Source organism: Crocodylus siamensis, chromosome 2, assembly GCF_052110815.1.
Source record: "Crocodylus siamensis isolate JL-2025a chromosome 2, ASM5211081v1, whole genome shotgun sequence".
Lineage (NCBI taxonomy): Eukaryota > Metazoa > Chordata > Crocodylia > Crocodylidae > Crocodylus > Crocodylus siamensis.
Window position 1 is genome coordinate 271,150,201 of NC_143396.1, and position 72,089 is coordinate 271,222,289.

The window sequence follows — 72,089 nt, forward strand, 5'->3', positions numbered from 1 at the left end:
GCAGAAGTATGAGCCAAGAGATCCCAATGATTTATCAAGTTAGCCTCAACCAAATGAAAAATCATTCATAATAAGGGTATGATGTATTTTTTTTAAGAGATGTGCCCACCACCCTTTTAAAATTCGGTAGGAATCACAATGCAATCTTTTGCAACTGATCAAACTGACATATCTACCATCACCCTCCATAATTCCACAGTCTTGACTTTTTGTTGGAATGAAGGACATCTGAAAATTGAAACCTGCTTTGAAAAAATTGCTGATGTAATCAAAATGGGGGTTTACTTATTTTGCCTGGTAATCCCATCTCTGAATTTTTCATTTAAATTTAAATTAAATTGACAAGTTTCGTGGAAAAAAAATCTTCCTAGAATTTACAATGACTTAGACATCAAGGGCAGAACTTTCTGCTGCTGCAGTCCCAGGAGGCCCGCAGAACACCAGGTAAGGACCCTACCCCACCCAGGGTAACTTGCCATGCATTAGCACACGTGTGGCACAGGCGTTCCCTGGGGACAACCAGTGGCACCACAAGGTGCACCACTGCTAGTTGTCTCCAGGGAACTAAACATCTATGCACATCTGGACATGGCCATTATGGCCACAAGGAGCCTCACATTGAATCTATGCTTTATTTTATCATATGACACAAAGGATATCAGAGGATTTTATTTTATTGTTGTGTAAACCACTTGCTCAGTGTCCTATTCTTAAGGAATTTGCTTATTTATTCTAGGCAAGGATAATAATTCTTTGATGATATCAGTCAACAGTGACCCAATACAAGCCTGTGGCCTCCCAGTCGTCATCTTCTTCTCATGTCCTTGTCATAAGCTAGATATTTTCAAGAATCATGCATGAGCAATAGCTCTTTGTTGCTTCAGCGAGGTCCTCTGTCATACAGGCCTCACCCAGGAGTGGGCTAGCAAGCATGTGCTCCATAGTCTGCATTTCACTGCACTCCCATATATTCATGTCATTATTGTAGACCCTTTTGATCATGTTTGTTTTTAATCTTCCAGTTTGCATGCACAGGATATGTTGGCCAAATTAGATCTGCCCCCCTTGGAAGGTCCTTCTCGGATTCCAGGTCCATTTCAGAGCACCCGACTGCACATATTCTTCCCTTCCATAATGTCGGTCGTAGTCTGCCAGCCGTTGTGTCCAACAGTGCAACAATGGTCACTGAATGGTATTTCATGTTTTAAGCTGTTTAGTTACTTCTTTGTGACCAGAGAGTGTATGTCTAAGGTCTTTTATCTGTCATGATCTTTTTTATTGGCACACTACCTTTCTTCTGATATCAGGTGTTGCAATGCCAGCCAGTAAGTACAGCTATTCTTTGGTACTGTCTTTAGACATCCTGGATGCCTATTAGGGGTATACGAAACAGGACATTTTCAATTTGGATTCTGCCTGAATCGGGAAAAGTGATTTGATTCGTTGATTCGGATCACTGTCCCAATTTGATCTGGCCAAATCCAAATCTGAAGGTTCGATGCTGATTCAGAGAATCAGTGATTCAGCCATAGACACAGCTTTAAACATTTTTTCTACATACCTCAAGGTACCAAGCACAGCTCATTTTCTGATTTGATTTGGAGAGATTAAAGGGTCTCCTGATTTGATTCGGATTCAGAGATTTGGCCACATTTCAGATTGAACCGAATCAGGGACTGAGGCTTTGCACAGCACTAGTGCCTATACATGAGCCAGGAGGCTGCTCCAATGCACTGTAATTACAGCGCATCAGAGCAGACTCGATTAATCGATTCTGCTGGGGTGTGGTGATTATTATGCTACAGCCTGCCTCCTGCATCTTGTGCACCAGTATCCCTGCACTTAAAAATAGCAGCAGGGGCACTTTATCTAAAGTTTGTCAAACAAACTTTAGATGAAGTGCCCCCACCACCATTTTGAAGCACAGGGACACTGATACATGAGACACTCCAGGAGCTTTAATTACAGTGGCTGTTGGAGCAGCTCTGATTGAAGTGCACTTCCTCCCCCACCCCTCCTGAAACACATGTAAAAATGCCCCTGTTATTTCATGGTAACTGGGTCTATTTTCTTGTCATGAAATGATCGTTCCCATGCTGTACTTGCATACTCTGCAGTGCAGTAACACAAGGCAGTATCAGTGGTTTGTAATGTAGTTGGATTCACTCCCCACTTTGAGATGAGCAGCTTTTGAAGTATGTTGCTGTGGGCACTGATTTTCCCTTTAGTCTTCTCTACATCCCAGTTAGATGCTTGTTTTAGATATATATCTATCTTACATACACAACTGAATATATGGTAATAGCTACAAGGCCATACGAGGCAACCATGTTGAGAGACTCAGTACATGTTACAATAACATATAGGTGCGAAAAAGCCAAGTATAGTGTGCCCTTTGTGTTGATTCCAATAGATGGACAGGTTGGAGAAGCCCCACAGGTAGTCACTCTTGAATCACCTAGTTCCTCAGTGAAAGTGGGCACCTCTGACCAGCAGCAGGATGAGAGAACAATGTGGATTTTAAGGATAGAAAAAAACAGTACTTAGATACCATCTGAGAGAAACTGATACCAAAGCACGTGATGACCCCCTTAGCTTTATCTGAAGTGGCAAGATGAGACAGGGCCTTGAAAATAAGGAATAGCTTTGAGTTGAGTAGGTGACAGCCTGAGTTAAGATCCATTTGCTGATTATAATGAGCCTGTGAAGTACACCTAGAAGAGCCTTGAGTGTGCTCCTTAGTTATATTGGCTCTCTGCAGTGAATATCTGTTTGTCATCTGTGTCTATTTTGGAAAATTATATTTTAGTTACTGTGAGTTAGTCAGCAGCTTGCACAATAAACAGCTAGTCACAATGAGAGTGTCAGACTCCTACTGGGGCCAGCTACAGAAATGTCTCCACCAATGACATTTACCAATGCAACACACAATAAAATAGGCTTTTAATGCTTTGTTGAACAGCATTTCAATAAAAGGAAAACTTCATTAAAGTAATGGGTAAAGACAAAGGTTGAACAGAGAATCGGATTTGGACCTGCTAAATGCAACTTCAGTTGTGAATAGTGCAAAGTGCCAGCACGAACTCAAAAGCAGAAAAGGGGTCCTTACATTGCTGCTAGCTGGGAGATGGTAACTTTTCTACAGGACTTTGAATTCAGCACCATTTCTGATAGGACAAAATGTATCTGTTTTCCTTGTATTTGTACAGTATTTGGCAGAATAGTCCTACTATTTGTCCTGACATAAAGGTGGGGCTCCAATATAATTAACAATGCAACAAATTAACTACATGTAATTAGGAAAATCAGTACATGTATGTGTTGGGCTTGCATAGAAATGACTATTCTGGAACTGATACCTCTTCTCCAGTATCCTGTGTCTGATGGCACTTATTCTGGTACAAACTAAGTGATTTGCCATGGCTTGTATCTTTCTGGGGCAGTAGAAAAGAATCCTAAAATTGTAAGATCTATAGTAATATTCATATTAGCAATTTGTTATTTAACATCCCTTAAAAGTGTAAGGTCTTTTTCTATAGATTTGATCTGTGCCACATCCTGTTAACACCACCATCTCTTTACCACAATGGTAACAGTCACTGATGTTCATTTAACAGAAATCTTTGAAAACAGTATTAGATTTTCACAGTTGACTCTGTGTGATACAGGTTAGCAGCTTCTTAACTCCACTTTATTAGCATAATTATATCATTTAAAATTAGTCACTCATATTTGACCTTCAAATAGAATTAAACATTCTATTTTGATAGTTGTTTTGCTATAAGTAAATACTGAGCAGCTGAGAACGTCTCCGATCAACTGATTATATCTTATGAGACATAACAGACAAGTAAGACGAACATTTGCAGCAGTGATACTCGCACTTTGGATTTTTATCTAGATCATAGACAAACAGAAAAGTAGGGTTAGAAGGGACTTCTGGAGGTCATCTAGTCCAACTTCCTGCTTGAGGCAGAGTTGTCCCTATCTAAGCCATCCTAGACAAGTATTTGTCTAATCCATTCTTTAAAAACTTTAGGAAGCCTCGCACATACCTACCAGGCAGAATGCCTAAAAAATCAAACCACCCTTTAATTCAGAGGTATAACAAATTATGTTTGTGTCTTTCACAGTGGCAGCAGCAGCCAACCCTTCAGCAGCCCCCTCTAAGTTGGTGCTTGGAGCTGGTACCCTGCTCACCCATCCCTAGTTATGCTACTGCTTTAATCTGTTACAGGCACGGCATGAGGACAAGGGCACTGAAAATGTCCTGCTACTGCAATGACAGGAAGTAGTTTGTTCAAATTTGCCAATCATTTGAGCTTTGAGTGGATGCTCTCTCTCACCCTCATGCCATTTTCCTTCCTTCCATCAGAAATGATACAGTTATTCACAAGAATTAATAATATCATCTACCATTTACTATGGTGGGATTTTTTTGTCTCCAGTTGCCTCTGTTCAACACTATTGCAATCATGGTTTGCACACACAGAATATAGCGAACTGGAGCCCTATGTCTATATGGCTTTTTATCTTGAAATTTCCCACAAGCAGGGATCACTTTGACCACTAATGAAGTGCATCCACATCTGGGATGGAAGTCAGCAGCTGTTTAAATTCTGTACTTAGTTACACTGGTGCACCCCCATGGAAATCAAAAGGGTTGTTCTGGTGTAACTGAAAGCAGAATTTTGCCTGTAGCTTTTAGCTGCTCTGACTACTCCAATTCTCAGTGTGCATATCCAGCACACAGTGGTTTGAGAAAAACAGGAAGAAGAAAGATAAGTCAGGGCCCTAATGTACACAAGACATACTGTAATAAGTCCCTAACTGATACTGCCTCTTATCAGATGAAGTACCTTACTATTAATTCTTTTAATTAAATTCATGTTTTACTCTCTGCGGGGGTAGGGGTATGGTAGATATTTATGGGCAGTCTTTGCTGGAGCTCTGTGCATTTAAATCCACAGAAAAAAGCGTTCATAGCATCAACTGAGCATCTAAAGATTTTATACATATGAAGAGATGTATGTATAGCTATCTATCTGCATACATATGTGTCAGCATCAGTTGAAATGCAATGACAAAGACTGAACAGACTTAAGAGACAACTACATGTACTGTGCCAGGGTATCCTCCATCCTCTGATTATGTTAAAATGTGATTTGGCTCCTCTCTTCTACAGGGGGCCAAATTCTGTTAAAAAAAACTGTCTGGTAGACTGTAAGTTCCTCATGATTGCAATTGTCTTTATCTGTTTTTGGTTATGTCCGGCAGCAGACTCATTTTCAGACCCTAATGAATAACAAATGTTAAAAAGAGATTGCTGGGTTAACGAGTTATGTTACAGCACTGAGAGGGTTATAATTATATCTAGAACCCATCACATTCTTTTGAACAAACCTTTTCTTCCACAAAAAAATTGACATTTTGTGAAATACATTCTGGGAAACATGGTCCACATCTACTTGGCTATTATGAGCAAACAGTGATTTTTTTTTTCAACTTTTTTAAGACTTCCTTGGAAAAAAAATTTGAAAAATAATCAAGATGGTTTGTCAATCTTTTCGTTTGCTGATAAATATTGACCAAAAATACTGGGAAAATATTTAGACATTATTGTTAATCATTTTGAAAATAGGATGAACTACTTGAAAACAAAATAAGATCAAGCTAATTTCAAAACAAGGGAATCTGGGATTGTTGTTGTTGTAGCAAAGCTAGCTTTTTAATGTGCTTTCTTCCATGCCATGTTGAAAAATGCCATGCGATTGCATGTTGCCTCACTGTGATGCATTCTGAGTAAATGGGCCCAAACTTTAAACCTGACAAAGATCCCTGGATAAATATTAGTTCTCATGTATCCATGTTACTGCTCTCTGCAGATTGTCTTCTCTTGTAGCACAATGAAGTTGTTTAATTTTATTTAAAAGCTACGTCCAGAAAAAGAAAGAAACCCCACTGGAGAGTAGCTTGATAAGCAAAGGAATTCTAGCCTTAGTGGTCCTGACAATGAGTCAGTGTTGTGAAGAAAGGTTAATCATGGTTAAGGTCTATTATTCTGTGGCCAGCAGACCATACTGATCCCCATCATTTGTGGCTGTTTTTAAAAAGGACTCTATGGTAGGCCTGACTTAAGCCTTATCATTGTGGTTTGTGGTCAAATGGGCCAGCTGAGGCTCCAACCAGAACTTATTTACACATTCAAGACAATTTCTAATAAGCTTTCTTTAAAAACGACAGCAAAAAAAGCTGTTGAAAAGTGAATGGCTTCTAAACCCGGGTTTAAAAAAAAAAAAACCTACTTGTAAAGCTCTTCTTGCTGGGAGATCAAAACAGGCTGGATGAAAATAATACCTCCCTCCCTTTGATTCATACTTTTAAACACGCTATTCATCTTCTCTCTGAAGAAAAGAAATAATCATAATAGAAATTTGCAATTACAGGTCACCTTTCTTGGGTGAAATCATAGCCCCTTGACGTAGGTGGCCAAATTTCTACTAACTTCAATAAGGGCAGGATGGAATGACATACTGTATTTTCTCATCTGCAGCATGCCCTGGAATAAGATATACACCATTTTTTTCTTCATTCTGTTATTCAAAAACATGGGTTTTTTTATAGTAAATAACTGGGTAGCAGAACATGAAGAGCCAAGTCTGGTCATTTCTTCTGCTCCTGGTGGATCTGTGCAGACTTTACTTCTGCTTTTGCCCCACTGAAACGGAAACTGCTGTTACCATATTTCCTCACATATTATGTGCACTCCAATCTCCAGCAGCTGTTTTTTGGGGAGAAAGGTGCATGTTATATGTGATCAAATACAGTATATGGTCTTCTTGATTACTGCCCTATATATACCCAAATGTCTGTGACAGCTCTCTAAAAATGAGTAGCTAGGACATTAGAATACCTTTTGGCAGACTTGCTGTTGGTTACATTAAACTACAGTGCATTTAGAAACATGTTGCTTGATGCAAGGATGGGGAAAACTTTTGACTGTACCCAATCTAAGTAGCCCTTTTCTGCTGGTGGATCACTTAGCTAGAAATGGGTACTTTAATCATGCCTCAGTGGGCTCCAAACTGCCAAGGCTCCTAGCATGTTGGAAGCCACTCTGGATCTGAGCTCCCTGCTGCTGCTATTTACTTCTCTGCATTGCTGCCCCCCTCTTCCCCATTTCAAAATTATCCTCCGCCCTGGTGCAGCAGAACTGCACCAGCTCTACAGCTGAAAAATGGTGAAGCAGCATTTGTTTCCACAGCAGAGAATGCTGCATCTCAGCCATGTAGATATATTTCTTGTAGTCATATTTACATTGGACTTGAACACAAAGATACTGCATGGTATTTACAGACCCATTTGCTCTGATCTATACCACCACATAACACAGCACTCAAACTAATCCTTGCTCAGATTTAGCCAAGAATTGCCTCTCTACCCTTTTGGTTCAGCCATGGGATAAGTCCACAAACCACACAGGGGCCAGGGAAACAACACACATCTGCATCTGTCCAGAGGCAATGCATTAACTCTGGATTCTTGTATCTTTGCTTGTTGGCAGCATGCAGTAAATTTTCTTTTCTACTTAATGGATGTGCTTTTCTCTTAGTAATAGATTACTTAATATTTTTTCCTTTTGTGTGATTAGGTCTGTATAAATTCAAAAAACTCTTGGCCTGAACTGCAGATTTGGTTTTGGATTTTAAAATGAAGCTTAAAACTATTCATATAATGGACCTGACTGCAAACATTAAATCCAAATACTTCACATTCGAGGAAAACCTCTGTCAAAGATCTACTCCAAATTTAAGTGGGATGAAATGCCAGATTTCCATCATTGCTTAGAATCCTGTGTCACCAGTGTGCCAGCTATATAATATTATATAAAGTTTTTGAAAAACAATTCAAATATATATTTCTCATGGCTGTATGCATGAAAGTATGGCATTTCATACGCTTACAGGACTAAACTTATTCCTGAGGTGAAACGGATGACTTCATCAGACTTACCAAGCATGAAGTTGTTCCAGGGATATCACTGTACAATCTGCTGAAAACAAAGGAGGCCCCCTAATTTAAAAAGGGGATCCATTTTCTGTTTCTTAAAAAGATGAAATGCAGTGAAATGTTCAGCCCTGAAACAGTCAGCTTGCTAATTTGCTCATTGCCTGAACTGAAGTCAAAGACCATGGAACCAGCCAGAACATTTTTGATAATTTTTTTCCCTGGTGGAAAATGCTACTTCATCACAACCAAAACTTTGCATGCCAATGCATCCACTCTATGCAACTTTTATCAGAAAGGTTTCTCAGGTCCAGGACTAGCTTCTTTCTGGACAAAATGAGATAGTATTAGATCTACATAATGTAATCCACCAAAATCCACCAATTAGGATGCTTGTTTTGGATATAAAAAAGTCTCAGCTTTATAAGTCCTAAATCAGGCACTGAAGCAATTTCAGTCAGATTTTCTCACCACCTACCTAGGTGTCTGCAGATGAAATGGGTTGTTTAAATACACATACACACATATATCATGCAACTCCAACATATGCATACACACATACACATATTTTAATACATACACACACACGCATGCATGTATGTGTGTGTGTGTGTGTATATTAAAAATCACCAGGTTCTTGTCATTGGCTCCTCTGGCACTGGTAAATGGAATGGTGGCTGGTGGCTGAGGGGGGTCTCTCTGTATTTTTCTTTGTTTTAAAGAAAAAAGAAAAGTCTAGCTTTTACTCTTATGCAAGAGAAAGACAATGTCAAAATCAAACATTTTTCATGAAAGGGAATTCTTGTTTTCTGGCCAGCATATAACTCCAAGTTTAAGAGTATCATTATTGTTGTCCAACTAGTCATTTGGAGGAACATATCCACAGCTTTTGAGAGGTCTGGCTTTCTCACTGTGAAAGCAATCAAGCCTGCATGTTAGTGCCTGCAATTCAGCTTTCTCCAGGAATCCTAAAAAGTTCTTGTCATGTTTGATATCACTCATCAAGCTGGATGTTTTAATTCAGATTGATCTCTTACATTTGGGCACCTCTTATTTAGGGAAATATTTGGTGTGAATTTTGCTGACCTGACTTAGTTTAGGTTTTTTTTTAAGTCAGCAGTGCAACCAAGTTCCAGAGACTTAATGCCAATTTCACCCGTAAGTAATTAGTGCATCAGTTGTGTGAACAGATCGACGCTCATTAAAGTGGATTTTTGAAGCAAATCAATGGTCTCTCTAAGTCCATCAAAATAAAACAACAGCAGCAGCAAAAAACAACCCAGAATAAACCCTGAAGTGGTCCTGCCTGAACACCTTTGCTCCACACAGTGGGTAGTCAAAGTGGTTTCAGGCAGCAGCATATTCCCAAGAGCTGGAATAGTTAAAAGAAACCATGCCTTGCTGCAAGCATGCCCCAGTTGGCTGATTAGTAACCACATAACCTCCTTCTGTAGTTCTCTCATTTAATCTTGCAATATGCTTTTTTCTGAGTGTGCTGGTCACTGCTGCTGTACACTGCTAGAATTTGAAGGCATTTATTGAGCAGTACATTAAGTGGCTATGAATCCTACCTAACTAGTAGGCCCAAGTAATTTCCTATAGCCCATCTAACAAATTATTTAGGGGACACTAGACCAAATTTAAAAATTCAAGGGGTAACATGGGTTTCTACATATTTCTATTTCACATGATCAGGCACAATTTAGGATAATAATGCAGGACTGAGGATTTACAAACTTGAATTCTCCAGTAGGTTGAATGATTACAGGACACTGCATAGATGTGTGTTGTACATTACAGACATATAAGAACATGGAGCCTATGCCCTATGAAATAGCACTCCGCAAGCTAGACAAGGCCTTTAGTCTTTTCCTTGTGTGATGGGTGGGCTGCAGTAGCAACACACTAGAGAGAAGCCCTGAAGGAAATACAATGCAGAGCGAATTCACAGCTCCTGTCTTATCCCCTATTGGAGTAATATACTGCAGCCCTTTACTGGGTGCAGTTAACTTGCCTCTTCCATCCTCCTCTTACTTCCTTGTCTGCCGGGGGACAGAGGACTCCAAGTATAGGGTGCACAATCCTCGTTTTTCCCATATTCTCTCTCACATGTTACCTCTATGGAGGGATAATGTGACTCTGTTACTCAACTCTATCTGGCTGTTTCACAAGTTTAAAGTTCAACTGTGAAGGTCAATAACAAACCATGATAGAGGAGTGAGATGAGAAAACAGAAGGAAAGTGAGCTGATCAAGAAAAAGGGTGACATTTTTGTGAGTAACACATCTCTTCCTTTGGGAGAAAAAAAATCAAAATCTGAAATGTGTCTATTAGCTACAGAGGTAATGCCATTGGGATTGATTGCTTCTTATGAGATAGGCAGTGCTATACCCATTTTACAGGAGCATCAATTCCCACACAGCCTGCTGGAGTTTCATGCAATGTCACACCTAATTTGTGCTTCACTGGCCATTTAGACTTACACATATATTTGCAGTAAATTAGACATGAGATTGTACATACATTTGCTTAGAGGGCAAAAGGCTTTCTAAGTTTTGAAAATCTGCCCAAGGACATGCAAGCCAAATCAATAGCAAAGGCAACATCAGATCCAAGAATCCTGAATTCCAGACCCCTGACATTAACCACTAACTAATACTCCCTCTTGTGTTCATTAGTGTTTTGCTCATTGCTGTATATTAAGAATATTACTTTTGAATATATTTTAAAATTCAGCATTCTAATAGCATCACAAGAGGTCACTCAGTTGCTGCATGAGTAGCACCACCAAACCCTTTGGTTAACTTTAGAATCATGGGAAAGTCAGTACAAGGGCTAGCTCCATGCTCTTGTGCTCAGTAAAGTAGACAAATTGTACATAATAATGACTCTAGGGTGAAGATTTCAAGGTCCAAAAATTGGATCTACAGGAATGACAGCACAGGAAGAGGATGCAGTTTGCAGGGCTAACTTTTATTCTCTAAATTAGCACAGTAAAGGCTATAGAAAGGAAAGAGAATCCAGCATTTTAGGAAATTATTTATGAAATGTAGATGGGCCTTCAGTTGGGAATAGGGCTGGGCAAAATGTTAGTGGTTCTTTGTTCTTGCAGCTGGCCTGTCGAATTACACAGAGCCAGCACAGTAAATAATACTACTATTGTCTGCCTGTGTCAGAGACAGACAGAAGGTACATTTGGAATTGGTCCAAACACCACAAGGGCCACTCATAGCCACAGTGTCCAATTACTGCTTGCTTGACTATAAAATGCACTTTTTTGCTGAGCTAATTTAAGAATGGCAGCTTTTAATGGGGATTGTATTAAAGGGGGCTGTGGCTGCTGCAGCTTTTGACTGCAAAGAAGTTATTACTGTACGGGAATCATCAAACACATATATGATGAAAATAATCAGGGTATGATAACATTAGCACAGCAATAACAACAGCCACAGCAAAGTCAGGGCTTCCAAAGGAAAACCAAGCACTGTGCACACAGAACTTAGCATTTTCCTACTAGGAAAAATCAAGTGCTTCTTGAAATAGCATAGTGCAAAACAAATAAAAACGCAACTGGAGTCCTACTGTAGTGACACACTCCCCTTCTTTGCATATACCCACATCTCTGTGTGTTCCAGCTCTTTTCCTGATTTTTCAAAGGAACTATAATTAATCAGACATTTCGCAATCTTCATGGAAATGTTATGCTCTTTTTTTTTTTTTAACTTCCATTCTTTTTATGTTTTCATTCCTTACAGCAAAGCTTCTAAACCCCATTAACAAAATATTTTGCACAGTAGTAAGCGGTTACAGTCCATGGAGTGGTTGCTAAATGACCGAACTTTGCTTGTATTGGAGCAATATTTACCATGTGCACAGTCAGAAACAAAATGTTTGTCCAAGGGGTTAGAACTCCAGGAGGAGTTCTTCATTGTATAGAAACACTTCCTAGGGATTTAATCTGCTTTGGTTATCTATTAGCTTAAGATGAATCTGGGTCCTCAGTCTACAGCAATCTGTCTGCAGTGCACAACAGCTCAGCTGTAGCCAACGATCTATGAAGTTGTACAGTTTCTCTCCTCCACCATGATGACAAGGACTAGGGACAGAAGTTACACATACACTGGTATAAGTGATCGGAAGTTGGTTCAAATCTGTAACACAACAGAAGTTCGGTGCACATAAACCACTTTCAAAATGGCCAAACCAGTTTAAGATAAACCTGGATGGACATAGTATCAGACTTAACTGATTTAGGTTAAATTGATTTATGGAACTTCTGTCCTAGATCTCCTCCTGATTCAAGTTAACTCACAGTCCCCCAGCACCCCAAAATGCTTTGCATGTCCCCCCACATTCCCTGCCTTGCAGAATGGGCAGACTAGCTTTGGCTCAAGCTGTCTATTCTGCCCAACCAGGGAGCCATGCTTTAGTACCTCCTCCCCCACCTGCTTCTGGCCTGGGTCACTGCAGGCACATGGCTGCATTTCTGGAATCAAGAATGAATGTCTGCTCACTTGCTTATTGGTTCAATCCACACAGGTTAAACTAACCTGCAAAGATTGAATTGATTCAGTCTTGGACTTTGGGACTGTCTGCACTTAGCCAAGGTTTTTAAAAAAACACAACGTGACAAATTTGAGAGATGTGAGGCAAGGACCAAATTACTAGCTCTACCAATGTTCCAAAGGGGAGTCTTGCAAACTTTGCATAAAAAATAAGCCAATAGCAGGACATTTCTTTTCTCTAACTTTTTAAAAAGAAAGTGTACCCTATCTATCCCTAAGATATATTCACTCAAGCCTGCAAAAGGGTTTTAATATATATGCCGCAAGTACAGGAGCATTATCAATCAAAATGTTAAAGCCTTGGTAAGCTCTGTGTAGGTGAGTTCATTCTCCATCTCTTTCATCTTTGGATGTCTTGCAGAGTGCTTCATTTGGAGAAAGACCTAAAAGCCACATTGGGTAACAAGAAGGGATAAAAGGGTAGACCTGTCTGTTCATATTTGCCAGTCCTCAACATGGAGAACACAGCAAGCATTCTGTCAAGGAAAATGAGGATATTCTTTTTTGCTTCTTTGAATCCTCAAAAGATGCATCTTCTTTGTAATAGAAAAGAAGTATCTCAATACTTAAGTCAAAATAGCAAACTTTTCAAAGGCAGGAAACTTGGAGCTGGTCATGCAATGTGTGAATTGCGTACTGCAGGATTGTTTGATATGGCATAAAACAGAGAGAACCTGAAAAATTTCATCTTCAAAATGATGGATATGGACAGTCCTTTCTCCACAAAGCAACCTTCAATTATTAACAGCAGGACTTGTGCTCAGCAGAGTAAAAAAAAAAATTCTTCCTCACTAGCTAGAGTGAAGCTCCTTCCAACAGTCATTGTCGATTCTCTTTCTTATCTTATACAGACATTAATTCTTCTCTGGCACTCATAAAGCTATTCCCATACAGGAAAATATTCATATATAGGGAACTTTTCATGCACATGCAGAGACAGATCACCATTAAAGTCAGATTTAGGATGCAACTTGGAGACAAAAAAAGAGGATTCAGAGTTAAAGTAGCTGGTCCTTCCTTAATCGACACAGTTTCCAGAAAACTTAGAAGTTGGTAGGTTACACAAGGTAACACACTGAAGCCTTTGTGATACTGTGTATAACTTCAGTTAAACTCTATGGGTCAGATTCCCAGCTGGTGTGGTCAGTGGAGCTATCCTGATATAACCCACTGAGGATCCAGCCCTCAGGTTAACATGGCATTGTGCCAGCCTTAAATGGCATGTTTTTGTGTGCTTAAGATAAGAACTATTACATTTGTTTGTTAATTCACTTAAAACCACCCTTCCCTCCTTTTGGTTTTTTAAATAATGTGCCCAATAACTCCAGTGTGTGGCTTGGTTTGGGAATGAAACTGCCACTTATGCACACCAAGTCCATAGTCTATAGTGTCAAGGACTGTGGTACTGCAGGGGCTCCTTACTAGTATGCAAATTATTGACACAATAGACCATAGCAACTCTTTTGGAATCATTATGTTTTATTGTGTCAAGGTCTAGTTGAGGACTCTTTAATCGGAGGATTCTTGAGAAGATAAAATGTAATAGCTTCTTTGGAGCCATAAAAGTCTGTTATAGCATAGGCTTTTTGGGCACTCCTTCTTACAGTACAAGAATTATCAATACACAGACTGTAGTGACTTTTTACTTTTACGGTCCATTGTGCCCATCTAGATTTTTATAATTTGACCAGCACAGTAGTACCTAAGTATCTTCCCCCAAAATTAAGCACAAAACTCTCTCTCTTTGCCAGCCAATCTGTCACTAAGTTTAAAGTGGGACAGGTATATAGCAAGTATAAGGATGCTGATGTGTTCAAGAACATTTACAAGAAGTTTACAAAAACTAAAGTTTACAAAGGTTTACAAAAACAAAATTTGAAAGATTAGTTATGAACTGAGTTCTAAATGCAGAAAATGTAGGGTGTGAACAAGCATTCAGACAACCCAGCTCAAGTTAGGCAGTTTACTGTGGGGCCCCCGCACCTGAGTTGGATTCTGCCACATGCAGGCATTTGCTCAGCCAGCTAGAGGTCACCTGGAGGGGAGTGGTGGGTCCGAGGGGGGCTGGCAGATCTGGGGAGTTAAAACAGCACAACCCAAAGGCTGTGGTGAGCAGCTAGATTTTCGCAGCCCCAGGGCTGTGCTGTGACTGCATGCAGGCATTTGTTAGGCTGGGTTAGTCCATTTTAGATTCAGGTTAACCCAGGCCAAACTAAACTTAGTTCACCTGTAAGGTGAACTAGCATTAGATCAGCCATTTTCTGGGTAATTTAAGCCCTGTGAACACCTGCATGCCCAGGCAATTAGGGGACCTAATTTTGGTTACCTCAGTTTAACTATCACACTTGCACATATCCATAGTGATCAAACATTATTTCCCCTGTCACTGTCGCTGGAAGATGGAGAAGTCCTAGGTATGCATTGCTTCATCCAGGTATCATAACCTTCCTCAGTAACTCTTTTTTATAAAAAGGAGTTAAGTCCCAGCATGGGGTCCAGGTCTGTGCATGTCTGCGTGAGTATTATATTAGATTGATAAATGGCGCAGTTGGCAGTTTAGGCTGATGATCTGCCACGAAACAATGTTCCAACCCACAGGTTCTCAGAGCTGCGGCTGCCCCTGGGGACTTGGAACTTCATACACTTGTGGAATCACTCGCTGGGTTGCCAAAAAGCGCCTCTTGGCTTGCCCATCTCTGTACTGACAGAGACCTGACAAAGAGCAGTGATCCACGGCGTGTAATCAATTCACTACATCAGGGAAGTGTGGTACAGGATTTGTCCCTTAATCAATAAATAAAACTAGATGTCTACAAAGCCCTCCTTTCTTTCCCCCCCACCCAGCTCCCTTCCTCTTTAAAATTGCCTTTTATTTCTCAGATGGGAATATTTCTGTATTTCTAATAACATGGGAAAGCTCTACAGGAGTTTTCTTAGATTCATGATGATTTCCATATTAGTTTGCTCTGTACTTGACCTGGAAAAACACCCCTTTATTATTTATTTTCTTATTATCTTAGCATACAGCCAGGAGAACTAACTAATCATGAACCAAGTACGGAAGTACTTCTTGTCTGTTTCTGGGTTCACCACTGAGCACTTGGTGAGCACTTGGAGGGCCCCTTCCCCCTCACTCCTGTGGGATGCTCCATGTGCCCCAGTATCAGGGCAATCACGCACCATGCCTGCTGCCTCAAGGTATGTAAAAAAACATTTAAAGCTGTCTTCTGATTCAAATCGAATCACTGTCCTGATTCAGGCAAAATCCGAATCTGAATCGAATAAGGCCCACTTCACACGCCCCTATTGAGAATCAGCATCTCAGTAGCAAATGAAAGGTGGAGCTAAGCTGTGAAGGGCTTTGAAATAGATAGCAAGGAGATTATGTTTGACAAGTTTACAGATAAAGTCATAAGAAAGAGGCCAAGAAAGGGGTGAAACAGTCAAAGTGACAGACTAGAAAAATTATCTTTGCAGCAGCATCCTGGCTGGGTATCAGTGGGGCAGGACTGAATTTGTTAAGACCAGGGAAATGTGTATGATAGCAATCAGGATGATGGGAGATTGGATAAGAATTTTAGTTGTCTGAATGCACAGAACAGAAAAACTCTACAAGACTTAACTGTAGCTGGGCCTCACAGCTGGAAGAAGAAGAAGTTTTATCCTCTTTTTTTCCATCTCCCCTTGGCCCTTCACAAATGGACCAGAGAAAGGCACTAAGTCTAGCATTCTGTGTGGGACCTGCAAAGCCAATGGCATAAAACTGCTGAATCCTTACTGTTTAGTTCAAAAAGTCCGGTGGGACCATTGCAAGTTTTCTACAGAAGTGCTGTACACAGATGCTTTGTGGAGCCCTTAGTGTAAATTCCCACTGCAATGGCAAATTTAACCGACTTTTCAGTTAATGGAAAAGTATGTTAACAATCTCCTTAATCTTAACAAGGGTTACAGACAATGGGAGCTTTGGATGAGCAGACAAAAATAGGATCTGGTCCATGATCAATGATATGAAAGTCCTAAAAATCAATTTTAAATCCCCACCTGCTTCACAGATGGATCAAATCCAGAAGTGCATTGAAAAATATTAAACAGCTATTGCTTAAGACTTTATTGCAGTAATTATTTTATGTATTATACTATCGTAAAATAGGGTAATATTCTTTTAAATATTTTGTGCACCCATTAATGGTGCTCCCTTTATTCTATGCTTAGAAAACCAGCAAAATACTTGTATGTATACATAATTATGCTTTGTATGTTGTGTCTACTTAGTAAACAGTTCTTTGGACTGATATAATTCATTCAGATTACAGTTCTTGTCAGTGAAGAGCAACATGGGTCCAAGTCAGTGCTGCTCTAAGGCATAGTGTGCCCACTCTGCACCAGCACTAGAAGCAGTGCTAGGCATGCATGCTCTTCTCTTATGCTGAGGGCTTTGTTACATGGTAATTTTAGGCAACTCCTGGAGCTTTTAACCCCTGGCTTCACCACACTTTAACTATCTTACTTTGCTTACAGCACTCATTATGCAGCTCAAAGTTACATCACTCCAGGGCAGGATTCTCCCTGATCCATACTACCCAGTTCCTGTTCCATTAAGAAGTAGCCACTCCCCGCATCTGTGCTACTCAAATTGAAGTCCTCCAGTATCCTAGGATGCAATGGCCCCTCCCCTATGTGGTGTTTTTGCACACATCTGAAGGTGACAACAGCTTGAGGTGGGTTGGGGACAACAGGGAGTGAGGAGTGGGGGACTGCTGGAGCTGGTGTGCCAGGATGCTGCTGTGGGGCAGGCAGCCTGTGGCCCAGCACAGGAGAAAGAGGAAAGGTGCAGAAGGCAGTGCTGAGGATGTAAACGGTGCTGTGCAGGGGGTTGTGGTGCTGGCTCTCCTGCCCAGCCTGGCAAGGCAATGACATCTCTATCGCTGCCCAGCCCAGGAGCATTACACCGGGCGGCTCCACTGGTTTCCTCCTGTAGCACTGTGCTATGGCTGGTAAGATCATTTAGCAACAGTGGAGGCATGTGGCGGGGAGGAGGACAGGAAGGCACTGCTTTGTCACAGCAAGCCACCAACATGCTCCCATGCCAGGCTCCAGGGGAGGCAGGTCACATTGCTGGGAAGAAACCAGCAGGGCAGCACAGTGCAATGCTCCTGGGCCAGGCAGCAATGGAGACTTCAGTGCCTCAGCAGGCCAGGCAGCAGAGCCATGGCTGGTAGGAGCATTTAGCAGCCCCAATGGTGGTGGGGAGGCGGGGAGAGAAGGAGCAGAGGAGGGCACTGCCTCATCCCAGCCAGCAACCAGCATGCTGCCTGTGCTCACGTGGCGGTCCGGGGGAAGCAGGTGACATTAACAGTCACATGTTCCCACTCCTTCCTCCCCACCCCCTTCAATCCATCTCTCACACCCCTGCCCCTAGAGCAGGGATGGAGCCTGCCCTGGCTCACCAGCCCTGCTCACCAGGCCTCTAGTGGCAAGTCACAGCTGCGCAGGTGAGAGAGAGCCTTAAGCTTTTTACAGTATTACAAGGTGTGACTGCTAGCACCAAACTCCAAGCTAGCACCAAGCCAATCAATATTTGTGCAGCTTACAGTGTAAGGTGTAACAAGGCCCTCACATGGTTGTGCTGCTTGTGGCTCAGGCAAAGTGATTCTAGCAGCTGGTCCAGGCAGACTGAGCACAGCACAGCTGAACTCCAGTGTGTTTCTCAGTACAGCGGCCCAAAGAGTCCTCTGTAGTTCACTGATGCAACATACACTTTTGTGCTTAAAAATGGACCATCTTTGCACATCTTATATTTCTGCTCTCAAACCTCCTACTTCAACATGTAGCAAATTATGTTACAGCAGTAGACTAAATATCAGTGTTAACAATCTCCTTAAAAAAATTATGACCTATGAGATCAGTCCCACATTAGTATGAATTTTACCAGCCCAGATATCAACTGTAAAAGCCAGTTTCAGACCTGGGACACTCTCTTAACTTTGACTCCAGTTCTCTAGACATGGCATCCAGCATCCTGTCAGGCATCATCACTCTGAGATTTTTTTTTAACTGGTTGGCATGCGCAACATATTTCCATGTACCCAGATACGGTGACCTGCTATTCTGTATTGTATTTCTCTATTAGGCAAAAAAGAACCTCTCTTTTTGCACTTATCTGTGAGATCTACATTTGCTTCCTATCAACTCATGCCTACAAGGATAAAAAGATACATTTCACTGAGGGGCACAAAACCAAAACTAAGCCTGTATCTCCACACAATTTAGATATTGCAAAAATAAACAAGATGTACAGCTGTTTAAGTTAAAGTCTTCAAACAGAATGAAAAAGCCAGAATATCGTTTCTTAGCTTATTTTCTTAGCACCCAGATACCCCATTTCCAATGCGACCACATGTGGGTATAAAACTGTAGGGGTTGCCAAAATCCCAGGAAATTATTTAAAATGAAGCAACTGAAGCTAAAACAAATCTGTCTGAGGTTTGACAGATTTTATTTTCAATTTTCATATCCATTTGAGTTCCCTCATTTCTGCCAGATGAACAACTCAAAGCAGAAAAAAAAGCTGCTGTAATAGTGACAGAGAACGTTCAAAGGATAATTTCCATCCCAACCAGGGAAGTGGCCAGCAGTCTTGCAAGAGAGACTGTTCTTATGAGATTCCCAGCTCAGCGTTTAGAACTAGTAGAATAGAGGTTTCTCCTTCTGCCAAAAAGTTTGCATCATAACCCTATCACCAGACCAAACTCTCCCATCAGTAGGCTTGTGCCAACAAAACAGACATATACACTTGTGCATAGAATGGGAAGCAGTAGGACCAGCAACTGTGCACCCCCAGGGCCAGTGAGGCTGGGTCAGCACCTCCCTCTGCCACTCTCCTGCCATTGCGGGTCCCAGTGGCCCAAATTCTGTAGCAGCCCACTCCATGCCCAGCCCCAATTCTGTACATTTCTCGTAGCCAAGATGAAGAAGCTCTGCAAGCTGGATTGACCCCTTGAACCATATGACACCCCTACATTAAAGCACATAAGTAAAGTTAGGTACATGCTTAAATCCCAGTAGGCACATCTACATGTCGCCCTGCGTTGCCATAGCGACATACTACATCGCTGTATGACACGTCATGGCAACACAGTGATCACATGAGTCTACACGTGATCAGCAGCTACTTTGCCGTAGCAGCACACTTCCCTCTTTTAGCATGCTACTAAAGCGAAGTAGTGGTGAAATCTAACCATGTGCCACACACCCAGCGCAGTATGGGCAGTTACTACATTGCTTTAGTTGTACTAAAGGACAGTGGCATAGCACCAGCACTGTACAGCAACATGTAGATGCAGCCATTGAAATCAAAGGCCTAGGCAGTTGCTTAAATTAAGCCCTTTTTTGTTCTTTGCTGAAATAGTGCTTCAGGCTGCTGCTTTAGCAAGTCCTTCACATGTCACCTATTATAGATGGAATTGCACAAACCGAACAAAAACATTTTATAAAACCACAAATTTAAACTGACAATAAAGTTGCCGTTGTGGTATATGGAATCCGAGGAAATATGAAAGATGCTTTGCCGCATAAATAGTCTACCTACCATGAGGCTCAACCAAAATCCTATTAAAAAAAGTCCCACTGTAACTTTTGTGCGAATTCAGGTATAAGAATGTTTGCTTATAAGATCTTAAATCAGTTAAAACGTGATTATAAAGCCTTTATAGCACAAGTCCAGTTAGATCTCATTAAATAAATAAATATATATATGAGCGCGCGCGCGCACACACACACACACACACATATATATAAAAACAAGATAAAAGGAATATGCTAACATTTGCCAAGTAAATTACTCACCATGAGTAATCTGAACAACTCTAAATTCCCATTTTTTCATTTGACATGGAAATGGTCTTTCAAAACATCCTCCACAATAGTATGATTATGAAACCTTCATCTTCTGGTGATGTCAGTATATTGGGCAGTAGAGTAAGTGGGACAATCAGTTATCTGGAAGCTGAAAAAAGAGTTTAATTGCTAGCAATCATGTACATCAGAGTCATCAAGCTTTTTCAGCGCATGAGGTGTGTACGTGAGTGAACAGGAGAGTGAGTGGAGGGGCAAAGGAGGAGAGAGGTGGGGAAGGGGGGGCAGAGGGAAAGCTCCCCAGGCCTCACCTGAGTGGCAGCTCCTAGTGTTGCTGCTTTAATAGTATGTGCTATGATGCTGCCACTGAGGGACAGGTAGTGGCACAGGGGATCCCTCCTGATGGCCTATTTGCCCCCACAACCTTGGGGGCAGGACTGCCCCCCCCATGGGGGAAAGGGATTATTCCACCCCCCCCCCCAACCAGATACACTGCTGGGCATGGCTCTGCTGGGTTGTGCTGGGCTCTGCATGCTGTGGAAAGACTTGTGGCGGGGGCCACACTAGTGCTTTCTCTAACTTTCTCTCCACCCTACTTATGTTACTGTCGTTCCTGGTAAAACAAATCTGTTGAAATTAACACACTGGAATATTTCTCAGTGCCTAGAGATAGTTGTCTTCAAAAAAGCAAGTTGACGTCTTATGAAAAGTACAAAAAGCTCAGAATCCAAACAATGGAAGATTTCAGGAAGTAAATGAAAAACAGTCAGTCTTTCTAAATTACAACATAGTATGTTCACAAGAACAAAGCTCACTGACAGAACGGTTCCCCCATACAGTATCTCATTCAACAGATCATCACTCTTATGAATTCACGCTGCTTCAATTCTTTGTTCCTAATGATAACGTAGTTTGCTGAGTCATAGCATGCCTTTCTTCCAGTCTCTGAAGTCCCATTACTACCAGTGTCAGCTACTGCCTGAGTGACATTTTTAAAATATCGGTAGTTTAAACCATACAATTCCTTGCTTGCTTGGGATTTTCAGGTTTCTTTTCTTAAAGTTGATAATTCTTTGCTTTCACATATAATACCTTTCTTTCTAATGACTTGAAAATACAACCGAGCTAATAAGAAATTTGCCATAAATTTAATATGAAACAGGGTGAAAGTGCTTAGGTTTAGCAGTAGCTTTTACAGGTGATCAGAACATTTTCATACCAAAAAAAAAAAAGAAAAAGAAAGAAATTTGTGATTTTGGTCAGACCTACTTCTCAAGTAGAATAAAGCCTCCTACACTGTCAGGAGAAGGTGATCTGTCTTCTAGATGCTTTTATAGGTGGAAACTTTTGATTTCTACATCCCTTCACAACCTGCTAAACAGCAGTCCCTCCCAAGACCTAATTTCATCAATGCACTCTTTGTACAAAGTAGTTACATGACACTGTGGCAAGAACCCTCTTCTTGGACTAAGGACACAAAATGTGAAGATGTGCTAAAACAAAAGCTCTGATGTCTTTTAAAGAGTTCATGGATGCAGACTGGTTTGTTCAACTTCCTGAAAAAAAATAAACAGCCTTTCCCTTGCCAGTTTTGGACACACCTGTTATTTTTATTTCAGTAATGCCTTGAGGCTCCAAGTGAGAATGAAGCCCTTCTGCGCTGCCTGTTGTACAAAGAAATAGTCATTGTTCAAGAGAGCTTACAATCGAAATGGTCTATTGATAAATGGTGGAGCTGAAATCAGAGGCCAAGTCTCATGCCCAGAGTCAGGTAGTAAAACCAAGCTCAGGTCAGCAGTAGAACTGGGAATGGAAACCAGAGGTTTTGCCTCCCATTGTAGGATCCTTTTAACTGGGTCAGCGTTCCCTATGGTATTTTCTCCAGCAAGGAATTGCATAACCAGATAGCATTGTAACAATGAGATTTAGTCTCAGTCATATCACTATTCATTCTTACAAGGGCCTCCATTTTTTAAAAGGTACCACATAGCTTTCCCATTGTCAGAGATTTGTTCCATGTAGGAAGAAAGTGGTACATACTTTTACCCATTACACATTCCATCGATACAGCTTATTTGTAAATGACTGCTGGATCTTATAAATACCTTCCTAACTTGGAGTACCAGTGGCAAGCAACAGCCTGTGGCCCCTCAGAGATTTGCTTGTGAATAAAACCAATTGATTCCTAGGGGTTCTGTTTAAGTGCTGTAACATTCAGTCTAGTTAGATGGGGGAAAAATCATGCTTGTATGTCTACTTGCAAATGGCTAACTCAGAAGCCTGTACTTGATTAGAATGCAGTTCTGAGAGACCATAAATTTCTCTACCCAGCATAGTCGCCTTCTAATAAGGGAGCAGGTATGTCATGGGAGGTTTTGTTCTTCATAAAATACATGACAATAGGAAATAAAGGATGATAGATATTCCAGATTGTGTGTGAAAATTGTTTCCCCCAGTACTGAGGGCCAGACTGTGACTCCTTTTACTTGCATTGGGCCATAATACCTTACTCTGCAAATCCCTTCATTGTCTTATAGTGCAATGCTGTGCTTATGCTAAGTGTATTATACTGATCCTAAATTTTTCACTTGTAACTTATAGCTGAGGTCCTTGTTCCCAGTTTTGGGAAAGGCTGGGAATATATATATATTGTCCAGACAAGTATGTAACTGCTGTATCTGCACAATCTCAAATGCCAAGACTCTGGGTGTTTGCATTGCATGGAAGCTCCAGGAAATTACAGTTTTAAGGTTTCTAATGTTCTGCGTGGCAGACCTTGATAATGACTAGTCGTTCTGGTTTCAGCTGGAACTGATGGTGGGTTGAAGCCTGGAAACATGAGTGAACTTTAAACAAGGACACTTCCACATGATTCTTTTGGCTGTTCTTGTGAAACAGCCCAAAGCTACTGTAGTCCATTAGAAAATCTTATTAGGCATGTTGGATTTCATGTTTGGGGCGTACCTCTGCCCCAGACCAGTGCACCATCAACTTCTGCTCTTATCAGCAAAATCCTGTAGGCTGAAAACTAGGCATTTGAAGTGTGTCATCTCCCAGGATTGGGACTTTGTTCGCTGTACTGCTCAGGAGTTAAACTCTGCTCATGTTACTTCCCAAATTCAGTTTACAGCTTAATCTAGAACTGGTTATTCCAAACTCTGTGCTGGAGGATAAAGCCTCCCTTTCTCTCCTTCCTTTTGTATGTGCTCCTGTGTACTTTTCCCAGACTAAACAAGCAACCCTGACCTGCAGCCATTTACTCTCACACAAACAATTAACTTGGAGCATGTGTCCTAACATGAATTCTGGCTCCACAACCACCTAGCATTCCTATGGGAAACAGCCCAAATTAATAACAGCCTTCCTTCTATAGTAGCTGAAGTGCCCTTTCTTAAAGGAGAAAGACAAAAACACCGTTTTTTCATAGACTAAAACATTCAATTTTAGACCTCAGATGGACTCCTGAAGGATATGAGCAATACAGACTACAATAAATACACTCAGCATTCAGCACCGGCACTCACTGGGTAGTGAACACTGTAGTTAAGGCAGAAAACTGATTTCAGTTATAACAACCAAATTTTCACAAGCTCATGTAGCTCAATATTCTGCTGCTTTGGTTTCTGTCCAAATTAAAGGAGGCTTTTTATTTTTCCCTTTATGAACCTTTCAAACTTTAAGACAGACCCCTTTGGCCATTCTAAGTTAGGTCAGAGTTGCAGGGGGGAAAATTGTTCACTTTGAAAAATGCTGGAGGGCTTAATCTGATTGATGGCCTCTCAAAGCTCAGGTAATGGAGGGTGTGGAGATGACTACTGTGGACCTTCTGGGCGTGAGTCTTGTTAAGACAGGCCTTTTGTTATTGCACCTACATTTGAAATGTACACGTATTAGTGGTTCACTTAAACAACCATGCAAATTGCAATGGCACTCGTCTGGCACTAACAAGAAATGTGTATCACCAGGAGATGCATATTTACATTCTTTCCCTCCCATCATGGGTTTGCTTATCCCTTCTCTTTCCTTTAAAAACACATTTAAAAGCTAGATATGAGACCTTTACATTCAGCCACATTTGACATTAGACCCACTGCAGCATCGGCATTTCCTTCTTTTTTATCACTCCAGAAAAAAACCTTTCCCAAATTTTGAACCAAATATCCAACTGCCACTTGTAACTTGCCCTTAATTGAACGGAGCTGCAGCTGTGGTTAGGACATCTTTATGTATTTAGTTAGTGCATATGGTTTCAGAATATTGTTTTAGCCATCTTAAGACAACGTCATCACTAGTGTGAAGAGCTTGAGTACCACCAGGTAGCATTTTGAATGGATGTGAGTCAACAGTGTGGGACCTGGCTTGAACTGGTCCACAAGGGCATTAGTTGTCATTGTGAAGACCCCATTGGTATAAGGTTGAGGCACACTGACCCTGTCCAGTTTGAAAATCAGTTGAGAAGTGCCCAATAACAGTGCAGCCAGTTAAATCCTGGTTGACAGACTTAGGGTCAGAGATGATGCGGTGATTTATTGGTGCTTGTGCTGACCATTCTTCATGCCACTGAGTAAGTAAGGAAAAGTCAAAGGGTTTTGAAAGGATGGACCATACTGGGTGTCTTGAGGGAAGCCGAGCTATTGGTGGGTGGAATATGTCCTGGTGCACTGGCAGAGTAGGCGTATCACAGAGTCTGGCTAGTAAGATGAGGGTTAGCAATGTTACTGAGGATCGGTAACCATGGGAGTGGAGTGGATGCAGTGTGCCTGACACAAGATACGTTGTAGCATGCAGTTGGCTGTCCACTGGTTTGCTGTGCTACGCGAGCCCATGCAGAGGCACAATGATCTGCAACTGAATAACACAGTGCAAGAGCAGATGAACAATGTGTAACATAGATAATTTCCTCCTTTCACAGGAAAAACAATTCTATGTTCAGATTTAACTTCATTTCTATTTTACATGGCTTGGAGTAGGAAATTAAATCCATAAGAATCTATACCAAAAAGATTAAAAATGGAGTGGGTTGGTTTAACCAATCACAAAATGAAGAAAAGAAAAAAAATCAACCTGACCTTGAGTTCCTTGCACAGATTTCCTTAGTCTTCACTCAGGAAAACTCTCACGGAAATCAAAGAAAATAATTAATTCTAGATTTGGTATTATTTTAATGTAATGCCACATTTCAAGCAACATACCAAAAGTTAAAGGTATCTAAAGCCATCTTAACTGAGGTACAAGGAGCCACTATCACATCTTTTTTATTTGTAAATAGTCTCTGCTTTCAAAAATATGTACCAACATTACAATGAAAAAGTAACTCAGATACACAAAATCCTTCCAGCCACCAAATCACAATTGTAATAGGAGCCATCATATTTGTGATTCCTGCCTTCTTTGTTGTATCTGTCCAACATTGCTTTCACATTTTTTTAACTTGATATATTAAAATCCTGCTGCAGGCATCTTCTGATATCAGCCTCTTCCTATTTATCTTTCAGAATGCAAAAAAAGGTGTAAATATTGTAAATATTAAGGTACAAAAAAATGAATTAAGGTGATTTTATGGATGTGATTAATATTCAAAAAGCCCAGAGGTTTCAGAGCAGAAGCTGACATTCTGTATGTTGAGCTCGGTTCTTTCTACATTCACATTAACAAAAACATGATGAGATTATTTTACTATTCCTACTAGTTGTGGTAGTGGAATTAGTACTCACAGGCTAAGCAAAAATGTTCAGAAAGTCCTGAGGCAGAATTGATCACACTTTTGCAAGTTTCTGTAAGTGGTGTAGGTCAATTCAGTCAGGAGTGAGCAGAACACGTGTTTGCCCTTTGGTTGTGGTACACAGGGCGGCCTGCACTGGCTGAGGCCAGCAGGTTGGGGGTGCCAGAGACTGGGCTGCCAGAGACTGCCAAGTGCAAATGAGTGGCCAAGCCACCCCTGATTGACTTCCAGGTACAGCAGAGCATGTCCCCATCATTGTCAGCCATAGGCATTACAGAGGGCAGGCAGTCCCTGGGTATGCTCAGGGGTCTCTCCTGCACACCCACTCAGGGACTCCCATGCCCTGCCCCCACAAGCAGGCACAGCCCCGGGACCATGAGTGAGCTGCAGGGGACAGGTGAGCACCCCTGCACCCCCCTCCTACCATCATCATCAGCCGCTATGCTGACTTGACTCTGTGAGAGCCCAGGGTTGGGGTTGGCTGGATGCTCAGTTGCAAAACAAGTACTAGTATACCTCCTTGTGAGAAGGAACTAGAAGGAGCTTGCAAAGCACCTGGGATGCTAGCAGACAGCAATCTAACACGAATCGATAGGAGTTCTGGTACAGATGTTCGATTTCCCAGTCTAACCTAAACCGATTAAATTTGAGTGTGCATCGATCTAGGTCTATCTTAGATTGGGTTCCACCATATTTAAACCAGTATATGGGCATTGTTGGAGCAAAATTTTAAGTATAGGTGCTGCCAATGCATGAACTCAGTTTGATTGAGAGTGGAAAATTCCATGCAGGGCCTGAGTTACCCCTTCTATGACCTCAGGAGCTGTCAATCAGCCCTGACCCACTTTCAGCTCTGAGCAGATTCAGTTGCTATGCAGATCTTAGTGCAGAGCATGCCCAGTGTACGACTGGAATGAGGTAATACCTCTAGAAATTTCTCTTAGCCAAGCAGCCTGATTGGCTATAGGGCTGCTATAAAAGGTCTGAGGGCCCCTCCCTCTGGGGGGAGAAGATCGGGTCACTGCAGACAAAGGCTGGTGTTTGCAGGGACTGTCTGGCAGTCAGGCTCTTAGGCCTACTGGTCTCCTTCCCCAGATTAGCACTCTGTGCTGGTTAGAGCGATTGCAGTTTTGATCTCCTTGTTCCTGATTCAATTTGACTGATTGCTGACTACGATTTTGGACCATCCCACTACGATTTCACCTCAACATTCTGGCATCCTGACCTCGGCATTACTCTACGACTACTCGATCGTCCACCAATATTGGACTGGCGTCACGTCTCGTTTTCATCATTCACCATGTTACAGTTAGTTTGTTGTTTGTGTTATCCACTCAATGAGCTGTTGACCAGCCTTGGGACTAGGTCTTTGACTGAACCTCGTGGGCCAACAGACCCCTTTGTTGTTCTTGTTGTTGTTGTTGTAAACTGTAACTGAAGACATCGTTCTCCTACGCACCTAAGCGTAAGTCAAATAAATTCACAACTTGTTTAAGAAACCACTACGCTTCCCGTGCCTCAGTTCTCCATAGCCAATAGAACCCGGCCTGTTACCGTGTCTAATTGCCACCCTGGCCCACCGTGACTCTGGGGTTTGGTTCCCCACCCCGGGACAGGCATGTCTACACATCTCCATATGGCAACATTGCTACAGTACCTTTTGGAAGTACTAAAGCACAGTGTAGTATGGGTGGTAACTGCACGGTGTGTGTGGCACATGGTTAGCTTTCTCTACTACATCCCTGTAGCACTGCATTATACCAGGGGAGCACACCATTACAGCAACATAGCTGGTGATCACGTATAGACCCATTTGATTGCTACATCACCATAGTGCACCATACAGTGATATAGCTCATTGCTACATCACTGTAAGACAACATGTAGACATGCCCTACGTGCATTAACCATCTGTATTGTTATGAGTTTAGACCGATTTCTGAGCATTTGTACTGATAAAAGTGTAATATCTGTACCTGGCCACAGTGTTAATACTTGTCCACACAGTGTAGACTCAAGCCCCTTATTCCAGCAGAAATGCATACAGCCTAGAATGAAGAGGAAGTTACAAAAGTCCTGATCTTGGGCCTGCTTGGTATGGGGCAGCCCTTTGGCTGTTAAATGTTAAAATGGCATAAGGAATCCTTTACTTACACCAACAGCTAATTGTACAGGAACACTTCCTTAGGCTACTAGCTTTGCACTACTGCAGGATATTCACAAGTACCAGGAAGAACCTCAGTGACACAGAGGCCAAGGTTTAGTTGCAAGCTCCTTCAGAAACATACAGCAACAATGTTGTATATAGAGAACAAAGGCAAATTATGGATACCCTGGAAACCTTTTCTGATTTTTCCATGTCTGAATAACAGGACTTTATTTTATTCCATCCCATACGTTTAAACAAGCATTTATACCAGTACAAAATGAGGGCCAAAAGGGTCTGAAAGACTGTCAGGTCAAAATAGAAGTTTTAGATTATCTTTTCATATATCTTAAAGAGCTTTACAGATACCACATTAACTGAACCCCACCACCACCAAACTATTACAAGGTAGCTAAATTTTATCATGGCTACTTTATAGATGCAAAATTAAGTGACTGGCTCAACGGCTAGATAGGTCCAATCCAGAACCCTGTTCCTACCTGATTTTGTCACCCCTATTCACATTAAATTGAGTACTTCACAAGCAAAAATCAGCAAGGCTTTCTAATACATGAAGAGCTATTCATTCCTAATAAGGCTGTCAGAATCTGGCCAGTGATGACTTATATTTGAGGTCAACAAGTCTTAAATCTCTTTCCCATTTAGACTCCTGGAAGGTTTTGAAAACAATCTAGTAGTAATGATGCTACTTAAAGTAATGGTGTTACATTGATGTATACCATCTGGGGATCTTTCCCTTAAGTGGTCTGTATATAATCTGAAAGATTCGTGTCCTGATTCTGTGATCCATACAAAAGATGCCTACAGACACCTGTGAATTGGTAAATGCAGCCACTAAAACGTCATACTTTCATTTATTTTTATAGGAATTAACACTATAAGAGGTTAGCACTTACCTACTGTTTGCAATTCACTACAAACTCTCCTCTTCATTGGAGGGAACACTTTGCAGAATCAGGCTAAAGATAATAATGTATTGCTTTTTATTAGCCATCTTTGAAAATCAGACTCCAAAGTCCTAATTAACTAACATTAGTGGTTTAGTACCTCTTCAAGGAAAGCAGTATCAGATCTGAATTCCAAATGTGGATATCTCTGCCCCAAACTGTGTTCAATCTCTGATAGAGTGTAGTTTGTGAAGACAATAATTAATTAAAGTAAGGTGCTTTCTTGGTAAAGTATCTCCATTCCATAAGTGATAAGATTAACTCTTTCCATAAAAGGAGAATGAATAAAATGTAGTAAGATGCTAAGAGGGCAGGTTTCATAGAAGGCATATTTTATCTGTTCATAATGTCCATCTTGCATTTGATATTCTAGCTTTGTGCATGTAGAAAACCGAACAACAGAAAACAAATGTAAAAGCAAATATAGAAAATAAATGACCAAAATAAAGCCATAAATAATGAAAGGCCACATGGTATCCTGTCCCATCTGGTGCAGGGAACAGCAAAGTACTCTAGAAAACCCATATCCTCACAGAGAAAGGGACATAGGTGAGTCCCCAAGGAGGACACAAACCAGTGGCTTCAAGTTGCTGCAAAGTAAGTTTAGATTGTATACCCGGATAAACTTCTTCACTGTGACAATAGCGAGGCAGTGGAATACACTGCCTAGGGAAGCTGTGGACTCTCTATCACTGGAGGTGTTCAGGAAGAGGTTGGACAGCCACTGGCCGGGGATGATCTAGGTGCTTATTTTCTACCATGAGTATTTTCCATGTCTTTGGACTTGGTTGGTTGTTCCCATATCCACCCCACTCCCTTTTTTTTTCCTGCTATGTGTGTCAGGGTGTTTTTTAAGCCTCCTGAGAGGCACTGGGTGTTGGCTACATCTAATTTCATTCATATTAGTGAAATTAGACACTATTTCTGGTATCTAGTCCAGAAACTATTTTCAATTTCTATTTCGATTTAGCAGTTCAAATCTGGTGAAGCTTTGGTGCCATTCCAAACTGTGCCACCAATAGCCCATCTCAAGTAACCATAGCATAAACGCCTTCTGCTGTAAGTGCTCACACACCCTGGCTGTAGGGCCCTTAGACAGATAGGTTGTAGAAGAGAAAAGAACAGTATGCATTGTACCATTTATAGTGTTTAGCATGCATGGTACATTTGCCTTAGAATACAAACAGAATACATGAGAGGGAAGAGTCAATTTGTAATGACATATTAACATTCCTTTCCCATCTATTCCACACAATGTACAATGATTGATACGTCTTAGTAGTTTAATTTTTTTTGTTGTAAGACAAAACTAAACATCTTGGCCATGACCTTAGTAAGGCATATTGGCCTGATTCGAATCTTACACTGGCTTTTCACTGATTTAGAGTTACTCCTGCTTTGTGCTAGCGTATAGGGAGATCAGAATCAGACCCATATATGTTTCTACTATCAATCACTCTCAGTGTAGTGTAGTATCAAGATAAACAGGTTGATTTTTTTTTCTGCTCTGGCAACCATTGTGGTCTCCCTGTATAAAAGGTTGTGAGAGGACGTAGATTCAGACATGCTGGAATGTGATCTAATCTCCTCATTTTGATCTACACAAAATAAAGATGTCTTTATTTACTTTAATTTATGTACATTGTCTTTCAAAATATAAATACTTTAAAAGAAGCAGAGTGAAGTTGGAAATTGACAAAAAAGAGGACATTGTTTTAATCGTCTAATCAGCTCAACCTTTGCGAGAACAACCCTAACCCTTGGACAGATGCCAACAACTGCCATTTAGGTATTTACATCTGTTTATCCTCTCAGTCAAATGTCTTTTGTCTTAGGTTTGATATGGGAGTACAAATGTTCTGACCCCTACAAGCGGTTCTCAAACACTGGATAAAAGACGTATTTTCCCGTTTTCTAAAAGGATGAACACATACTTTTACCCTCTCTTATTTCTCTTTACCAGTTATATGCTTTTGAGGCAGTTGTTGACAAGACCTGCATAATTCAGTTTACATGCGTGACTAGCATTTCATGAGGGCTTAGGCTGGGCTTTGCAGATACGTTGTCAAGAGTTAACGTCCTAGAACATTTTTACAGTAAAAAACATTCCTTTGCCTTCCAAGGTTCCATAATCAGTTCAGCATTTCCCACTTAGAAGTGACCTCAGACCAAACCTATTTTTCCTCCTGGGGTTAGGGATTTTCATAAGAGTTAAAAAAATGGTATTGTAGTCAGATTCCATTTTAAAACACACATCCTATTCCTTGCCTTTATGTAAAAATCACTTCCTATTAACATCAATTGTATTTTTTATTGTGTCCACACATAATTAAAGAGACTGGACAGACCTTAGTAAAAAGAATCATCAGTAATTACAGTCTTCTTGGCCATCCTTTTCATTGGACTTACAGCTAGATCATTCTGCAGTCTGAGCTATGGCAGTTTGGCACCAAGAGATTCATGATTTCCACGCATCAGGGCAGAACGTCAGGTGGTGTCAATGGCTGTAGTTCCATCGTGGCTTTGAAGTTCAGGATCAATAACATATGTCAGTGATCACTTGAAAGCAGGAAGGCTGTTCTTTTGAGATTCAGTTTAAATCAAAAGTAAAACTACTTCTGTTAACTTAATAGGAACCTGAATGTCGAAGCTAAACTATTTGATGGTGTCTCTCTAAAATCAAATGCAAGTTAAAGCTTACTGAGGAAGTTGAAATGAAGCTTACAGTTAGTTACAGCTGTAAAATATTTAAACTCTGGTCCCCTATACATGTGCTCTTAGGCTGCTCCAAGTGTACTGTAATTACAGCGTGTCAGAGCAGGCTTGATTAATCTAGTCTGAAGCATGGTAATTACGGCACTCCAGCAGACTCCAGTGTTTTGTGTATCGGCATCCCTGGGCTGAAAAATGGTGGTGGAGGTGCTTTAACTAAAGCTTGTTCACTTTAAGCCCCCACCACTATTTTTTAGCACAGGGCCTCTGATACACGTAATGCTCCAGGCACTTTATTTAGAGCGGCTCTCGGAGCTGCTCTAATTAAAGCACCTTCCCCCCACCCCGGACCACATGTATAAATGCCCACTGGGTTTAACTGCTAATCTCCAGGAAGAGCTAGGTCCCTATAAGGTTCACTGGAGTTATGGACAATAAGTAGTCATACATCGTGTTCTGCTGTGTCAAGTGGTGAGGTAGAAAATAGGGCTGGGAAATCCACTTGTTCCTGGTACCTCAACAAGTATCTAGTAGCGTTCCCAGTTTCCTGCTAAAATCAACTGGGCAAACTAGCATGTTCAGAGGGAAAGTGAATCATTTATTTAGTAAGATATTCCCAAGTCAGTTCTAATTTGCCAATTTTAATAAAACTTTCATCCAAACAATTAGTATATTTTTCAATCAATTCTAATAATGAGCCGTATCCAAATACATGACTTCCAGCGAAACCCACACAATGATTCTTAGAGCTAGGTTTTTGAAACAGTAGATGCTGGAAACATAATCCTCAGTACAATGCAACTTGGCTTTTTGGTGACAAAGTCTAGAATTGAACAAATACTTTAGCAAATAAAGTAACTGAAAAACATTTCTTTCCTTTTCACAAATCAAGACTTTATTATTTACTCATAATTTTTTTTACCAGCATTTGCATGATATTGCAAGGGTTTGCATGATTTGCAATATTCAGTTTTCAAGTTTGGTTGGAGATGTAGGTTTCAAATAGAAATATTTCTTTTCTTTGCCCTTACTGGAGGACTCTTAGGATTGAGTTTATTGTGCACATTCTCTTTCAGACTGAAACCTGCTTTGGACACTACCGTAGTCTAAATAAGTAATATATTACTACAATTATGATCAGTTGCATTAAGTCTAGGTATAATAGAAAGTGGATGCTTCTGAATTGTCTTCTGGCCCTGCTTCAGATAACCTATATTTAAGTTTTAAACTATGTCTCATTCTTTTCACCTGGCCTTGGAAAATAAAGTAAGGCCCATTGGAAGAACAAGCTAGAGTACTGATTTTGGTTGTATTTATGGATGTTTCTTGACAGAAAACTCAAAGAGAGAAACTGAAAGAAGACTGAAATTTAAATTTGATTCTGTACTTTTCAATAATTAGCAGGCACTTGTAGTATATTAAGTGAAAATGAAGAATTATATTAAAACTAAAAATAATAATTATGATCATTTATATAATCAAATTTGAACAATCCACTCATTGTGAACACTCTCTCACATGAACAGAAAATCCTTGCTCCAATATATTAAACCAATCAGCTCGTTTCTTTGGACAGCCACTGAAAGCAAATGGAAACATTGGGAATTCAAGTTTCTTAAAAAGTAAATATCTGTAGAAAAAACTGGCGAGGCCTTATTAAGAGATTTGTTTTTAAAACAAAGCCAGACTCATAAAAATTCTCATCTCATGCAACCAGAAGCAGTCGGGAAGTGTTTTTTTACTTGTAAAAACATGTAAGTATCAAACACCTACAATTTTTGGATCCCCATCGGGTTAGTTACCAGACAAAGGTAATGGGTTAATGCTAAAAGTGACAGGTTTATACTTCAATTAAAGACTGTGCAGTCTGGCTTATTTGAAAACTAACATTATTATATAAAGATACAGCTAGGCTCGATTCCAGGAAAAGCATGTTCTCTTATTTTATGGTCTAAAGTTGTGATCCTGCAGTTACTTACTACTGGGTGGAGTCTTAGTGGGCATCATACTCCTCTGATACTCACTTCTGTGATGCCACTAAACCTGCAACTGGGGCTTTTTCACACTACTCTCAGAGCATAACAAGAACTCACTCCAGAGCAGTGTACATGAGAATCAGTCCCACTGCCTTTAAGGAAGTTATTCTTCAGCTCTGAACTACACATTCTTGTAACCCCTCTGGGATTAATTATTAATCACTCTTGCAGGTTAAAGAATGCTTAACGTTAGTGCAACTGACTTTAGGCCTTCTTACCCTGTGGGCATGACTACACAAGACAGTACTGCACAGTAGCGATGAGCTACTGTGTAGTAGCTTGTTGCTACCACACAGTAGTGTTGTTGGGCACTAGCTATGATGCGGTACTACCACACTGCTGCTAGTGCACAGTGTGACAATGGTACTGCAAAGTAGCGCTGGTTTCTGTGCAGTGTGCCACTCATGTAGGCATGGCCTGAGTAGAAAATTCGTAGGAAGTAAAAAGCAATAGCAGGAAATTGCAACTTTTTGAGTCAATATCATTATGTTATTAAGACTCTTATCCTTATATCAAAATTACATGTCTTATTAAAAAAAGCTTGGCACAAACAACTTATATAAATATACATATGTAAAAAGCAACATGAAAAACTGGAGGCTTAACCAGATATAAATATATTTGAACCCTTAAAAAACTGATTCAAGAACAGTGGTGGGGTGGGGATTGACTGAGAATGCTTCCAGACAGACATAACAGCAGTGTGATAACAGGTGATAATACAGAATCCTTTCTTTGAGGGAGATGGTTTTGAAAGCTGGTGAAAACATACCCAGGTGGAACAGTGAACGTCAAGGTTAGAAGGAACCAAAACAGAGGATTACCATGGGTGTGAGCCATATTAACGCTTTGCAGAAAACAACAGAAGGAGGCACTGAATAAGTTTGCCAATAATCTGGCAAATTAATTGAATGATGACTGCAGTCATGGCACAGCCCTGTCTAGCCCGACCAAATGGTTTGCTTCATTGATGCCAACTTTGATATCAGGTACATCAGTAGCCTTTATCAGTTGTATCAGCATGTAGAGAATTGCTGAGACCTACAAAAGTGCATCACTTGGGAATAGTTAACACACTTGGTTAGGCATGTGGCCAAAATACAAGGGCCTTCAACCATCTTACTGGTGATGATATCTCAGAGTATCATCACACCCTGGGGTAGCATAATGCTTTTATAATCTAACTCATATACTTAAGATGGGCAAGACAGAGACTTTTGTCTGGCATTTAAATGCTGCCAAGCAAGATTTGCCATCAGCACAATAGTCCTGTAAAGCTTTCAAAAAAATTAAAAATACAAATAAATGAAAGCATGCACTGGACAAGATCCTCACTGACCATTCAGGAGCCCAGGGCACTGAGGAAGAGTGTGAATGGGAAAAAGGAAGAACGAAGACAGCTCTAAGCGTATGCAGTATAAAACTCCTATACTACTGATAGGAGTTGGTTGCAGTCCCCGCTACAAGTTCTAGGAAAGTACAGCATTATTTCCCTGGCACAAGTTAGAGAAGTCTAAACGTTGCTCTAAATTACACAGACTGCCAGCAAGTCCCATTGCTGAGTATAACAGGATGGGCATCAGTGAGCAATGAAGAAAGTCCTGGTTATCCTCCCTTTGCTGCAGTTATATCTGCAGAACCTATACAGGTTTCCCTCACTTTATGTAGATTCTGTATGTGCAAATTCGCTCTTACACAATTATACCAAAAATTCATTATATGCAAGGTAAGTTCACTCTTATGTGATCAGTGTGGTAGAAGCCCACAGTCAGCTACTTTCTGCAGTGCATTGTGGGAGTGATGCACACCAAAATTAGTCTCCTGTGTGGACCTGTGCTCCTTGCTCGTTATCTGCAACACGTGCTTCTGTAGTTGCCAACCCCATTACAAGAGTGCCCTGTGCTTATGTGTTGGTAAGTACCAAAATTGTCTTGTAAAAGTAGTGGGAAAGGGTTCTGGGGGTCAGTACAGTTGAGGTCTTGGAACATATCCCTATTTGTTAAATTGTAAAGTGGGTTCCCTTTTTGTGAATTCGAGTTATGCACCTTTTTCCAGGAACGCATGCGCAACATAAAGCAAGGGAAACCTATACTGGGATCCCATCTGTTTGTCAGCTTTTCTGACTTTACAGGTGATTTCCAGCAGTGGTGTAGTACTAGAGTCTTACCTCAGCTGGGAATCTGACTCAACACTGATATTTGTTGGAAGAGAGCAGGAAAAAACAACCCTCCTCCCTCCCACCCAAAAACCCCCCAGGTAGTTTACCCTGGAAAGGTGAAAAAGTGAAACATACATGATTGAAAAATTATTTATGAAGGGCATTAATGAAAACTGAAAATTATTCCTCTTGCTTCATACCTTGTCCCATAACAAACACACTCAGGTTCCTTCCATTAAGTTAAAGATAGCAAAGGAGGCAATAATAAAAGAAAATCGTAATCTTCACAGCACATTGGCATACCATGGAACTCCAAACCTCGAGAGGTCAAAGAGTCAAACAGCATAACTGGATTTTTAAAAGGGGTGGATGTTTCATGACAACTAACAATGTTTGAAGCTATTCAAGCTAAGAAAATAAGGATAATCAAATCTCATGCTTCCCTTTATAAAATGATCACTTCTAACATTTGAGAAGTAATTTTTCTTTCATATACTAAATGCACAATTGATAGGTGGGTTCTGATTTCTTTGCTTCTGCAATTTGGGGGGGTTGGGAGGGAGAGAGAGAGTCTTGCTTTCCTCTGATGTATTAGGTATTGGCTATCCTGGGAAGGAAATACAGAATTATATGGACCACTATTTAGAAAACTGGCTCAGAAGGGAAATGAATAGTATACAGGGAGGAACAGCATAGATATCTGAGAATCTTAAAATGTTATGAGATGAAACTACATTTCCTTCCAAAAAATCTCCTTTATTTCTCTTTCCAGGATTGACCTGCTCATGTTTTTATATACAATATTCACTGTCAAAGCAACTAGTTTTGTCATTAATTTTAAAATGCAAATAGCTATGCAATTTTAGAGCCTTTTGGTCTTTCTCTCTGTTTCTCGCTCTTCTAGAGATACACACACATGCACTTGTACAGAGAGAAATCCTAAATATTTGTATTTGTTTCTCAAAGCTCTATGATGAGATGATGACTTGAATATTAAAACTTACATGGAAATTCTTACTTGGGTGAATGCTATGTTACAATTTGAATTCTTTGTGCACATGTCCAGAACATCTGCAACTCCATAGATAGACACAGGTAGGCTGAAAGAGCAATCAGTATGCCATCTGTGTTTGGCAGAAGATTTCTAACCACTTTGCTGCTTTTTCTCTCTCTTCTCTTCGTGTGAAAAGACAGAAGAACCCATGGAGATTCAGTGAGAATTTAAACAGAACATATTGAAGGCTGCACTGACAACTGTGGGTTCAAAGCAGATGAAAAGTGAGTGCTGGATAAACTATAGCACAATGGATTTGAGAGGGATCTATTAAGTGCCAGGCACAGACACTAATTCTACAGGGGCTTTGAGCTTGGACCCCCTGAAGCTCTACTTTTTTATGTAGAGTTTTATTATTCATAATACTTGTCGATTGTTGACGTTAGTCTGAGTGAATCTCCACAGTATTTAACAAAAGTCAGCAGCCCTTATGCACAAGGAAGAGGCAACCTAAAAAGTTCTTACTTCAAAGTAGCAGCTAATTCTAGAGAAGAAAAAAAACCCACATTCTTAACTGCAAATTTATCTTTAAAACATGATGGCAGCATCATAGACCATAAAAGATGAGTTTCTTTCTGGTATCAATCATGTTGATGTCAACCAAGAGGTATTTGTAACATCCATGGTAGTTCCCTTATTTCATGTAGCTATTCATGGATGGCCAGTTGCTTTCTATCACTAGTCCCCACTACCCAAAAAAACAACAACAAACCCATTTATATTTGTCTAATATTTAATTCCATCTAATTAACAAGGGAAAAATCAGCTTTGGCATAAATGGGCACTAGAATCATGCTCTTCTTGGACTGAACATTGCCTCTGGAATCTATTCTTTTTTTTCCTTTTCATTTGAGAGAGCATCTGCCCTGTTGAGGTGAAAGCACAAGGAACAATAAGCAGATGGGGCAGCGTGTTTTCTCCATAATTTTTATGCCAGCATCACAGACTATGGTTGTATGTTCCATATTTCTTAACCAAATTTGGAGACGGGACATAGACTATGAACACACACCAGGGTAAGGATGCTTTTGAAAAGGGGAAGAGAAGAAAAGACATTGCTTGCATATATCATTTTTCTAAACAGAATTTTGTCTTGAGGACAAAATCAGACTATGGAAAAAGCCATACCTTATTCAAAATAGCATGACAGCCTGCCCTTTCATGCTCAGTAAATGTGAACAAGAAGCACCAACTGGCTGGCTTCTGATGCTCTTCTGCCCATGCTTTAAAACAGTGGTCTCCAAACTTTTTTGTTCGCGCACCCCTATCAGTAAAAAATTTTTGAGCACGCACCCCCAATATATGTATATTTATATAAATATAAATAGAAGTTCTAATATTTTCTTCCCACACCCCAATGGATTGTCTTGCGCACCCCTTGGGGTGCATGCACCCCACTTTGGAGACCACTGCTTTAAAACCTTCAGACCGCAGCTCCAAAGAAATGTGCTCCAAGCATAGTGGATCTCCACTACCCTACATGTTCCTTGAATAATACTAGAATTTATCATGTAGCTGTTACATACCTGGAAGACTGTTAGAGTCTTTAAACATTGTTGATAAGGCCTGTGAGTTTTCAAAGGATTTGATTATAAAATAAGTATCTTTTTAAGTATGATCATGAGTAAAAATGTAACTTTGTAAAAGGAGCCAAAAAAAACAGTAGAAGATCAAGCCAGCTCTTGTTCTGCCTCATCAGCAAAATTGTCAGCTAAGTTCTCATTGCAAAATACTTTTTTTTTAATTTTGGTATGGCTGCTGATTTATTATTTATTTATTAACTGAGGGAGGCCAAAATCAAACACATAAAAAAAAAGAAAAGAAAGTGAAGCACCCAAGACTCATGATACAAAACTCACAGAATACACCGAGGATGCTCCCTCATCAACACACAGAAATACTTTTTCCCAAATAATTACTTTAATAACCCATAACAACTCGACTACACTTGCCACCCGAGACTATAAACGGCGCAACGTTTTTTTTTTCCTTTTCAGAAGCGTGCTTGAGTTTGCAGGGTTAGCAGTTTGAAAAATTATCTACTGACTTATGAATTAAGCACATCTCACATTAATACGAAAAATGTTGTGTGATGCTTTCCAGGGACACAGCAAGACATGAACCCTGCCCCGAACAGTATCCTGATTTAGTGTATGAACTTGTCCTGATAATCACTGAAAGGAAATAAATCTAGAAGGCCACAGTCTGTCTACCTACAATTTTTATCTACTTAGAATTTTAGCAAACTGCTTGTATTTGCATGGAGATTCTACTCTGATATTTCCCTCAGCCTGCGTCTGACTCTTTCTTAGATCTGAGAAAAGGCACTTGATGCTCAAAAGCTTGTCTATGAACTCTCCAACTACCTAGTTGGTCCAATAAAATATATCATAAAAAACCCTTGCCTCTCATATAGTTTTAAAGTAATTTTTCCCAGTATAGTAGCAGTATCCAACTGGCAGCCTACAAGTTGCATGCGGTCCACAAGTTAGTTGCAACCCTCAGGCACTTGACCACTTTTGCTCCCACTGCTCTGGATGCAGGAGCAGGCAAAGTCTCCAGGCTTCCCCACCTTCCTCCAGGTTACACTGCCTGCCCCAGCCAAGGGAATGGGATGGAGCAGGGCAGTGTAGCACAGTGTGGCTGGGGGACCTGAGGGTGAGCCTAGGGGGCCATGGAAGCATGTGTGATGGGGGGGCGGTGAAGGGAGGGAAGGGAGGGGCTGCATGCTACAGCAGCGAAGACCTGTGCAGAGGTGGGTGCATCATGGGCACATGGTGCAGCTGAGGAGACAGGGGTGCCACCACATGGCATACAACCCATTCGACCCATGTCTTGCCCTGGACCAGCCCTAGTCCAGTCACTTAGAAGATGGACAGACCTGCATTATAGCATGCATTTAAAGGGTCTACAGGCAAACATAATGTTCAATAAGGACAGACATTTCACATCTGGGACCAGGTTGTCAATAAAGTTTAGATAAGGAAATGAGTGAAAACATTTTTTAAAGACATTGAACAGGCTTGAAAATTGCTGAGATGTGAGCCCTTTTGAAAGTCTAGTCTTCATTTTAGTGACTAAATGGGAGTGAAGCTCTTTGAAAATCTGGATTAATTTTGGTGGCAGTCACTACTGAATGAACATGTTAAGACATTCTCCATTTGTTTATTTTTATAAAATATTTATTTTTGTCTGGATCGTTTTTTCCCACTTCACCCATTTCATGAACTCGGGTGTATATATAGCAAGGGCAATTCTTCATTGGTTTCCTATCTGCATCCAATTGCTGCTATGTAACATTACACAGTGCTACAAAAAGCAGTAAAAATTATCCTGTTCATATGAAAAATTCATAAATATAAGCTTAGTTTCAGTTAATGTATCATGTTGATCCCTGGCAACTGCCCAATTAAGTCAGTTTAAACATTATAGATTCATTTTAGAAAAACCACCCCCTCCAAAAAAAGTTTCACACACTCTAAAATTGTACTGAGGCTGGAGAAAGTCCTCTGGACTTGTTAAACTTGGAGTCTTGCCAAGGCTCACTGGAACAGCAGCTGTTACAAGGGACCAACTAGCTAACAAAAAAGAAGGGGTGCAGAAAAGCATCTAATCAGCGGAGGTGTCCAGGGTCAGCCTGATAAAATTAACTTCTGCCTTTGCAGTTCTTGATTTTCATGTGCAAGGGAGATATGAGATGGAAGCATGGGTCTGTTAATTAAAACAAACTCAAATTGTATTTGATTTCATTCAGACCTTGACTTCGGCTCCTCTGGGTTTGTCCACTGATTGAGGGGGGAACTGGCAGATACTGAAGAGTTTCTGAGTGATTTTAAGTGGTGAAACATGAAGCAAGGAGTGTCTAGGCTGAACCTTCTCCAGCGGGATGAGAGCGCTTATTTTGCCAAGAACTGCAGCAACTTGCAATCCAAGAGCCCCAGTTTTACAACAGAACTTGAAACTTTCAAGGTTAGGATCCCAATTGGCTCTGACACAGTTCAAGTTCTGGGTTGCTGGCATCCCTCTCTGCCCTCCCTCAAAGATCTAGATATAGGGGAAAATGACAGAGTGCAGACTTCAATGTAGCTATACAGGAAATGTACATTTTAAAATTCAATTTGCCTTGAAAAGCAATGATTCCAAGTTAGGGGATAGTATTGTTTCATGAAAGACAATATTATAAATCTTATCAGAGTTGCATCAATCAACCAAATACAACTACATTCTTCTCTATATGATGAAATTCTGAGATTTAAATCCTAACTCCAGTCTCGTGTTGGCAAATTCTGCTGCTGGAATTTCCAGCAGAGTTGTTGAACTCTGAATCAACAGTGCCTCGCAATTTCTTCTCTCAAGAGCTGGAAAACAACGAGAAAAAGATTCTCGGTGCTTTAAAGTTCATATCTAACAATAGAAATAATCCTAAAAGGCACAGAAGAGGAAAAGTTGTCTAAATTATGGGAAAGCTGCATTAACTAGAAGAAGAAAGCAGGGGAAAGAAAATGAGAATGTAGTGGTTAATCCACATACTAAAATGATTATGAGCATTATGGTTAATTGTAGGGAAGCCATTTGTTTCTGGTGAAATTAGTACAAGATGGCTCATTATTTAACTATTGTAGAAAATGGTTAATTGGTTTACTTAACCAACTGTACTTTTACGTAGTTGTCATCTTTGTCCTGTAAACGACATTCAGCCCACTTTACTTACTCCATACAATTTGATTCATTTCCCTTAATATTGTTTCACAGGATCCTTGTGAATCATCTAATTAGGTTTCTCTCTTTTGGGTGAAAAATCAGTAATTTAATTTAGCCTTAATAAACAGCAGGCTGATGTTTACAATAAATCAGCTACTAACATTGTCCTTAATAATTGTGAATGGAATACTTTAGAACAGGCATGGACTTATCTTTTGCTTTTATTCCTTAAACTTGGACCCTGATTCTGACTGAGGCTAATGTGCATCATCTTACATTGTGGACCTCTTCATATAAGTTGACATATGAAGGGACCAGAGAGTAAATGAGAATCAGGCCATTGGTCTTCGCGCATTTGTTTTTTGTCTATAATCATCAAGTTTCTTTTTAAAGTGAAGAATGTACTGTTTACTTGAGCCATTTAAACAAAACCAAGAGTAAATAAACAGGATGAAAATGAAACATTCGTCTGACAAAAGGGAAGAAAAGGCCATCATATTTTAGGCTAACTTTAGTCACCTTTTTTCCAATACCCTTATGTGAAATCCCATACCCATAGAAAAAAAATGTGACCTCAAAAAAACCCCTTTTGTTTTCAGCTTAGTAAAGTTATTTGCAGTGCTTTGTTTTCTGGAGAAATTACTGGAGATTAAAAGTAGTTAACCTTTTGGTCACATGGAGGATGCTGCCTATACTTACCCAACCCATGTGTACTATACAGAAAAGTCTTTTTTAAGCTTTTCTTGTTTTTTTTAGCCCTCACCTGCATCAGTTTCAATGGAATTAGACCAGGGATCAAGTTCATGCTCTCTGTATGCATATTTTAGAAAGACAGGAGTAAAACATACATAAATCCAAAATATTGTATTGATTTATAGAATTTCATACTGAAAGGTCTGAGGACAAGAGCAGAAGCTTGATAGCAATCATGCATCCTGACACACACCAGTACTTAGAATCTACAACTTTAACCCAAGGGTCTCCAGCCTTATAAAACCATGCATTTCTTCTCCCCATTTTACAGACAGAAAAACTGAGGTACAGACAGATTTAGTAACTTTTTAAGGCCAGACACCAAGAAGAGCCATCAACAGAACTCAGGTCTATCTATGGCAGTGTCTTATCAAGCAGACCAAACAATATCCTTGTTAAGTCATACTTCATAGCTGCCGTTCCTATGTTTAATTAATCTTTACTCCCTTAAGGTTAACAACACCCTTTGCAAAGCTACAGTTTAACATTACATATCACCACCTATTTTTCTGTTTATATAACTCAGCCACAAAAATATTTGCTCCAGGGTGAAAGTTGGCATAGCATCTAAATCTGGGAGCTCAGCGTGTGGTTTTTTTATGTTAATTCAAGGTGGGGGGTAGAGAATAAGAAATATTTAGCCATTTGTGAGAGTGAGTGAAACCCAAAACAATAGCAAGGAAGTTTACCCAACCCTAATTGCATTAAGAATTGACCCAAATCATAACCTAAATTACACTGGAAATGTTGTTTTTTAGCAGTTCTAATCATCATCTCTTCTGTTCTTCTGAGTTCAGCAAAACTGAAAATTTGATACAGATTATTTTTCAAAGTATTCTAGCTTGGTCAAACTCAAGTACTAGGGATGTTGTGAGAGCATGAAGTCAGCAGGATTTCTAGACCATAACCATAAAGTTTTGATTAATCTTTAGACGATGAGATGAATTTTTTGATAGTCTGAATAAACCTCTCAAGTAATATAAGAATAATCTATTCCTATGAGATAGTGGCCCCATATCTAAACATTACGTAGGCCATTAAAATCGGCCTTATGCACATGAGGTCTAATTAAATACACTTTTGAAAGTCATTGTTTGTGCTCCACTGTGGTGGAAGGGCTGTTTCACTGAGTGTGGCCACTGTTACTTTAGAGCCCCATAATGGAATATGTTTTTCTGTGTTCACTACTGATCTTAGAGCTATTGCCTCCTGAGATTATTCATGGAAAAGTATTCCATTCAACTAAGGGCTGTGTGTGCATTACACAGAGGTGGTTTTCAGGAGGTGTTCTTCATCACCCTTTCTTCTTCATTGCCCATTGTGGAAGAGCTAAGAGGAGGTTCAGTTATGACTATAAAGGGTTCCTTTACTGAGCCTTCAGGATACAGAAAATACCTTCCAACTCTTCAGATCACCAACTAAATAACTTACTGCTAACTTTTGCCATCCAAATTGATTTAGGCACTTCTCAGAAGAAAACATGGTCCCACTTCATAATAGATTACAGTCTTGCCTAGCCTGCACTGCCTGCCAGCAACAAATTCTCTCGGTACAAGTCTAGATTCTGCAGCCACAAAATGAACTGCCTGCACTTTATCTTCATGGTACTGAGGTGGGGAATGAATGCAGACACATGACTTTATTAAGGACTGAGAGGACATCTAAGACTCTCATGCAAGCAGGCTTTCATGAATTTTAGGTTCAATATTAATTTTGGATACAGGACCAAGGACAAATTTCAGCTAACAGGAATTTGTATATTTAGGAATTTGGAAAAATGGGGGTTGTGTGGTTTTGCACTTTAAAAGCCAATGATTTCTGGTATTTCTGGTTTTGTCTCTTGAATAATATCCCATCCCACTGTGAGTGTGAAGTAGGACCATGTGATATATATCAGGGACCTAATGGCTAATAGTGCTATCATGATAGTGACTTGGTTCACCAGAACTCTGGACGCAGAATATTTAACATTTACCACCCTTCAGTTGTAGCAAAACCCTCAGTTTTTACTTTTTTTACATTTATTTTAAAATGCATTCCCTCTCCTTCCCAACCTTTTCTGACTCATTCTCTCCCTCTCTATTCCCTATAGATAAGTATAAGTGAGCTCAAACTTAGGATAAGCTTTAAACATTTTTATTTTAGTAGCAAGTTTTTGGATATCCACTGTTTTATATTGTATAATTTTTAGGTTTGTATTAATTTTTACTGTTGTATATTGTATTATCATTTTTGTATTGATTTTTATTGTTTCATATGGATATTGTATGGTTTAGGCCTGTGTTTGTAAATAAACCAAAGTCATGTCAAGTTTCCATTTTATATGTCAAGCCTCCATCTTCTGTCCTCTGCCTTGACATCCCATGTTGCAACAATATGATTCATTGTACCCCACCCATGTAAATTGGTTTCCCGATGAATGAGAATGATTGGGAATGATTGAAATACAATGGTAGCAGGCCTCTACTGAATGGCCGTAATGACTGGGCCATCACCTCGCATTGATTCATCCAGGAACCACGGACCTCACCCAGGAACAGATACAAGACCAGCATTTGAAAGACAAAAGACCATGCAGAACCAGCAACTTGACCATTGTACCCCACCATTACAGACACCCAAAACTGTACATCTCTGCATGAAGCACACATGCTCAGTACGTCAGGGGCTGACCCCTGCCTGGGCATGCCTCCTGTCACTAAAGTCACACACGGTCTGACCCTATAAAGAGGGGCAATGAAGACAGACCCAGGGGGAACGCCATTTCCATCAGGACCAGACCAGCTTCACATCACCTATCCACCCCAGAGGCCCTGCCAGTGACCCCTTCTGGACCACACCGAGCTGAAGGAGACCCCGACTGGCCATCAAGGATCAACTTCCAGCCTGGGATAGGTAAATATTACCTGCACACTTCCTCCTAGAAGTTGGAATCTCTCTCTCTCTCTCTCTCCCTCTCTCTTCCTGGACTTCAGCCCCTGCACCAAGCCTCTTTAACCCCTGCTGCCATTGTGTGTGCGCGTGTGGGGGGGGGGGGTTCAAGGGAACCAATTTGACCTTGTGTCACCATCTCTCCTGTTCAATAAAACCACTGTCATTTGCAACTCCGACTTGGGTCATGTTTTACTGAATCCCAGTCCCTTCCCTATCTTAAATTCCAGCCTCATTCTCTCTCTCTCTCTGCCCCAGTCCCCAACATCTCTACTGGTTTCCCGATCTCCTCCCAATTCCATCTCTCCTTTTCTGCCACCTCTCAGCCTCTCCTGCTCCTACTGCCCTTTCCCTGTGACTTTTTGCTGCTTTTCATGTGATTTTCTACTGTCCTCTCTCTGTTTTCAGGCTTCCCCCACACCTTCTGTAATCCTCCCTCCTCCCCTGCAGCTTCCTAGCTCCTCTTAGCTGTCCTTCAGTTTTCTCCAGCAGCTAGAGCCTTTCTCCAGCTTCCAGGACCTACTGCCCCTCCCTGCAACTTCACTAGCTGCCCCAAAGCCATCCTCTGGCTCCCCACATCCAGAGCCCCTCCTTAACACACACACTTTCCCTTAATCCCGTTTTTCCCTCTCCCTACCTACCTTTTCAGCTCCCTCGTAGCTCTGGCTCCAGTCCAGCATTGCTTCCCTACTCTGCAGGCTTTGGGTGTTGTCTTTTAATCAATTAACCTAAAGCCCAAGCCTCAGTTCTTCAGCCCAGGCCCCTCTAGTCTACCGGTTCTAATCCCAGTCCTGGTGACTTTAATTTCCAGCAACTTTCACTCCTTACACTTCTACTTTCTTACCTTAACCTTCCCCCAGGTACACCAAGCACATACATACATACATATATACATATCACAATACCCAACTTAGGAACTCACTTGTGTGTATGTATAGGTGGGTGGTATGTGTGTAAATTAGTGAATGCACATATATATACATATTTACATATCATTGTGTGTGTGGGTACGGTATATGAATTAGTAATCCATGTATGTGTATTGGATGTGCAAGTGTTGGTAACTGGTAACTGATTCTGTCTAAATTTGGTGTGCATAGTGTGTATGGGCTTAAAATGGTGATAGGTATGCATGAACCTAGACTCATTATTTTGAACATGTGTGTATCTGAGCTGCTAGTGTGAGTGTGTATGCCTAGTAGGGGTGTATGTACCTAGTAAGTGTATGTGTGCTTAATAATTTTTATGTGTGCATGTGTATACCACACCCTCTGTCTCACAGCACGATATTGAAATCCTGAGCATTGGCCTGACCCCTCAGGACAATGCAGTGACCTTCTAGAAAAAAATAAGAGCCCTCTTTCCTGCAAGAGGAATTTTTCTGCCTCCAGAAGAAAAAGACTTCATAGGACTTCACATATAGGAAGAGAGTCCCCTGTGGTTCCATGATAGAAGCCTTGTCTACCACACAGGAGACCTGGGTTTGATTCCCAGACACTTATACAAATATAGTTGTGGAGGCACCAAACATCTGGACTCTGTCTAGTCTTTGGATTCTGTCTCAGTGGCCTAAAGGGAGAATGGAACTTCTGGGCAGCCTCTACTCTTCCAAAAATACATCAAAGGTCCGGGGGGCCCTCATGTGTACATCATGATCCGGGAGGATTGATGGTTGCCTCATATAGGAAGGCTCACAATTTCCCCTCCCTCTCCTTTCCTTGTCTTCTGAAAGACTGTGTTGATGAATGCATGCCATCCTCCTCTCTTACTCTTTGCTTGTTGGAAGGTTGTCCTGTCACTCATCCTGCCTTTCTGGGAGACTGGTGAATAAACTCCTGCGCTTACATCATAACATCTACCTTTAAGGAACTTCATTAAAGGACTCCCTAACTACTCATTTAATAGCAACAGCTCCAGCAAATGCTCCTTTGGGTTAGTTGTTGTCAATACAAATGCTATTTATTTAATTCTGAAGTAGATGTAAGGGGAAGTATAATGTAGCTAGACATTTACTGTGCGGGAATGTCTTCCAAGACCAGCTTTTTTTAAGGCAAAATTTAAAAGTGGGAAATGATTTAATGATTTACAAGGAAAGAAAGTACTGGTTGCATCACAGATGGAATACATAGTATAGTTAGTTGTGGAAAGTTGCCAAGCTACTAGAATGAGGAGGCTTATAATGAAAAAGAGTAAAATGAATTCAAAGGAGAGTAAGAAAGCAGTTTTAGCTCTCTTCAAAAGGCAATAGGAAACCGGTGGTAAGGGAGATGTTGGGTGCTTAGCCCTGGGGCTGGTTTTGTTCAATAATTAAACAATGACCTAGAAGATGGCATAAAGTGCACCTTCGGCAAGTCTGCAAATAACACCATACACTGGAGGGTAGGTTTAGGATACAGAGAGACCTAGACTAATTGAAGGATTGGGCCAAAAGAAATCTCATGAGGTCCAGTGAGGACAAGTGCAAAGTCCTGCACTTAGGACAGAACAATCCCATGCACCAGTACAGGCTGGGGGCTGACTGGCTGAGCAGCTACTCTGTAGAAAAGGACCTAGGGGTCATGAACACTGCATGCCCCCAGAGGCTGAGGGGGGCACAGCGAGCTTCCACAGGTGACAGTGGCAAGTGGCGAGCTCCCAGAGGCAGCCACGGTACTGTCAGCAGTGGGGGGAGAGGGGGGTGGCAAGTGCTGACCGGCGGTCAGCAACCACCCGCAGAAGCTGCCAGCAGCATTGGCAGTGGCCACCAGTGATCAGGGACCACCCACAGACACTGCTGGCAGTGTCTGCAGCAAAGGGGTAGGGGGTAGTGAGCAGCGACCACCCGCAGGCCCCGCCAGCAGCGCTGCTGGTGCCTTTTTGTAGGGGAGTGCACCGCCAAGTTCAGGGGGTACACGTTCACCCATATGCACCCTCTACATCTCTCCAATACTGGGGGTTACAGTGGACAATAAGCTAAATATGAGCCAACAGTGCGCCCTTATTACCAAGAAGGCAAATGGTATACTGGGCTGCACTGGTAGGTGTGTTGTCATCAGGTAAAGAAAAGTGATTATTCTGCTTTATAGTGCACTGGTGAGGCCACATCTGCAGTATTGTGTCCAGTTTTAGGCCTCCCACTACAGAAAGGATGTAGACAAATTGGAGAGAGTCCAGCAGAGGGCAATGAAAATGGTGAGGGGGCTGGGGGACATGACTTACGAGGAAAGGCTGAGGAAACTGGGCTTATTTAATCTAGAGAAGAGAAGACTAAGAGGGGACTTAATAGCAACTTTCAACAACCTGAAGGGAGGTTCCAAAAAGGATGGAGCTGGACTTTCTCAGTGGTGGCAGATGACAGAACAAGGAGCACTGGTCTCAAGGTGCAGCAAGGGAAATTTTTGTTAGATATTAGGAAAAACATTGGAACAGATTACCCAGAGAGGTTGTGGAATCTCAATTCTTAAAGGTTTTTAAGACCTGGCTAGACAAAGCTTTGGCTGGGGTGATCTAGTTGGGGCTGGTTCTGCTTTGAGCAGGAGTTTGGACTAGAAGACCTCCTGAGGTCCCTTCCAACCCTCATTTTCTATGATTCTATTAAAATCAGTGAGGGCTCTGACACTGACTTCAGTGGGACAAAAATTTCACCTAAACTCTCACTAGGAGAGTCCTACAGTTATTCACTACATTTTTTCTCTTACTACAAACTAAGAAAACAAAGCTTTTTAGTGTATATATTTATAGTTCTCAACATCAGGAATCTACAACAAAAAAATCCTTGAGATGTTGTCAGCTGTGCAATGTAAATGCTTACAGGCTCCCTTGTATTTTTTCTGCCTAATAACTTTGGATAACTTCCTGTTTACTGTCAGTGCATCTAATGCATATGTCAGACCAGGGCAGCACAACATGATATATGCATTAGACACACACTGATAGCAAAGAGGAAGTTACTTGATTCTGACAGGACAAGAAAATTACCCACAAGTAGTAAAATATAGACTTGCCATGTGACTGTGCTCAGCTTCAAAACCATGTATCACATGGTGATAACATGAGAATTAAGGAAGTATGGGAGATGCTAGGAATGCAGATCTGGTTATCTTGTCCCTGTGCCCATACATCTTCTACGTTAACCTGCACACCTGCTTTAATCCCATCTACATCCTGATGTGCTGCTGAGCTTTGCTTTATTATTATTGCACATCGTATTCTGCAGCATTCAGCCTGATGGCTACACCTCTTGTGCCAAATATTATTTCTTTTAAGTGGCTGCATGTTACACCCACACAATCTATTTTTAATGACTCTTCAGGACCAAAATGCCTTCCCCCCATGCCTTTTCCCCCCACAGTGTCCTAAATACCCACACAACTGAGATTAGATGAACTACCGGAGGGTGGCGTAAGTGGAGAGTGCAGAAATCAGTGAAGCAGCATGTTTTACTTGTCACTAGTTCAGCATCCTTTCCTCAATGTACAGGATGGCAGTGCATTAAGAAAGGCTTCTCCAAAAAGATATTGTTTTAAGTACAACCTAGAAATATCCAAGTGCATCAGATGTAGTATATTAAGAACATTTGCCAAGAAAACAATATAGTGACATTGAAAAGCATTTTTTTCCTCTGCATCTGTTTGTAAACTAGCCCATGCATTTTATTCAGTTAATATGATGTGTTTATAAATTAAATACATTTTATTCAGTTAATCCCAGGTTTTGAAAGATAAGGCATCAGTTACAGTCCTATGCCTATATTCCTGCCTTTACTGAGATTTGCATAAATGCCAACTGTGCTACCTGAAAGCATTCTTGTCCTGATTTATGGGTGTGTTTGCATCGCTCACATCGTAAATCTTCTCTTCTAGGACACTTCTGTTCTGGTATTTATTGACCAAAGACAATTTGTGTTAAGAATGTTTTGAGATCTTGCCAGATATGCACTAGGGGATATTTGAGAAAATATTCAGTACTCAGGCAAATGAATCCAGGCAAGAGAGTATGATCTCACTACCCAGATAAAAATTTTGCCATAATATTTTAGTGCCCAGTTTTATTAAGAGAAAGCTATGTCTCCATATGCATCTATTTACCATAGAGTCAATTCATTTAGACCAAATCAAAATAAGTGCTGTAGGAAGATAATTCAGGCTAGCAATTGTGCCTGCCTTAGTGGACAAATGTTCTGGCCTAGATCAAAATCCAGCTGGAGTCTTAATATTGCATCTTTTCCCCATCCAAACAGAATGCAAAAGATGCCGGAAAAGATTGCCTTTTCATTATGAATTTGCAGTAGTTTCAATATCAAACCCCAGATTTAAATTGGAGCCTCATAGTGCTGGGTGTTGTACATATTAATAGGAAGAAATACTTTAAGTTAAACAAATGAGAAATAAAGGGTAAATATGAGCACTATTTAACAGATAAGGGTCTGTGGCACAACATTTGCACTGTGGTACTCAACAGAGCATGACTTAAAGGCACTTGGCCACACAGTCTTCATTTAGGTGCTTTTAATTAAGATTTACAGCAGCCAATGGGCTGAGCAGAAACATATCAAGAATGGAGTTTGCTCCCCACCTCTCTCTCTCTCTGTCACTAAGGGTACATACAGATGTTCCCAGGACTTGATCTATAATCACACGGCTTATTTTAAGCCATGTAATAATAGATTGGGTCCTGCCTGGGCAGACTTCACCAGTGCCAGGAGCTGTGTGGGGAAGGGTGTGTAGGATCAGGCAGTCTAGCGAGTCCATGGGAGGGTGCAGGGACTAAAAATAGCCCAGCCAAAGGTAAAGAGTAGGAAAAGCACAACCACAAGGTTGGGGCAAATGGCTGGGCTTTCCCACTCTCGAGCTGTACTCCAGACCTGTATAGACATTCAGTAGATCAGGCTGACCCATGCTTAATCTAATTTAGTTCACCTCCTCAGGTGAACTAAGTTAGATCAAACCGGCCATGTTCCCCGTCTAACATCCTGAGAATCTGTACTTAGATCAACCTAACCCTAGTTTGCACATACCCTTGGACAATTTATGCTAGGCTACAAGGATACTCTTCCCCTCCTGCTCAGGATTCATAACTCTAAATCCCTTCCTAGAGTTAGGCATCTCAGTCCTTCCTTTCAAGACTGAGAAGGATTCAACCCTTTCTTCAAAACATGTCTGAAGGAGGAGGGTATGTTACCTCTCAGTAGTTCTGTGGTTAGAGCATTCAGTGAGAAGGTGAGAGGATCTGGGTACAATGCCCTTCCCTTCCTTGGTGGATTCTAATCCCTCTTTCCAAGAAGATGGCATTAGACCATAGGCTACACTTTGGGGGACAGTGGAGAAAGGGGGCACTCTCTACCCCTCCTGTGAAAGTTGTTCCATTTTACATGGACTCATTAGGTCAAAAATAGAAAGCAAGATGCAAAGTGAATCTTGCTGAGGACACTCAGATCAGAGAAGAAGGAAGGAACCTGGTTGCTAGTCCTGGCTTCAGTGAATGTTTATCTATTTTCTATAATGTAATCATTGGAGCAGATCCTGGAGCCCAGAGATCTAACATCCAAGTTGAGCACCCCAGCCTCCATGCCCAGTTGAGTACCCCAGCCTTGCTCAGTCTTGCTTCCTCTCTCTGGTCCAAAGAATCTTTAATTATTCTACATGAAGTAAGCAGAACAGTTTCAACAGGAAATATTCCAGAAGCACTTCACCCCAGAGATCTGTAAAGCTAGTACAGGTTTCCCTCGATTTATATGGTACATGAGTTCCCAGAGAATGGTGCATAAATCAAATTCACATGAAGAGAACCCACTTTACAGTGTAACAGATGGGGATAGGTGCCCATGGCGGTGAGGGAGGAAGGGAGTGAGGCTGGTACTAGGGAAGGGTTGTGGGGAGGGGTACCACTCCCGGGGCTGCACAAGGAAGCAAAGCAGAGAAAACAGAGCAGCACTCACCCAATCCCAGCTGCAGCGGCCCCAGGAGCAGCCATGCCAGCTGCCTGCAGCCGCTGGGCCGTACCGTGCTCTGCCCATCCCCCTGCACCTGGGCTCCGCTTATCTGCACTCACCTCTGCTCCTGGGCTGCACCGTGCCCTGGTGCAGGCAGCTGGTGTTGGCTGCTCCTGGGGCCGCTCCAGGATGGGCTGTGGCAAGTGCAGACAAGTGGAGCCCTGGACGGTGTGAGATGTGGCACTCACCCCAGCTCATGCTGGAGCGGCCCTGGGAGCAGCTGACACCAGCTGCCTGCACCAGGGCACGGTGCAGCCCATCAGCTGCTCCTGGGGCTGCTGCAGCAGGAGCTGGGGCAAGTGGGGACAGGCAGAGCCCTGAGGGGTTTGAGGCATGGTGCAGCCCAGAGGCTACAGGCAGCTGGTGTTGGCCGCTCCCAGGACCGCTGAAGTGGGGCCTGGGGTGAACGCCACACACTGCACTGTCCAGGGCTCCACTCACCCCAGCCCTTGCTGAAGCGGCCCTGGGAGCAGTTGACACCAGCTGCCTGCACCAGGGCACGGCGCAGCCCAGGAGTAGAGGTGAGTGCAGACAAGTGGAGCCCAAGCACGGGGAGGGTGGGTGGAACATGGTGCAGCTCGCTCCTGGGGCCGCTGCAACTGGGGCTGGGGTGAGTGGGGCCATAGCCTTTTCCCCTCCCCCCACAGACTTACCTGTTTGGGCAGGGTGGCGGGGCATCAATGCTGATCGCATAAGAGCAAATTTACTTTGCATATAACGAATTATGGGTCTAAATATGCTCATTGCACAGGAGTGAATTTGCATATAAAGAACCCACAAAACTTGAGGGAAACCTCTAGTCAGCATATTCTTCTGATACAAGGTAAGTGGGTTCAAAAGCCAGCCACTCAGACAGCGAAGGCTTTCTCCCTATTCCAGGTAAGAACTGTAACCACTGAGCTATTGGACCAACACTACCACCACCTCCTCTTCCTCCTCGAGCCATGTGGCACCTGATCTGCTAGGCATATTCTAACAGCATCTATCATATTCAACCCCGCAGGAGAAAACACACACACACACACACACACACACACACACACTGTTTTGTGGATCTTGATAGACAGGTTTAAGCCTGATATGAGTGCTGCACCATTCAGTACTCTGTAGACTGACATGCTTCTGGATATGCCCAGAACCTGAAGTACCTGGGTTCAGGTTAGGTGACAAGTAAGAAGGAGTTATAAGGATTACAATTTTGAACTTGGAAAAGGATGTTAGATTGGATGCAGTTGGTTATGCACTCTTTTCTTTTCTTAATTTTTTGTGCTTCGCCTTAAGTCAGCAGCAAAAACTGCACAGGAGTCTGTGGAAGAAGCAGGAACTGGATTCTGTTCTTCTGAGCATGGTCCAATCCCCTAGCAACCAGAACATCTTCCCTTTGTCATGAAATACTTCACATAATTTCACACCAACAAAAAGAATGAAGCAAGGGTGGACAAGGTAGAGACTTCATCACCCAGGGAGATCACAGTTAACAATTCTGCCATTGCCACTAGATATATGTAATTAACAACCATTCAGCAGACAACCCTGAATGAAAAGCACAAATAAACCTGGTGAGTTCTGGGTGTAACAATTTAGTTATCTTTCCAGAAGAAAATAATGTGTCTGTGTGTAACCTTTTAACTCTTTTTCTCTTTCTTCCTCTCACTTTTATACTGGATAATTATTTATTTTGTAGCTTAATTAGCTAATTATGCATGTGTTATGGTCCTTTTAAGAATGAAGTAACTTCATTTAGTTGCTGGTGGCATGTGGCTTTTGTTCAGCTTCTATGATGTGGGTTTATAATATAATAATTTTGTTATTTGCCATGGTCTGAGGTTGCAAAGGATACCAAACTTATGCTAATTGATATTTTAACTGTTAGGGATACAATTCAAAAAGAAGCCTCTGAATTAAAGACAGGCTGAGACTTAGGAATCCAGGTACCAGAGGGTCTATGCAAGTTATACATCGATTCACCTTCTGCACTGCAGAATCAATTGGATTTCCTTTGGAACTATTTCTTTTGAACTTTCATAGGACTGCAGGTAAAGGGAGCCCTTAAAATGAGAATAGCAGAGTCCTACACCACATTCAATAGTTTGGACCAATTTTTTTCATAACAAGCACTGATGAGCAGAGATCCTGGTTTTCTGTGATTAAAAAAAAATCCCTAATTTTTTTAATAAAAAAGGAAACCCAAAATCCACATTTTTCCATGATTAAAATGAAATGCCTCTCTCTCTCCTTCCCTCCCCCCATACACACATTAGTGGCGTTTCATTTTAATCATGGAAAAATGTAAGCTTTGGGTTAGTTTTTTAAATCTGAAAATTGGGGATTTCTTTTTTTATCAGAGACCCACGATCTCTGCTGATGAGGCCAGGTACTGACATTACACGTGTACCAGTATAAGTGAGCAGAACAGAAGTTCACTACACAGAGACTGGTTTAAAGATGGCAGAAACTGGTCTGCGATTTTCCTCCCCTCCACTCCCCAACTCCGCACCAAATGGCAAATGTATGTTCTGTTCAGTACCAAACTAAACTATGCCACTTACAGAAAACTGTGTAACATAGATTGATTCCATCTCAGGCTTTCTGAACGTCTATACCTAGCCTGAGTGTCTTTAAAAAAGCTCAAGGATTTTCTCCTTTGCACCCTCACCCCCAGCTCCCATTACTTTGATATGTCAGTCTAGCCACAGCTCTCTACTAGGGAGTGAGTGCATATTGTAGTGGGAGTCCCACTAGGGGTAGCAGATTTACCTTTTGAACTCCAGATGATTTCTGGGCTCAAGATTCTGCAATTCTGATTGGTGGAACCCATCCACCAATCAGAAGCAAGCCAGGGTAAGCAAGCTATGCCTTTTCCCTGAAGGGAGGGGGTAAGAAGCAATCTGGACCTGGTTCAAGACTACATCCTGCCAGGTCCAGAGAACTTTTGGGGCGGAGCCCCTGAGAGAGAGGAGCTGCGGAGACAACCGTCTTTGGGACCCCACCCAAGCCTCAGCGGTGCATGGATCAGCACACGGTTCTCACGCTCTAGGAGCCACTCGAGGCGGCTTGAGCCTGTGAACCCAGCAAGTGGCTGGGTAGGCGGTGTGTAGATAGGCACATGGACAGGCAGACTTGGGAGCAGCTCACGGCTGCTTAGGCCCCACATGGTATGCAGGTTTGTGCATGGAGAGCTGGCCCTGGGAGCAGCTCAAGGCTGCTCAAGTTAGCCCCGACTCTAAGCCAAGTAACTGGTGTCCCACAGTGTGGCTCCACATTAAACTAAAAGAGCCAGTGTAAGGCCAGGGAACTAGTACCAGTAAGGGTTTGGCTCCCATGGAAGCATGCGGGGTGCTCAGTGTGGGACACCAAGCCATTGAGAGAAGCTGGAGGCACCACTGGAGAGAGGCCTGGGGAAGCTGTTTGAGAAAATTATTCAGGAGCACGTTTGTGAGGGACCAGAAGGAGAGATCATGCTCAGGGGCAACCAACATGGGTTCATTTGAGGCAAGTCCTGTCAGACCAACCTGGTGGCCTTCTACAAACAGGTCACAAAATCCTTGGACGCGGGTGTCACAGTGGACATAGTCTTTCTGGACTTTAGGAAGGCCTTTGACACTGTCTCTCACCCCATTCTCATTAAAAAATTAGGTGACTGTGGCCTCAATGCCTACACAGTCAGATGGGTTTCAAATTGGCTGGAGGGCCGCACCCAGAGAGTGGCAGTGGATGGGTCTTTTTTGACCTGGAGGGATATAGGCAGTGGGGTCCCCCAGGGCTTGGTCCTCGGGCCTGCACTGTTAAACATATTAATCAGTGACCTGGACGAGGGGGTGAAAAGCACCTTGTTCATATTCACAGATGACACTACAATGTGGGGAGAAGTGGACATGCTGGGGGAGAGGGACAGGCTGCAACTAGATCTGGACAGGTTCAGGGGTGGGCAGATGAGAACAGGATGGGTTTCAATACTGACAAGTGCAGGCTACTGCACCTAGGGAGGAAGAACCAGCAGCATACCTACAGGCTGGGAAACTCCCTTCTCATCAGCACAGAGGCAGAAAAGGATCTTGGAGTCATTACTGATTCCAAAATGAACATGGGCCGACAGTGTGGGGATGCAGTCAGGAAGGCCAGCCACACCTTGTCATGCATCCATAGATGCATCACGAGCAGGTCCAAGGAGGTGATCCTCCCCCTCTATGCGACAGTGTCAGGCCACAGTTGGAGTACTGCATCCAGTTCTGGGCGCCGCACTTCAGGAGGGATGTGGCCAGCATTGAGAGGGTCCAGAGGAGGGCCACTCGCATGGTCAGAGGCCGACAAGGCAGACCCCACGAGCAGAGGCTATGGGACCTAAGCCTGTTCAGCTTTCACAAGAGAAGGCTGAGAGGGGACCTGGTGGCTGTCTACAAACTGGCCAAGGGAGACCAGCAGGCAATGGGAGACTCCCGGTTCCCCCGAGCACTAACAGGAGTAACAAGGAATAACAGCCATAAGTTGATGGGAGTAGATTCAGGCTAGACATCAGGAGGCACTACTTCACATTCAGGGCGGCTAGGATCTGGAACCAACTTCCAAGTGAAATGGAGCTTGCTCCTACCCTGGGGGTCTTCAAAAGGAGGCTAGATAATCACCTAGCCAGGGTCGTTTGACACCAGTACTCTTTCCAGCCATGGCAGGGGGTCGAATTTGATGATCTGCTTGGGTCCCTTCCGACCCTACTAACTATGAAACTATGAGGCCCTCATGGGACTGGCCACCAGGGGAGGAGCTTTTGATGCTTCAGAAAGGGCGCGTGAGTTGCTGAGGAAATGGACTTGGGAGAGGAGGGTCTGTCGCCTCCACCCTCCTGCACTGCGGAAGGGTATGTGTCTATATCCCAGGGCCCTAAAGGGAAGGGTCTCCAAGGAACACCCTGTCAGGTGCTGAGTGCACCACCTTATGTTGTGATTCTTGTTGTTTTGTACTCTAAAGGTTAGTATAATTATGGGCACTACTTACGAGAGTTTATATGGGTTTATCTGTCTTCATTGCCTATATGTGTTTATTGCCAATTATCGGAACATACCTGTATTGTTGCCTGTGTACGTCTATGGGTTTGGGACCTCAACTTACCTGGGTTATCTAAGTTGATGCTCATATGTGTTTATTGTGTTGATGCCTTGACTTACCTGTTCCAAAGTGTTAATCCTTATTCTGTGCAAGGGGGTTAATTATTGCATATGCTATGAATCACCCGGTTTATGTTTTGCATTCCTTTCAAGTGGTACAATATGTTGTTTGCAGGTTATTGTATATGGTGTCACATACTAATTTTACTGTAAATATTTAATGTTTCTTATTCATATTTATTTTTTGTAGCAATAAATTTGTCTATAGTTAAGTGTTTGGTTTCAGCCTGGCTCTGTAGAGAGGAGAGGGAACTGCTCCCAGGTGGCAGGCCTCTCTCTCAGCACTCTTGCCTGACCACCCCATCCCTTCTGCTGGGGGACAGCGTAGACCCCTGGGTGTACCTGGCCTACATAGGCTTGCTAACCTATTGAAGAGGTCTTTAAACTAAGTTCACCAGGAAATGAAAACAAAAGGGTGCAAACAGACTCAGGGAACTGGGGGTAAGGATCCCATGAGAGGAAAGAATCATGGAGACCTGGCTGTAGTTTAGAAAGACCATATTAAGGGCACAGGAGCAAGGTACCCTGATGCAATGGAAAAAATGGGAAATGCAACAGGACACCATACTGGCTAGACAGCAATATCTTAAATGAGTTAAAACTCAAACAGGAATCCTATAAAAAGTGGAAACTTGGTGATCATACTAGGGAAAAGTATAACAGTAACACAGGGGCATACAAGAAGAAAATCAGGAAGGCCAAAGATACAGCTGGCAAGGGACATAAAAGGGACAATAAAAAGCGATTTTTCAAGTATGTCCAAAGTAACAGGAAGACTAGAGAAACCATAGGTCCCTTATGGAATGCAGAAGGCAATCTAGTTACAGGTGATGCAGAGAAGGTCCAGATGAGACCCAGTGAGAATAAGTGCAAAGTCCTGCACTTGGAACAGAACATTTGCAGGCACAACTGCAGAATGGGAAATGAGTGGCTAGGCTGCCGTACAGCAGAGAAGGACCTGGGGTACAGTAGATCATAAGCTGAATATGAGGCAACAGTGTGCTTAGTCACAAAGAAGCCAACAGCATGCTGGGTGACATTAAAAGAGTGTGTCACTTGTAAATCAAGTGAAGTGGGTTTGCACTGTATCCAATACTGGTGAGGCCTCACCTAGACTACTATATTCGATTTGGGGCCCCACTTCAAGAAAGATATGGAGAGTCTGGACTGAATCCCGCAGAAAACCGATTAAGGGCTTAGGACACAAGACTTATGAGGAAAGGTTGGAAGATTTAGGGTTATTTAGTCTGGAGAAGAGAAGACTAAAGGGGGGAAATTGATAACAGCCTTCCAATACCCTGAGGGGCAATTATAGAGAGGATGAAGATAGGGGACAGGCCATACTAATGATGCGGCCAGGAGAACCCCCGATCACCTGATGGCAGACTACCAGGCTCTCGGCAGCGTGCTGAGGGAATTTGGTGCACAGGTGGTATTCTCTTCCATCCTACCAGTGAACGGACGTGGAAGACGGCATGAGAACTGCATCCAAGAGACCAACTGGCGGCTTCGGCAGTGGTGTCTCGAGGCAGGCTTCGGCTTCCTGGACAATGACCCACACATTACAACGAGGGACATGCTCAGCTGGGATGGGCTTCACCTGTCCCCCAAAGGTAAGCGTGTGTTTTCTTCCAGGTTGGCGGATCTCCTCCGGCGGGCTTTAAACTAGGCTCGTCGGGGGGAGGGGAAGATGAGGGTGGGGGAGGCTGTGGACCACCAAACCAGGTGGCACCCACAAGGACAGCCCAGCCTGAAGAAAGAGAGCTTTGGGAACGTGAAAGGCAGGGGGTGGACAGCAATACGGCACAGGTAAGGAACGGGAAGGTTAGGGACAAAAAGCCCTTTAGGACTTGGAGCGAGGGGGTAGCAAAAGCACCAGTCACAGGGCTCAAGTGCCTATATACTAATGCTAGGAGCATGGGGAACAAGCAGGATGAACTAGCGCTCCTGGTTGCACTAAACGACTACGACTTAGTGGGGCTGACGGAAACCTGGTGGGATCCATCCCACGACTGGGCGGTACATATTGAGGGCTATAGATTGTACAGAAAGGACAGAGTGGGGAAAAGGGGGGGAGGGGTTGCGCTCTATGTTAAGGAGCAATATACATCAACCCTCATCAAGACAGAATCAAAGGATGAGGAAGTAGAAGGACTGTGGGTTAGGCTACATGGGGGGCAAGGAGAAAAGGATTTGGTGGTAGGGGTCTGCTACAGACCCTCACATCAAGGGGAAGAAATAGATTTGGGGCTCCTGAGGCAACTCTCAGAGACCATAAAAGCTAAAGAGGCGGTGGTCATGGGGGACCTAAACTACCCGGACATCTGCTGGGAGACACAGACAGCGAAGTCCCACCGCTCACGCAGGTTTCTAACCTGTGTACAGGACCTCCACCTGACGCAGGAGGTACATGGTCCCACTAGGGGGAATGCCTTACTGGATCTGGTATTGGCAACGGGGGATGACATAGTAGGGGACCTACAGATCGGTAGCCATCTGGGGGACAGTGATCACCTAAAAGTACAATTCAACATAAGGCGTCGAGTGGGTAAGGTAACCAGTAGGGTGAACGTGCTGGACTTTAGGAAAGCTGATTTCAGCAAACTCAGGCGATTAGTGAAGGATGCACTGCAGAGTAGTAGTTTTGAAACGATGGGAGCCCAAGAAGGGTGGCTGTGCCTTAAGGAAGCTATCCTTCTCGCACAAAGCGAGACGATCCCCGTGCGAGGTAAAAGAGGGAAAGGGGCCAGGAGGCTTCCCTGGCTGACCAGAGAAATCCTGGGCAGACTAAGGGCCAAAAGGGGAGCACATAAAAAGTGGAAACAGGGAGAGATCACCAAAGAGGAATATACCTCTTCTGCTCGTGCTTGTAGGGAGGCAGTTAGACAGGCCAAAGCTACCATGGAGCTGAGGATGGCAACCCAAGTAAAAGACAATAAGAAATTGTTTTTTAGATATATAGGGAGTAAAAGGAAGGCCCAGGGAGGAATAGGACCCCTGCTAAATGGGCAGAAACAATTGGTGACGGACAGAGGGGACAAGGCTGAACTCCTCAACGAGTTCTTCGCCTCAGTGTTCCTAAGCGAGAGGCATGACAAGTCTCTCACTGGGAGTGTAGGGAGGCAGCAGCAAGGCACCAGACTTCCATGCGTGGACCCTGAGGTGGTGCAGGGTCACTTGGAGGAACTGGATGCCTTTAAGTCGGCAGGCCCGGATGAGCTCCATCCGAGGGTACTGAAGGCACTGGCCGACATCATTGCAGAGCCACTGGCGGGAATATTTGAACGCTCGTGGCGCACGGGTCAAGTCCCGGAGGACTGGAAAAGGGCCAATGTGGTTCCCATTTTCAAGAAGGGGAGGAAGGAGGACCCGGGTAACTATAGGCCAGTCAGTCTCACCTCCATCCTTGGCAAAATCTTTGAGAAAATCATCAAGGCTCACATTTGTGAGAGCCCGGCAGGACAAATTATGCTGAGGGGAAACCAGCACGGGTTCGTGGCAGGTAGATCGTGCCTGACCAATCTAGTCTTTCTTTATGACCAGGTCACAAAACGCCTCGACGCAGGAGGAGGGGTGGATGTCGTATACTTGGACTTCAGGAAGGCCTTTGACATGGTATCCCACCCCATACTGGTGAACAAGTTAAGGGGCTGTGACTTGGATGACTGCACAGTCCGGTGGGTGGAGAATTGGCTGGAGGGTCGCACCCAGAGAGTCGTGGTGGATGGGTCGGTTTCGACCTGGAAGAGTGTGGGCAGTGGGGTCCCGCAGGGCTCGGTGCTTGGACCGCTACTCTTTAATGTCTTCATCAGCGACTTGGACGAGGGGGTGAAATGTACTCTGTCCAAGTTTGCAGATGACACTAAGCTATGGGGCGAAGTGGACACGCCGGAGGGCAGGGAACAGCTGCAAGCAGACCTGGACAGGTTAGACAAGTGGGCAGAAAACAACAGAATGCAGTTCAACAAGGAGAAATGCAAAGTGCTGCATCTAGGGAGGAAAAATGTCCAGCACACCTACAGTCTAGGAAATGACCTGCTGGGTGGCACGGAAGTGGAAAGGGATCTTGGAGTCCTAGTAGACTCCAAGATGAACATGAGTCGGCAGTGTGATGAAACCATCAGAAAAGCCAATGGCACTTTATCGTGCATCAGCAGATGCATGACAAATAAGTCCAAGGAGGTGATACTTCCCCTCTATCGGGCGCTGGTCAGACCGCAGCTGGAGTACTGCGTGCAATTCTGGGCGCCGCACTTCAAGAAAGATGCGGATAACCTGGAGAGGGTCCAGAGAAGGGCCACTCGTGTGGTTAAGGGCCTGCAGGCCAAGCCCTATGAGGAGAGATTAGAGAAACTGGACCTTTTCAGCCTCCGCAAGAGAAGGTTGAGAGGCGACCTGGTGGCTGCCTATAAGTTCGTCAGGGGGGCACAGAAGGGAATTGGTGAGTATTTATTCACCAAGGCGCCCCCGGGGGTTACAAGAAATAATGGCCACAAGCTGGAGGACAGCAGATTTAGATTAGATATTAGGAGGAACTTCTTCACAGTTCGAGTGGCCAAGGTCTGGAACAGGCTCCCAAGGGAGGTGGTGCTCTCCCCTACCCTGGGGGTATTCAAGAGAAGGTTGGATGTGTATCTAGCTGGGGTAATGTAGGCCCAGCACTCTTTCCTGCTTATGCAGGGGGTCGGACTCGATGATCTATTGAGGTCCCTTCCGACCCTAGCATCTATGAATCTATAGGGAACAGAACTAGAAGCAATGGCCTCAAGCTGCAGCAGGGGAAACTTACATTGCACACAAGGAGGAACTTTCTGCCTATGAGAATAGTCAAGCATTGGAACAGGCTACCTAGAGAAGTTGTGGTGTCTCCATCCATGAAAGTTCTCAAGAGCAAGTTGGACAGACAATTGCCTGGGATGGTTTAGTCAGGGATGATCCTGCCTTGAGCACAAATTCCACAAACCTTTAAACAACTGTGTCATGTATGCCCAGGGAACCAGGTCAGATCCAATGGTGGAACAGAATGGTGACTGGGCCCACTGCTGGATAAGATAGTGGACTGGATAGTGATACCAGCAACTGTAGCATGCATCAGTGGTTCTGCTCCATAGCTTGGCTACAGTGACTTAACTAGGTTATGACAAATGGGGTAACTGCCCCAGGTGTCAACTTGTAGTGGGGGAAGGAGGTAAAAAAAGCAGCTGCTGTGGACACTGCATGATCGCAGAAGCAGCAGCTGAAATTTGTCACTATCCCTATGCCCCAGCTGCCTGGCTCCATCCATTTGCTGCTGCCTTGCTATGGTTATCCAGAGTTGTTGGGGCCACTCCATGTCCCCTTTCCTAAGCACTTACACAGGATGCTATGTTGCTTGTAGCTAAACCCCTTCATAGATCAAACAACACATTCATATAAGTGCAGAATTATTTGTTCCTTCTTTAGATGGCAGTTTAAAGCATAAATCACACACACTGATATTCTACACATTTCTACATGCTAACACATTCAGCAATTTACATCCGCCCCCCCTCCCCCCCAGATTATTTATTTATTCACTGGAAACTGTGACACCCCTACCTAAGGAATACACAAGAAAAGTAGCATGACTCTTTAATAGTTCTCCTGGAAACCTTAACATTACAGTTGTTCCTACATGATCAACTTTGAGACTGAAATGTTGCTCTAGGTTTTTAAACTTCCTGACAGCTTTAAGATTTAAAGGCATTTTTTTCTGCCTCTTTCCTACCTCCCATTCATATATTCTTCACGGTGGTGCCTATGCAATAACACTCAGTAATAAAACCCTTTCCCTAGGGGATCAAGGAAGGAAATTCGACAAGTCACTGCTTCTCCCCTTTCATTTTTTGTGTTTAGTTTGGATGGTTTCTGAAACGGGCTGGAATGCAAATGGAAGATATTTGGCAGGTTGACATTTGTCTGCAAAACTAGGCAACATGCCAGTAGCATGGAGAAAGCTGGATTGGGTTTACATAAAGTGGAAGCAGCGGTGCCAGAGCACTCCAACACATTCTCACGTGAGACTCATATGTTGCCCACTCAATTCTTCATTAAGTGTGAAATTCAGGACTGCTCAAAGAGCCCTACCACAAGCCGTTGAGGGCTTAAGAAATGCAAAGCCCCTGTGCACGCCCCACTGTGCCCAGGTCTGAATTTCATCCTAGATGAGAACTGTTTGCTGCATATGAGATGCTGTTATCAAAACTATTGTCTGCCCGTGTGATGAGACCAGAATATCGTCCTTCCACTAGGTGGATTACACTTCTTATGCTATGTAGATGGGACCATGTTAGATGCTGTGAGATTCTCATCCATTCTGGGTATGTAGGAAGAACCCATACGTTGCAAAGGGGGAATCTGGGACAAAGTCAAGGCTGATTGTCCTGGTATCCTTGCAGCCTTGGTGTAGAAAATATGAACACATAGTATTGGCACTGTGCTGGTTTCCCTTTAAATAGTACCATAGATACATTAAAAGGTAGGATCTGGGGTGGGATCATGACGGCAAATGTTTTCATTATGTATGAGCAGAAGCATCCTATGTTTCTTGATTAGGCTGTTACATATTTTCAGACAGAGAGGAAGTTAACATTAATTATTTTTTATGTTACATTCCTTTCTAAACCATGTACTTTATAACTCTCCATCCTAGCAGAAAGTTAGTCCTAGATGGGGAATGTTAACAAGTTAATCACCCTTATTTTGCATGTTTTGCATGAATGCTTGTTTGTTTGTTTGTTTGTATGTAGTGCAGGGGATAATATATTTTTCATTTCTAAAGGATGGCATGGTACTCTGTCAGAGAAGCAGAGGGACTCAGAGAACATGGGGAAGCCTGAATGTTAAATATTACCCTGTGAAAACCCCAGAGTCTGTTCACAGAAACTAGGGACAATAAGAGCTACCAGTTTCTCTAACATGAACCACCACAAGGTCACATTAAGACTATTTTTTGGCTTCCATCAGAGGTCAGCATCTCTGTTAAATAAATTTCATTGCATTGTGCCTTGGATAAAAATATACTATTGAGTACCAAATATTGGAAAATATGCCTTTTCAATTAAAAGCCTTTTCACACCGCACATTGATGCCAAGGGCTGGGATAGGGACTTACTAAACAGTTTGCAAGATCAATCCACCAATTGTGTATTATCCCCTTCATGCATGTGCTTAACTCCCATTAGCATCAGTGGCAGTGGAAAGACTGTGCCAGTAGAGAGAATCGACCTTGTAGTCTTTACCTAAACGGAGATGCTTCCCATTGAAATTAAGGTGTTTTTAAGAATGCAGGGTTAACAAAAATACAGTCTACACAATGAAAGTGAATCAAATGTTTACATTATATAATTGCTTTTGCTTGCTTTGACAAGGAAAATTAGCTCTGTAAAGTGCCAGTTCTAAAATGCATACTTGAATACACTTGATGAGTATAAGATCCCTGCACACCTTAGGCTAGATTGATTTAAAACAAAATCACATATGCAATTTAGCTGAATTCCACCCCCCACACACACCCTTACAGCTGCTGTCAGAAGCCTATGAGTTGAGATGTTACCTCTGTAATTTGCAGAAGAAAGTGTCAAATGAAAGCAAATACATGCATTCAGCAAGATATTTATTGAAGGAAATTATTCAGGTCTCTAGAAAGACAATTTCCACCTCACCCCAAAACTTGCCTGGTTAGTATCATAACTCTCAATGTTAAGGGCTAAAAGGAATCACTGTCAGCCTCTAAACTAATCTCCTACAAAACAGGCCATAGGTCTCCCATGAACTAATTTCTTTACCCTAAGCAATAGCTGTGGTTGCACCAGAGCGTATACAGAGAGCCACAGCCAATCTCAATTTAAATATTTCCTATGAAGGAAGATCCACCATAACTTGTTGAATTGTTCCACTGGTTAATTGCCCTTCATGTTAAAAATTTGCATCTGATATTTCTATCTTCAACTTCTAGTCAATGTTAGCAAATTTTGTCTGCTGAATTGAACAATAGTAGAACTGCTTAGGAGGTTTTCAACAATCTTTGGTCAAAAGCAGAGAAGACAATCATCTCAAATGTGAGATACCCAGGTTCAAGTTCTTGCTTTGCCTGAAGTGGAGTAGAAACTTGAATTTAGGTCTCCTATAACTCACAGGAACATCTGAGTTACTGGGCTATTTACTGGTCTGAGGTGGTTTATTCTGAATGTATTTTATTTTTATCGAAAAAATCAGTAGGTTTTGTTTTTGTTCAACAACAGAACTAAACAAATTTTGAATCCTCAAACTTTCTTACAAAATTGAATTCTTATTTTCCAGCAACCCTAATTATGAGATTTGCAGCTGTATGCAAAAATGGATGGATGAAATGGTGGCCTAATAGTAACTGAACATAATCTCTTTTGGTCATAAAACCTATATTAGAGACTAAAGTAGAAGAGAACCCTCTGTATTTTAAGTAGAGCATTCCATCATTGCTCACATCATTTACAACAACTAATTTGGGTGCTCAATGTAAAGAGAAAACAGAGGAAATAGGAAGACAGATTTACTCCATGACCATGTCTACACATATGCTTAACTGTGGGTTAGACTAACTCAATGCAGGGTAAAGCAGCACCGTCTACATGTGCAATAGGATTAGGCCGCAGTAAACTAATTAATGCTACAGTAATATAATAGTTGGGGACAGTACTTTCTTATGCCAGGATAATGTACTCCAATTAAACGCATGTGTAGATTGCACCCAGTCAGCCCAGCCAGTCAGAGGCCAGACTCCTGCCTGCCATCAAGCCACACGGTTCACACTTTCAGCACCCTCATGCCTCAGCCAGCTCCTCTGCTGCCTGACACTGCCACTTGGAGCCCAGGGCTGACCCCCTCCCTCCCACCCTCCTATGATGCCTGCCAGCCTAGGCCTGCTCTGCCCCAGCTCAAACTGCTGCTGTACCAGGTACATGTGTATCTACCCAGGAGTAGTTTACTCCAGCTCAAACAACACTGGAATTTATTCCTTCACATTAATTGTACATGTAGAGGCATCCCATGTGTCAGATATTCAGCTAGTGTAAACTTACATGAATTCACTCTGAATCAATAAAGCTATATAACTGTACAGATATCAAAGAAGAGAGATGTACACCAAGGATCTTGCCCTATATCTCTACTATTTTATTGGTCTGATTCCTTTCTTTTATGCTTCTCCTCTCCTCCCAGGCATCCAGTGAGCAGCAACTTTTAACAGAATTGACAAGATGGTCAAAAAAAATTTAATTTTGACATTTCCACAATTGTTATCCCTATTTTAGTGACAGCTCTGATGGCAGATCCTTTTTAACTCTCTCTGCTCATTATTTCATCTTCCTGCTTAAATTCAGTATGAACATCCATGAAGTTCTTTCAGGTCCATAGTTGCATGAAAATGTTAGTTGTCTAGGCCTCAAAGCTTAGCCAGCAACTTTATCAACAGAAGATGAAAACATATCAGTCCTAATTTGTGTAAGATTCAGGTCTCGTCTTCCATGCACATTTGTAATAAAATTTGATTCAACGTATATAGGTATCATAACTGCCAGGAAGGATTTAACATGACAATATAGAAGGGGAAAAAAAAAAGAAAGGGAGGAGGGGTGGGAAACCCTCTGGTCATGCAAAGCTAAATAGAAAATTCCCTAGTGAAACTAACCAAAGAAAGGGAGGGAAATCCCTCTGAACAATTCCAACTACACTTTTAGTAACCAATTATGGGAGCAGGGGAGAGGGGGGAAAGTATTAGATGTTAAATTTTCAGTTACAATTGTCATGATATCTCAATGTTTAGATTTTTTTTTCACCTGCCATAAGTGGCAGTAGTAGCAGGCCTTCAACTTTACAGGGTCAGGCCACTAGGGGCAAACATGATCATTCACACTAAGCCAATGCTCTGTAATATCATACAAGGCAGATGAAGACCACTTTGGCATTTACCAGGGTTTTCAAAGACAGCCTGAAGTTTATCAGCAGATACAACGGTTTAGGGAATGCTGCTATTGATCTGGTCAGAGATTATGCCGCTTCCCCAAAATCACCCTATCATTACTTAAAATAGATTTCTTGTTTTCTTCCCTCCCTCTGAAACTTCATTGACTAGAATATGAGTATGAGAATTATTCACAGCTAAACTCTTCCTGATTTAGCGTACTTCTACATTGCAGGTTGATGTGCACTTGGGTCTCAGAATCTGAACTGGATTAATTCAGGTGCAAGTGTCCTCACACAAAGCAGTACCAAAGTCACCACGTCCTCATTGTTGTTTTGCATTTGCCAGGTGTGTATTTTGCTTTATATCCCTTACTTCTTTGTCAAGAGGCATTCTAGGAGTTTTACCTAGTTAGTTGTTTCAAATGTTTATCTCAAGTCAAGGACTTGTTTGTGCATCAGAGACAAGTGATGAAAGGGTGTTGGAGAACTTTCACTGATTATTTGGTTTTGCTTAAATCCTCACTGAAAATAGGTAGATCATAGACTAGGTTACATAGGTGCCCAGTCTCCTTGCACCATCCCAGCCAAATAAGATAGATTATGTTTGAGGTATTGCCAAATACAAGCCAGAGCATTTTCTGTTTATATATAGTTAAAATTTGGGTAATAGCTCAGGTCAGTTTAGTAATCTAGGATAACATTGTAATCAGACAAACCTTTAAAAACAAATAAAGCAGACAGGAGGAGGACAGAAAACTGAAATAATGAGCTCTGTATTTCACTCTTAGGACTGTGTTTCATAGCGATGTGGCATCTTGTTTTCTAGGGCTTCCTACAAATGCTGACACAAATGGTGAAAATTGAAAACAATGAGTGGGAGAAGTGTATGCACAACCTACACTATTTTCTTCACAGGTTTTGTGTGTGCACATTTCCTCCACAGTGTTTTGTGAAAACTCTCCCTAAGGTGCCACAACCTGAAAATTATTTGAAGCTTTGTTTATAATATATTTCCTGAGAAAACAAAGTAATGAAAAAAAGAAAAGAAAACAAGTCCTAAATGTTAGGAAAATCTATTAAAGAATTAGTAATAAAATGAACTAAGAGGGTGGAGGAGTCACTGATTATGCAAATCAGGACTACATATTGACCTGTGACATCTATGTGGGCCTGATTACATCAGTATGATTACAGGGAGGCAAATGGACAGATAAGTAATCCATATATAGAGTTTAAATGGGGGGCTATAGTATTCCCTAGTAATTTATAAAGATAGCAAAAGATACTCTCCACCTCCTTTCTTATCAAGGCCTGCATTTTCAAATTTGGATGTTTAAATCAGTGATTAAAGTGGACTGACTTCCAGAACTGCTCAGTACCTATAACTTCCCTGACCTATTTTTGTAACCATAAGGTTTCATTGCCCTTCAATCTTATTGAAACACGGGGATGAATTAACCAAATGAAACCTCTACAATATACTTCTGAACCATAACATCCCTATTAACAATTCAATACCTACCTCATGGTCAAGAGTAAAGTTATGGAAGTCAGAGTTATGCTGAATAATGAGATCCTATGAACCACCAGGAAACAACAGGAGATACCACAAAGCTATATAGGAGAACTTCAGCTATGACAAAGGAATAGCAAAGGCAAGATTCAAGGAGTCTTGAGGGTAGAAATTATAAAAAGGTGAGAGAGGGGCAAAGACATCTCAGAAAATGGAGTATAGTCTCAAGAGTCTAGTACTTTTGCTACTCACAGCAAGAGTAGATGATGTAAGGTACAGAGCAGGGCAAAACTTGCCAAGGCAATAAGATACCAGGCCTGAGGCACAAAGATGTATGATGGGTAAGGGGAAAAGCAAGCATAACATACTGAGATCGCTAAATGATCTTCAAAAAAGCAAGAGATGGAGACAGTGAAATTAAATCAACCTGAATCAAGATAAGCTGCTACCAATTACAAATACAAATAACACACTGTAAAATAATGATTCAAAAAGCAAATGTCACAATATCTCTCTAGTCAGACCATTTGAGAGGAATGAACCTAGAACATCTGGAATTAAACTAAGAGACTTTACAGGTCCAACAAAAGAACTAGTATCAGAATTGTTACACATTTTGGCACCTAATGATGCAGAGAGGCACATTTGAAAATCCCAGTAGGTGCCTAGTCATCTAACTCCCAATGGAAGATAAATACCAAGGTATTTTTGAAAACTCCATTAACACCTTTGACTGTAGATCTGGGGGTCTAAATGCCTTTAAAATAGGATCCAAGATCATTAGTTTAATGACGTAAGTGGACATATAAGCTTCAACATGCGATCTAGTGATTGGGAAACACAAAATAACATGAGTTGTGACAATGAAGGAAACTTGTCCAATGGGCCAGACAATGCAACTGCACATGCTGTAACAGCAACATTAATACATTCTGAAGAAAGTGAAAGCATATGTGAAACAGTAATTGCCCAAAGAGCTGGAAAAATAAAAGACCAAGTTATATTAGAGACAGAAGCAAAGCCAAGATGGAAGGATAAGCCTGAAAAAAAATCCACTGGTCAGTCAAAAGAGACATGTAAATTCAAGCTCCTTGCTGTAAAGCAAAATTTCATGCTTAAGGTAAGGAACTAGAAGGAATTGTGGGGTCATGTTCTATTCATACAAGTCAGTGGAACCATTCATCAGCCTAGCATGGCTGGTTTGACCTCCACAGAGACTGAGATGACTGGCCTCTATTTGGCCTTCTCTACTGACCTTCTGTAGCCACTTCCAGTTTAATACATACTTCTGAACTCCTAATGATCATAGACCTAGAGTGAGTGAACTAAATGTTGTGAGTGTGTTACCTCCCAGCACAACACATAACAGGATCCTATTTAAATGTGAAATGGACCCAGAGGAAGGAACAGGAACAGATAGGTATACATTATTCACTGACATATTTTTAAATGCATGAGTGAACTAAAGGAAGAAGAAACTTAAGTCAAACAAAGAGGTGAAACAAAACATAAATGTTGATATTTCTTCTAATATTTCTGTATTTTACTGCCTGTATTATCATTTAAAGAGATAATTCTTATTAACTGTAGTAAAGTGGACTGCCTATTATACAAAGTTTTCTCTTCATTATGAACTTATACCAAGAAATGCCAATATTGAAAGCCTATAGACTCAGATGAAGTTTCCTTTTGAGGACGGTGTAGGTATTAAAACATTACATATCAGGTTTGTTCCTTTGAAAGATCTGAACTTAACCTTACATTAACGTAGAGCATTCAGAAAGTCCTAGAAGTCATGGCAGGAATCAGAGAGATGGAACCTGACTCCCCTTTACTTTAGATTTCCATGGAAACAACTTTTTGTTATGAGATCAGGTCTTGGTCTTTCATTCTTTTCTTCGATACCAAGGTCAAACCACAATTAAGGTTTAATCATCTGTGCTGTTCTTATTTTTACTTTAAAAATATAATCCTCATGGTTAGAAAAGCAAGAGAGTAAAATGTTGACTAACATATATTTATGAGTGTTCAGTAGCCTCAGATTTAACAAAATGGTGACAATTTATGTTAGGGAAAGTTATGCATGTTAAGTACCATTACTGATCCAGTCCATGTTCAGACAGCTGACAAATTACAATTATTTCTACATCTGAGCATATTTGAAATTTAAACTTAGCATTGGAAATACTAAGCATGCATAATCAAAGTTTAAATGATCAGGCATATGTGTTGATGAATTTTTTTTCTTCTCCTCTAAACCCTCCTGTAATATTAAATAAATCTTTTACTAGGTGTATGTATCTGTTTGGCGATGAATAAAATAATCAACACACTTTAAAATCCCTAACACATTTGATTCACAGATACATCTCATTATCTTTCCTCTACAGGTAAGTTGTTTTATGCCTTTTCCTTGAAAAAATAATACTACAATAGGCGATGATATTGAATTTTCAACTCAACATTTTTTTGGTTGAATGTTCAATAAAACATTTTTTTGTCCTGTTAAAAACTGATTAGCTTTGTCTTCAGAAATTGGTGACTTCATGAGCATGTTTACACAAGACACTGTCTGTGCAGTAGCTGAATAAAACTGTGCAGTAGTGTGTCACTTAAAAGACATAGGTTGGAGCTACTGTGCAGTAACTCCGGTTACTGCACATTTATTTAGTACTTGCTTATATAAGTGCAAGTACAGTAAGAGCTGTGTTAACTGGCATTTTACTAACTGGAATATTTTATTAACTGGAATTTAATAGATCTGCATGGGGCAGGGCGGGCTGTCACTGTGGATTGGGGCTGGGGCTGGAGTAGCACTGGGCTTTTCCTGGCAGGGGTAACTGCGCTCCAGACAGGCAGCAGTGGTACTGGGTGCTGGGA